General features: G+C 31.9%; 1 protein-coding gene across 2 annotated transcripts; it reads left to right on the forward strand.

Annotated features, from left to right (window-relative positions):
* Positions 1 to 6,351: 6,351 nt before the first annotated feature.
* Positions 6,352 to 60,685, forward strand: LOC142332012 (nose resistant to fluoxetine protein 6-like). Of its 2 annotated transcripts, none has more exons than XM_075378074.1 (14): positions 6,352 to 6,613; positions 7,421 to 7,636; positions 20,992 to 21,161; positions 23,004 to 23,218; positions 25,917 to 25,996; positions 29,444 to 29,634; positions 32,051 to 32,211; positions 32,354 to 32,525; positions 37,463 to 37,653; positions 39,828 to 39,960; positions 42,799 to 42,991; positions 48,224 to 48,366; positions 57,391 to 57,496; positions 60,466 to 60,685. In XM_075378074.1, the coding sequence occupies exons 1-14, from the start codon at positions 6,538 to 6,540 to the stop codon at positions 60,495 to 60,497; spliced, it is 2,079 nt and encodes a 692-aa protein (XP_075234189.1). In that variant the 5' UTR covers positions 6,352 to 6,537; the 3' UTR covers positions 60,498 to 60,685. The 2 variants fall into 2 exon arrangements, with proteins under 2 accessions (XP_075234189.1, XP_075234190.1); XM_075378075.1 differs by having other exon boundaries at positions 7,424 to 7,636.
* Positions 60,686 to 60,948: the final 263 nt, after the last annotated feature.

Genomic DNA, 60,948 nt, shown 5'->3' on the forward strand with positions numbered 1-60,948 from the left:
AAAGTATGAAGCGGGTTATCCACCTGTCCGCAATAGATACAATCCGGGGTTGTCGGATACTGAAGCGATGCAAGTAAGATTCAAATGCGCCGTGTCCCAAAAGGAAGTGGATGAGTGACTTCACCGTGCTTCCTCAGGATCAACTGGGCCAGGTGCGGAATAAGCCTTATTGTCCATGCACTTTTCGGAGGTACTCCACGCTCCCTGTCGCTCTTGTTCCATCAGTTTCCGTGCGACATTCTTCATTGTCACGCTCTGCAAGGGGGTCAGCTCTATGGCTCTGATCTTAACCGGGGAATGCCTACGATTAACCCAACCGCGTCTCCCGACACAGTGCGGTATGCAGCCGCAATCAGAATCGCCGCATGACGCTGCAGGGAGGCCAACCGTTCTACATTCCTTTGTCGGTCAAGCGCTGTAATCCATACCGGCACGGCGTACATTACTGAAGACATCGCCAACGTCATTAATAACTTCCTCTTGCTGGCTTGAGTTCCTTTTGTGTCATCATAAGTGGTCCAAGTGCCAGAAGGTTTTTTTCACTTTTCGCTGCCGCCTCACGAAGATGGGTGGTGAAGAGCCAAGGCCGGTCTAACCAAACACAGAGGTATTTCGCACTGCACTGCTCCAACACCATTATTCCATCAATATCCACTGCAATTGTTCGCAATTGGCACCTCCCAACTAACGCCACTGCCGCCGTTTTTCTGGGGGGGGGGGATGGGGACTAGCCTCATGCCCTTCCCACGTAACCATGCACTCAACCCTCGAAACCGCAACATTGGCAACGTCTTCCATTTCTTGCTCAGTGCGGCCGCCATCCAAGAGGGCCAGGTCAACGGCATATGCGACCACCTCTGTCCCTTCCGGTTGTTCCATCTTCAGTAAGTCATAAGTCATCATATACCAAATCCCATAACAACGGTGTCAGTACCGACCCCTACGGTACTTTACACGTCATCTAAAAATGTACTACTTCCTCTTCTTTATTCAGATATACCTTCCGATCGTGGAAAGAGCTGTTGACAATAGCTATGATGTAGTTGCTTAGGCTCCTATTGGTGTGCCGAGGAACACCACTAGGGGAATCTGGCGTTGGCGCTAGATTCCAGCCGCACGTTCTTTGGTCCAATTTACCACATACTGCACCGCGTTGATGGTGGAACGCCCCTTGATGGGGCCAAACTGGGTCGAGGAAAGTCCTCCTGTAACGTCAATTTTGGCCCAGAGACGGTCCACGAGCAACCTTTCGTAGAGTTTTCCTAGCTCATTCAACAGACACATAATCGAAATTTTGTTTCCTCATGTTTGCCAGTTCCAACCCTATGGATGAGGACAATCCTGGACTTCCTCCAGCATCGAGGAAAACCTATCTAGTCAGGGCAGCATTAATACAATCCAAGACCGCCCACAAATGGTGGTCGGGGTAGTACCCCAACCACAGTATTAGTGCCCCAAATGGGGATTTTGGCTCCGGGGACCCCATATATATATATAGGGTTCTATAACAGCTGTTAGAACCTTGAAATTTTCTAAGACCAAACGCTTGAATTTGAATTTCGTTCGCGCTTGGCAGTACGAAGATTCAAATGGACCAAGTTACACCTACCTTCAAAGAGGTAGTTTAGTCTCTTATTAAAAAATATTCACCACACCAGAGTTGGTACATTTGCAGTAATGGCGGGTTCCGGACCACGACCACGTGCTAAACTAATATTATTAAAAAGCTAATATTAATCTAAAACTGAAGTTTTTCACTGTTTTTACCACTGAAATCACTTAATCTACACACTAACATACTTTTAGTAAATAATTACATTGTATATCGGCACTAAATAACTTAATATTAGGTTATAAGTACTCACGGTATAATTGCGACCAAGTGGTTTTAACATTATCACTAAACTCTTAATAATTAAAAAATTATTTTTTTAACCGATCGAATTACGCACTCACACGATTATTCTACACTCATACTTAAACAGGTTTACACAATCATCCTTAAATTAAACCACAATGTCCAAAGATATAACACACTGTAGCACCAGCTAAGTTTAGCCCTTCTTAGTAGTACGGAAATACATGTACTCCTAAAAGTAGAGTACTTGTTTTTTAATAACAGAAGGATTATTGGTTCTAGTTCCAATTAAATCAAATTTTGTGTTATGAATTTCTACTTAGCAACAACCAATTTAGGTGTTAGGGCTAGATAACCTTATGGCGATTTACTAGTATACGTATTCATGGGATAAAGCTTTAAAATCTTCATAAAATAATTCTATCTTATCAAAAGTTTATAAATAAAAAATAAATATTTATTTTAATTTTAATAGTTTCATAATATTATATAAAATAAATTGCATCATTAAAAGATACATTATAAAAAAATTATAAGAGAAAAATAGATTTGATTAAAGTTCAAATAAATATATATATATTAGAATAAATTATTTGTATAATAAAAATGTATTAATGATTTTTCCGGTCACTATGAAGCTGACACCTTTCTTCAATAATCAGAGTAATTAACTTTGAGAATTACTTTTATGAGACTAATAAAATTAACCGAAAACATCCATTTTTTAATGTCTATCCTTATAAATTTAAACTATTTTTATACTCATTGTCAAGATATTGGATTTATATTTGTAATTAACGAAATCTCTATTTGATTATTATAACTATAAAACTGAAAGTACGAATTAAAATGGGGTTTTAAAAAGATAAAAATTATTCCACGTCTCAAGAGATATCTTGAACATTATTGTAGAAAGTGATATACTCGTATTATTCGAAAACGTAATATGTCACCAGCTGATAAAAAAGAACACAAAATATTTAAAATAAATGATTAAAAATAGTGTTCTATGAAAAACTATGTAAACACTAAAAATATTTGAAATTGTTTAATATTTTACGAGAGAAAATAAGGGCCTAAAACACATTTCAGTGAATTATAAATCGATGATGATTTTTTTTCCTAAAGACGTTAATGATATCATCCATAATTATAGTAGAATAATACTTTATTTTTAAAAATTTATTAATATTTTACCTAATACGCTTACTAAGGTCAGTTATAAAAATAATGTGGCAAAGTATTTCAGAAATTTCATGTCCGGTCAACACAGTAACTTGAACAGCTTTTATCGTATTATATTATCATACATAATTATGTATGGAGGAAATGAATTACAAAATGGTGTTATAGAGGTAAAAGAGAAAGTTGAGGAGGATGAAATGGGACAAACAATACTGAGATCTGAATTTAAGAGAGCATTAAAAGATTTAAATGGCAGAAAGGCTCCTGGAATAGACGGAATACCTGTAGAATTACTACGCAGTGCAGGTGAGGAAGCGATTGATAGATTATACAAACTGGTGTGTAATATTTATGAAAAAGGGGAATCTCCGTTAGACTTCAAAAAAAATGTTATAGTCATGATACCAAAGAAAGCAGGGGCAGATAAATGTGAAGAATACCGAACAATTAGTTTAACTAGTCATGCATCAAAATTCTTAACTAGAATTCTATACAGAAGAATTGAGAGGAGAGTGGAAGAAGAGTTAGGAGAAGACCAGTTTGGTTTCAGGAAAAGTATAGGGACAAGGGAAGCAATTTCAGGCCTCAGATTAATAGTAGAAGGAAGATTAAATAAAAACAAACCAATATACTTGGCGTTTGTAGACCTAGAAAAGGCATTCGATAACGTAGACTGGAATAAAATGTTCAGCATTTTAAAAAAGTTAGGGTTCAAATACAGAGATAGAAGAACAAGGATGTTCCCTTCTCCGTTACTTTTTAATCTTTACATGGATCTAGCAGTTAATGATGTTAAAGAACAATTTAGATTCGGAGTAACAGTACAAGGTGAAAAGATAAAGATGCTACGATTTGCTGATGATATAGTAATTCTAGCCGAGAATAAAAAGGATTTAGAAGAAACAATGAACGGCATAGATGAAGTCCTACGCAAGAACTATCGCATGAAAATAAACAAGAACAAAACAAAAGTAATGAAATGTAGTAGAAATAACAAAGATGGACCACTGAATGTGAAAATAGGAGGAGAAAAGATTATGGAGGTGGAAGAAATTTGTTATTTGGGAAGTAGAATTGCTAAAGATGGACGAAGCAGGAGGATATAAAATGCCGAATAGCACATGCGAAACGAGCCTTAAGTAAGAAATATAATTTGTTTACATCAAAAATTAATTTAAATGTCAGGAAAAGATTTTTGAAAGTATATGTTTGGAGTGTCGCTTTATATGGAAGTGAAACTTGGACGATCGGAGTATCTGAGAAGAAAAGATTAGAAGCTTTTGAAATGCGGTGCTATAGGAGAATGTTAAAAATCAGATGGGTGGATAAAGTTACAAATGAAGAGGTATTGCGACAAATAGATGAAGAAAGAAGCATTTGGAAAAATATAGTTAAAAGAAGAGACAGACTTATAGGCCACATACTAAGGCATCCTGGAATAGTCGCTTTAATATTGGAAGGACAGGTAGAAGGAAAAAATTGTGTAGGCAGGCCACGTTTGAAATATGTAAAACAAATTGTTAGGGATGTAGGATGTAGAGGGTATACTGAAATGAAACGACTAGCACTAGATAGGGAATCTTGGAGAGCTGCATCAAACCAGTCAAATGACTGAAGACAAAAAAAAATCATAATTATTTCTAAATTTAAAACAGCAATTTCTGCCACAGAGGAAGGATTTAACATAACTGACGCTTGGCGTCAAGAATGAACCACAAAGCAGAATAACCAAATCCTATGTATTACTCAAAAGCCCGTTTGCCAAGTAAGGCATGGTCAACGCTAAATAGAATACGAACTCAGCATGGTACGTGCGCCTATTTCCTGTATAAACTGGGTAAAACACCAACGCCTCTTTTCGAGCGTGGTGAAAATCAAACTGTTAAACACATCACAGAAGTTTGCCCTAGGTCAGCTTATGAAGGGAATCCTGAAGATTTCCTGATGGCGACTCCTGAATCAGTAGCTTATATTAATTTGTTTGTAATTTTTGACTGTAATTGGTGTTGTGTCTTGATGCCATACGCTAAACAAATAAATAAATCTATATGTTATATGTAAAAATTATCAATATCTTATGATTGTACAGTTGTAATAAAATAATATTGATAACGATTGTTATAAAAAATGTTAACCGAAAGATATTCATAAATCAGTTAAGGTTAATAAATTTCCTTAAATAAAGTTTTTTTCTAAATCTAACACCCCTTCAATAAAGATGAAAATAAGAAAAAAGAATCCGAATTCAAAATTTGTTAAACATTTTAAGTACAAAAATTTTAGATATTTCTTAATCGCTCTATATGTATGAAGTACAAACTTTGAAAAGCTTTTTGAAAAATATTTAAACTAATGGGAAAAAGACAGAGAACAAAAGAACAAAATGTATATATTTAAAAGTTGGTGGATAATTTTTAAAATTATTTGTAACATGCAGTGATGTATATAAATAAATATGTTTTAATAAATTTCGTTTAAATAAGTTGTACACATCACCAAAAAACAATTTATTTTCTGGTTTCATTAAATAAGTACTTTTCTGACAAATGTATTAATGTTCTGTTTCTAAATAAATTAAAAATTTTTCGGAATTTTCTTTCTTTTATGTAATTTATCTTACATAATTTTGTTCAAAATTAAATTTTCTACAAGTTTAGGTTAAATGCTTTATCTGTATATACCCCATTTAACAAACTTATTGTACGTCAAACGTAAAAAAACAGGGTTTTTTACCCTATTATTGGTTTTCACGTCAAATTACTCAGAAACTTTTGCAGATACGGTTCTGAGACATATTTAATTCAGTTTTTTTCGGTCAAAACCAATAATAAATCACTAATTTTGTATTTTAAATAACATCCAAAAAATTCCGTTACGACCTCATTTCACCGAGATAGCTGAAATCCGAGCGAAATATTTCAACAGCCGTAACTCGCAAACGAATTATTTTAAGTTATCATATGTTTGTATTGGGTTTTTCCATTATTTTTACTAGGTCAAAGGTGATGAAAGTCCAAGGAGAACTTCCTGATATATTCTGTAGGTTGATTGTAAATTAGAAATATATATTGTAAATTTTTCAAAGGCCGACGATGAATTGCATGACATAATTAGTGAGGAAATTTATTGCATTTTTATGAAGTTATGATTCCTTTTGTATTACATTGGGTTGAATTTGAATGTAGCCTTGATAAATCCTTATAAACTTGTTTTACTTGAATACAACCAGTTATAATTATGTTGAATGAACATTTTTTTAATAGAAACCTGTAAATAATGATTCATAAAAGACCTTTAAGCACTGAATTTTAAAAAATTGCACAGTGCAGTTTCACTTGCAGTTTCAGTGCAGTTTCATACACTTCACATTTCTCATTACTCTTCATTAACGTTATTACTTAGAAAGTGAATACATGTCTATGAAGATGCAACGTTTTACTTCATAAAAATTATTTTTAATTCATAAAACGTTTTATTAATATAAAAACATTAAGATGTTTGTGAATACAAATATGTACAGTGTAACTTTTCTTAAAATTTTACTTTTACAAATTATTTTAAGTTACGGCGGTAAGTGAATTTTACTTAATTTACAATATTTGTTTATGTTAAAACAATATAAAAATTTAATTTCATTAATTTGTATAAAACGGTAAGACAAATCTGATAAATATCTGACGGTAAATCTATTGAACAACAACAATAATATCAGGCGAATAAAACGTTTCCACGGCAGGAACAGGGAGAAGAAATTAGAGTGACCTGCAGAGAACCTACGAGTAGGATCACGCTGTGTAGTGAACGTCACTTTCATATTTTATGAATTAAAGCTATTTCTGTTTATCGACGAATAATTATTTTATCTATACTGTTGTTTTCATGTATTAGTAGTATTCATGATGTTGGTATATATTTTTTTCTTCCTGTGATTTTTACTAGTGCTATTTTACGTATTGAATTTTACTTCGACCACATGTACATGTGCTTTCCCTAGATAAGCATTGAACTTTGTATGCTTTAATCAGGGGTTTCATATTATGAGAGGACCTCTCTTTAGGCGATTATTATGAATAAGATTTATTTATGGTCTCTTAAGAAGGACCAATTGTAAATGATAATAGATAGATAAAAAATAAACTATTTATATGTTTTTACTTTTCATTGAAGTATCTTTCAATTAAAATATAAATGTAATTTTACGGTTAAATTAGTTCAAATAGCCGATAAAAGTTTTGCTGATATTATTCCATTTAGTTATAAATGTTTAATTTTTAATAAATATGAGAAGAGCTTGGAAAAACCAAATGATTTAATTCTATAATAATAAATACATTACATTAATTTTTATGCATATATGTATATATATTTTTTTTCCAGAAGAGATTACACTAACTAATCATATATATGAAGATACTGCACTTTTAATACCAAAAACTCTTAAGAGCATAACTCAACAAATATTTGAAAACGGACAAATACCGGATAAACTTTTAAATTTTTACATGCCGATATTCGCTAATAGTACACTATGTAAAACTGATAGTGAGATGTACAAAAATTCTTTTAAATCATTCGACTCATGGGCTATTAAAAGTAAGTATTAATAGTATACAGATCTATTTTTTTTAAAATTGCCTATTATTTACTTATTAATAAACATTTCACCTATTATTTATATATATTGAAATATCGTTTTAAGCTCCCTTCTTTCCTACATTATTAATTTTTAGTTTTTGTGTTTTTTTACACAAGAAAAAGTAAAATTTCAAAGCTTATATATACGCGAAGATCAATCAGTAATTAGAGACACAAATAGCTGTGTTGGTAAAAGAGTCGGTAAGAGGTATATGATACGGGAGGGCTCCGTGGCGCGAAGAGTAGCAACTCGGCCTTTCATCCGTAGGTCCCGGTTATAAATCCCGGTTAGTCATAGCATTTCCACACGATTAAAAATTGCTATTTCATTTCATTCTTTGAAGTAATACCTAACGGTGATCCCGGAGACAAAAAAAAGAGGGTTATGATATTTTCATAACAATAAGTTGGTAATCTCGTTTGATGAACTGAACAGGTGTTAAATAAAATTTTCTTTTTTTATTGATTACAGTTATTTATATTTTTGAGTTTCGTTTTGAAAAAACTTTAAAAAAGTGGAAAAATGAAATAACTATTTTTACCTTATAATCCTTTATGACATTGTAGTATTGTTTTAAAGACAATCAAATTTAAGATTTGATTACCCGTCACGAGTGACTATGATGATAACTAAAGCTCATCTAAGCAGTCTACGGGTCAGGCACGATGGTCAATCAAAATCTTAAATTTTATTATATTAAAAACAATATCGCAGAGAATTATAAGATAAAAAAAAAAATTATTTGAAGTTTTGTCGTCGTGAGTTTTTAAAATTTTTAATTTTATTCTTTTTTTATTACTTTTTAAAGATTTAAAGTAGTCCTGTGCCCAACAGTGGGACGTTTATAGGTTGTTCATGATGATTACGGAAGTTTAGTATTCTTGACCAAAGTAAGTTATTTAATAACCCACACAATAATGTAACCGTGCTGGAGTTAGAAAGACTTAGAAATATTAAAAAACCGTTTTGAAGAAATATATCTACTGCAGCGTCTCCTGGAGGTTTATAACCGTAAAACTAATCTAGGCAGAACCTACTCTGAAGTAACACCTACATAATACAAAAACAGCATCGAAATCGGTCCAGTAATTTTTGAGGAAAATGGTAACATACATACACACAAACAGACACGCAACCACTTATCCCAAACGGATATACCGTCTCCATTCTCTCGTGGGTAAAAAACATCCACTTGATCTTTTCATTTCCAAACGCTTTTTTACTACTTTTTCTAATTTAAAAATTCCTTTAATTTTTAGAATATTCCACCGTTTTCCTTCTATACAATTGTGAATCAGTTTCATCGAGTCTTTCATTTTCAATTTAGTATGTCCTTCTTTTATTAAATTTGTTGCATGTTTATGTTAATAATTTGTTTATACTTATGTTAATACCATATGTTTTTTAATCTTAATTTTAACTTTCTTCCCGTTTTCCCGGTATACATTGCGTCGCATTTACATTTTATTTTATATATACCATTACTGTTATAAATATTCATATCTTCTATGTTGATATTAAACAATTTCTTAAAAGTATGTTATTCGTATTTACAGCCATTTTTATATTATACATACTGAGAAATTGTTTGATCGGGTAAAACTAATTTTTTTGTAAATATTAATTTAGCTCATTTGTAGGTTTCCTTTTTACTTCCTGGTATGAAGAAAAGGAAGTATTGCGTTCGAAAAAAATTTCGGTTTTCAGATTTCAACGGAAATATCCATTTTGAACATCCATTAAAAAGATCATCCTTAATCCATTTTGACTAGTTTCGGCGTGACGTCTGTATGTATCTCGCGTAGCTAACGATTAGCCGTAAGTTGTTGAAATTTTGGATTTAGGACCGTTGTAACATCTGGTTTCGCGCTCATTTTGATTGCAGTCGACTGAACCAAAGTGTCCAAAAAAAGCCCAAAATCCAAAAAAAAAAATGGATTTTGGAATTTTTCTTAACTTCAGCAATAAGCGCTCATTGAGAGCTTTTTAACGATATATGATAAATCGTAATTATTTTATTGATTCCAGAGTTACAGCGAAATAAAATTTTAATAGATGAAATATTTGGATCTTACAAGGAAAGTGCTTTTCCTTGTAAGATCCAAATATTTCAAGTCTTCAAGACTTCATCTCCTTTTCTTTATTTTTTAACTTTTTTTTTAAATTTAAATGTACTGATTTATTAATAATTATTAGCTCGGGATTAAAAATAATTTTACGATAAATAATTATTCAATAATAACAATAAACAAATACGAAAAAATCAGAAGTTATTAGTGAATTCAAATTTTATGTACTTTTAAAATTGTGTATATATAATTTAATAAGCGTTATTACATATGTGATATGTAATAGATTTGCTGAAACATCTGATTATTTAATATTAATTGAAAAATATAATTTAGAATCATTGTTTTAAATTTTTTAGTTTAATTTCTGTTTAGTTTTATTTACATTAAAGTTAACTTTTGAGTGACTGAAAAATAGATCCTCATAAGAAAAAAATATACACTGAGGCATACGTGCCCGATCTTTAATAAATTGCAAAAGGTTCTTATGTTTTAGCTCGTTACTCTTCTGATATTGTCGGACTATATTCTCCCTAAATCGAAGTTAATCATCATTACCTTTATTTGTTTTTTGTTACCAATCATTTAATCGCTCTTAGTTTGATATAATTCTTCTGATCTTAATTTGTGCACACGTTCACTAGTTTAAAATTTTCTCTCTCTTTATATCCATCATCCTTTGTTGATCTTTTTATTCTTTCTTTGGTGTTAACATTTTCTCTCTCTTTATATTTATAATCTTCTATTTTTTTTATTCTTTCCCTGTTCTTAACATTTACTTTCTCTTCATATTTATCTTCTTGTGGTTTTTTTGAGATATATTTCTTCATGTTATCTTTATTTTTTCCTGTATGATTGTTTCTTTTTCATTTGCGATTATTTACCAAATAATTGAATATTTTACACCATAAAGTCGAAATTAACAATTGTAACCAGAATACGGAGTTCGCTAAAATAATTAGCTTAATTATTATTAACTTTTATTTATACTACACACCAGAAATCTGAAAAGTTTGTTAATCAGCAACTCACGAAGAAACGAATAATAGATCTAATAATACAAGTAATAAAGGGATTTTTACCCTTGCCTAATATTTCATGTAAGATTGTTGAATTAATAATTGCATAAATATTTGATTTAATAAAATCTAATATTTCAACAATTGTGTAGCTGTCCACTTTATTAAAGAATCGGAGGAACTTATCTCACTTTCAAATGAAATAAGTTTAAATGAAGCTCAGAAAAAAATGTGTTTATGTAATTTAATAGGCGTTTAAGGAAGACATATGGTGGCCACATAAGATTTTTTGATTGTAAAATTGGATGGTTATCCAGTTATAACTTGAGGATATATTCTTTTTTTTAAGGTTAAATCAAATAACTTCTGATCTATATCAACTTAATATTTACATTGTTTCTTCTTAAAATACTATGATAGTTTATGGTAAATAAACTATCATAGTATTATTTATTTATTTTTTTATTTTATTTTTTTTTTTATTATGGGCATCGACTGCTAAGGTCATTGCCCTCGTCACAATCTTTAAAAGAAAATACTATCACCATCTGGATCGTCATATGTAAGGGTGTAAAGGGCAATTACATTTTATTTGAAAGCACAAACTACACAAAACATTTAAGACATAAATACAAGGACAATCACAACCCAATATTAAAATTTGAGATAGGTTCTCAAAAGACCATTAAATTAAAATTAAAATTAAACTTATCGATACCATTTCTTTCTTTCTTTCTTCTACGAGTCTCATTTATAGTTTGTTTAAGCACCCTCGGGGCGACCAGAACCGTCGTTGACCAGTATATCAGTCGCGCCAGGGTGCCGTGGCAGTTGAATCCTTCTTATAAACAGGCTATAGGCATGCACAGCGTACACCCACAACCTCGCGCCCTCAATCCACCATTAAGGGTCCCCCATGCCATCATCGGACACACCCCGACTCACTGCTCTTGAATGCAAGTGAGCCAAAATGGCATAGGCAAGAGGGCTACCTCCCGTCACTATACGTGCCACGTTTCGAGACTCCCTTATATATATATATGCATGCATTTGAAATTAAAATTAAACTTATCAATACCATTTTTTCTTTATATATATATATATATATATATAAACTACCGCTTAGAGTTTCTTTTGTCACAGCTTTAAACTTTCATTTTATAGACTTTTAAGAAGTCCACTGGCGTGTAAAAATGCAACTATATTTTCTTCATTTCCATTATCCAGATCAGCACTAATATTATTTCTAAGACGGAACCTCTTTCTGAGGTCCTCATATATGGTACACTCTTCTATTAGCTGATTGATTGTCAGTGTTTTATTACAAACACCGCACATTGGTCTCACTTCGCCGGTTAACAAATATAAATTTGTTTATCGCGTTTGACCGATTCTAAGTCCGGTCACCGCTACTTGTTCACGGCGAGTCAACTTAAAGTCGCTTTTCCATTTATAAGGAGAAGTTTTAACTGAGTTTAATTTTGTATTTACACTCCTCCATTCAGCGTTCCACTTGCTTGTTACTATGTTTGTTAGACGGTTTTTAACATCTGCCACTCTTACAGGAAATGCATCCAAATCATCGCAGACTGTTGTCTTTCTGGCAGCTTCGTCTGCGATTTCATTACCTGTAATACCAGCATGCCCCGGAGTCCATACAAATACGCATCGCTGTCCTCGTTGTTTTAGTATGTATAAAATGGACAGGATGTTTGCAATTAGGACATCCTTAATGTTTTTGTTCCGAATTGCAACAAGTGCACTTAATGAATCGGAACATATTAGCACTCTCTCTTCGCAATAGTGTTCAGTGTAGCGAAGAGCTTGCTGAATTGCAGTGAGTTCTGCCGTGTAGACACTGGTCACACCTGGCAGTCTCCAAAAGTGGGCTTCTTCATTTACATATATGGAGCATCCAACACCATGTTCGGTTTTAGAACCGTCAGTATAAATTGTAATATATTCTTCGTAACTACTGACGGTTGCCAAAAATTCCTGCTGGATGATCACTGCTGGTTTCTTTTTTATTTCTCCTTGAGAGAGATCCAAACTTGTATTAACCACTGGCAAAAGCCATGGCGGTATTTCTCTAGTAGAAATCGCTAGTGTCTCTGGTAAAGCAATTTCATATTTTCTTCTTAATTCGTGATACCTAATTCCGGCTGGTCTGGAATAGGTAGCACGATGTTCATATACTGCAGCCATAGAATGATTCGTAAACAATTTATTATTTATATGAGCAGGGAAAGCCCATACATTTGCTGCATATCTTAACCAAAGGATCTCGCTTCTATAATGTAGTGGCATTATTCCGGCTTCGAAAATCAGACTAGCCGCCGGACTTGTGCGGAAAGCGCCTGTTGCGTATCTTATTCCGCTGTTATGAACTACGTCTAACTTTCTTAAGTGCGACTTTCTAGCGGATGAATATACGATACATCCGTAATCTAGTTTAGATTGAACCAATGCTTTATACAATCTCAATAATGTCTCTTTTTCTGAGCCCCAATTTAAGTTCGATAAACATTTTATAATGTTTAGGGCTCTTTTGCATCTATCACTCAAGTTCTGTATACGTAATCCCCATGTAAAGGGATTTATCCAATACTAGTCCTAAATACCTTACGCTGTCTTTATATTGTATTGGATTATCATCAATTGTCAACGCAGGACTTTGATGAGGAATTCTCTTCCTACAAAAGTGTACACAGCACGTTTTTTCTGGTGAGAATTGGAATCCATTATTCCTTGCAACTTCATTTAGAGCATTGATCGCTCGTTACAATTTGTACCTCACCATAGCAGTCTTGTTGCTGGCATACATGATTGCCAGATCATATCAACATAGACGCTTTTTCTGATTTCTACTGGAATGGCTAATATCAATTTATTAATGGCAATGGTAAACAAGGTACCGCTCAACGGCGAACCCTGTGGTATGCCATTTTCCAAAATTCTTTCACATGAATATTCATTGTTGACGCGTACTTGGAAGGTACGGTCATTCATATAGTTGCGGAGCAGTATGGGCAGATTGCCACGAATGCCCCATTCATGTATCTGGAGCATTATACCATAACGCCAGGTCATATCGAAAGCCTTCTGAAGATCAAAGAAGACTCCGACACAATGTTTCCTTTTAATAAAGCTGTTATATATAATGTGCTCTAAGCTGATCATTTGATCAGTGGTAGAATGGTATTGCCGAAAACCTGCTTGATACGGTGATATCAGGTTTTCTTTTTCCAAAACCCAGACGAGTCGATTATTAATCATTTTTTCCAGTATTTTTCCCATAGCACACGTCAAAGAAATAGGACGATAGCTATTGGGGTCTGTTAAATTTTTATTTTTCTTTGGTACTGGAACAACATGAGCTTTTTTCCACTGCTGCGGGTACGTTCCATCCCGCCAAATTTTATTATAAAGTTCTAATAATCTGCGTTTTGCAGTGGTATTCAGCTGCCTGACCATATTATAATGGATTTCATCCGGACCAGCAGCTGTGTTACCTGCTTTTTCCAACGCTTTCGCGAGTTCTTCCATTTTAAATGGTACATTATATGAGTAATTATACTCAGTTCTAAAATTTAGTAGACCTTCGAGTTCTTCTTTTTTGGTTCGAAAACCTTCCTTGTAGTTGGCCGTTTTGCTGGCCTTTTCGAAGTGATTGGATAACAGCTCTGCAATTTCATATGGAGTGTCTTTTATTTCATCTTCATCTTGAAGGCTAGTTATGGGAGCAAAATCATTAAGCTCACAAATCGCCTTCACTTTCCTCCAAACATCTGATGCAGTAGTAGTTTTGTCAATGGATGACACGTATTGCTGCCAGGATCGTTTTTTCGAGTCTATCATAAGACGTTTTGCATACGCCCTGTATTTCTTAAAGGCAACAAGATTTTCTATACTAGGACGCTTCTTAAAGGCGTTATACGCCCTTTTCTTTCTTTTTATAGCGTCACTTATTTCATGTTTCCACCATGGAACGGGTTTCTTCGTAAATTTTCCAGATGTTTTGGGAATATATCTCGATGCCGACTCAATTATTGCATTGTTATGGCGTCGACATCGTCTCCGATAACTTCAGTTGTTTCTGGGAGTATCGTTCTAGCTGTGAAGTTCGTCCAGTCTGCCTTTTCAAATAACCATCTTTTAGGGATGGGATATATTGTTCTTGTAACATCAGTTACAATTTGCACCGGGAAATGATCGCTTCCATGCAGATCGTCTATGACATGGAAGCTGTACCTCGGTGCTATCGATCCGCTTATAAGTGCAAGATCTATACAGGACGTCGATCCATCTCTGGCATTGAAAAAGGTTCCTGATCCGTCGTTTAAAATAATAAGTTCTGAATTCATCAGGAACCCTTCCAATTCTCTTCCACGGGGATCTACTCGATCCGATCCCCAAAGAGAATTATGAGCGTTAAAGTTACCCACCAGTAAAACAGGTGGGGGAAGCTCGGAAATTAGTCTTACTATGTCATCCTTATTCCAATCAAAATACGGCAAGTATATGCTGCAAACAGTAACCTGAAGCGGACGCTTCATTCTAACGGCGACCGCTTGTAGGTTAGTGTTTAGAACAACCGCTTCGGTGGTAGCTCTAGTCGATGTTAATATAGCTACTCCGCCTCTAACTCTTACATTTGGCGGTTGATCTCGCCGAAATATATCGAATCCTTTTAATTTAAAATTTTTATTTCGGCGGAAATGCGTTTCTTGCAGACATATACAAATCGGGTCTACATCATGTACCAAGCGTTGGAGCTCATGGATGTTTGAAAAACATCCATTGATGTTCCATTGTACAATCGACTCGCTAATTTTTAATTAAATTATTGTCTGGGTTTTCCTTTCGGCCATCCTTTTTTTCGCTTCTTCTCCATATTGCGAACGGCAGCATGTTCACGGAGAACGTCGTCGCCGGTGTAGCTTCCGGTCTCCGAATCGGAGACCACCGAAGCCGCCGACGACGAAGGACATGGATCGGCACCGGTTTCAGGCGCCGATTGAGAGGCGGCAACCTGGCCGGTCCCCGACACGGGGGTAGCACCGATCACCGCCTGTGGGAGGGGGGACACTCGTCCCTCATGTGAAATTTATTGTGGCCTCTGAGGCTTAGAGGCCACTTCAGTTACAGGAGGCTTGGGAGCCTCCATAACAGTCTCTGTAGGTGTCACCTTTTTCTTTTCATCAAGAATCTCACTGAGACGGACTTGGCATTCTGCTTTGGCGTCCGTTTTCTTCAGAGCAAGAGCAGGTTTCGGTGTTTTATCTTCGGGAGGAGGCTGTACTAATACTATATTTTTGGCTTTATAGGCTCTTTACTATTGAAAGGTTTCATTTTATTGTCTATAATTCTTTCAATCATATTAGTCAAGGTCGGAGCAAGATTATTGATGAGTTGACCCTCATCGACAGCAACTGGAGCAGGGATAGGAGCGGCAGCCGCAGCCTGAGCGTAAGTTGTTGTTGCTCTAGGCTTACGGGCGTTAACTATCTTCTTTGCATCGAAGTAGCTGACCTTTTGCAGGGTTTTTACTTCCTGCACAGCTACTTCATCTTTGTAGACGGGTCAATTCCTTGATCTACAAGAATGCGCTCCTTTGCGATTGATATATGTAGGAGGCTCTTTACACGGCTCTCCCTCATGCACCTCTTCATCCCACACGCATATTTTTGCATCTAAGAGCGGTGTGGCCAAAGCGTTGGCACTTGAAGCACCTCATTGGCTGTGGGACAAATGCCCGCACATCCAAACGGTGAATCCCTGCTCTTATCTTTTCCGGCAAAGTAGGTCGGTTGAAAGTGAAGACATGAGAAGCTGAGGGTAAAACCTCACCGTTCCTTCTCCTGCTCAATCGACGGCACTCTATTACTCCTTGTGCTGCCAGTTCCTCTACTATCTCTTGCTCCGAACAATTTAAAAGATCCCGACAGACCACAACACCCCTTGAGGTGTTGAGCGTGCCGTGGGGATCAACACGTACAGCTAGTTCTCCAATTTTCTTCAGTCCTAGAATCTTCTGAGACTTTATATCATTAACAATCTCTACATGAAGTCCCGTGAAAGTTTTTCTTATTTCTTTAACAAGGCCTCCAGCACATTTGTTTATTTCTCGAGCGATGAGGAAAGGACTCACCTTCGAGAAATTACCTTCTTCCTTCGTGATAACCAAATACTTAGGTTTTGGAATGCTGCTCTTGAAAAAAGCTTTCTGCAAGCTTTTCCTAGCCTCAATCTCAATCCTTCTGGTTTCTGCACTCTTTCGGCGTTTCGCCTCAGGCGAAACGGCCGGTTCTAAACGAGGGTGTTTGCGTGAACCCTCTGCCACGTTTAATTGTTCATTTTCCATGAACAAATAATCCCTTCTGTAGTAAGGCTAGCCGCCGGGGTACACCCCCCACTCCAGGGCTACCAACCCTGGAGGTCCCTTCCGGTACTCCGGTGGAACCGGCATATGTCCTGGCAGAGAGCGGATGCGCAGTCTCTGCACTGACTCCAGGCCCTTACACACCGAAGCTTTCAGGGCTCCCATGCTCCGAACATGGGCACCTTAACTACATGCTTGCCATCGCGGGGGGCATGTGGACGACGATAGGTCTCCGTTACACCTGCAAATATCTTTGACCGTGGCCGCCACATCGCCAGCTCTAAAGGCGGTATTAATCCATTTCCGTAATCGTTGAGAATTTCGTATCTGCAGGTGGCCGCAAAGTCCGGTCCTGTAATTCGGCCTATAGATGAAAATCAGCCGAAAAAAGCATATCAGAGAAACAACACTCGGAACCCCGTTAGCCAGCTATATGTAATGTACTTGAGTACAGCTGTTCCCGCCCTGGACGTGGAACGTAGATGTTGTGTTCCGGACGTGGGGAATATCTACCTCAGGGCATAGTATTATTAGTAGTATTATTAATAGTATTAATACTATTACTATTACTATTATTATTAATAGTATTATAGTATTATTATAGTAGTAATTTATCGTTTGTGATAAATTTATTTTTATGAAAGATGTGAAGACTACATCGATTCCGCATCATAAAGTGGTGTTTTTTGACAGATATTAAATGTAATTAGGGTGCATTAACATAAATTACTGTAGTGAAAGTTATTTTGAAATAGTAGATTGAAAAAAGTTTTTTACAACTGATTACCCATAAAAGAAAGTCTCCGTTAAGAAATATTTAATCATACATAACGTGAAGAAGGGTATAGGTTAACATTAAACTTTAGCTCTTTAAAACACCAAAAAATCAAATTTATATTGATATCCTAATAAAAAGTATTCAAGATTTACAGTTTTGTATAAAAAAAAAAAAAAAAAAAATACGGGACGTTAAGATATAATTTTCCGTTAGATTTTATATAATTTGATAAATATTACTTTCCTGTCTAGGTAGTGCTATAGCAGAGCAATAACTCTAGAAGGGAAAGTATTGTAATCGGTCCGGTTTGGTCATATCCGGTTTTCACTGGATCTTGACCGTTTGATACATAAAATACCCAAAAAACCAGATGGAAATTTTCCAGATGTTAATGTAGGTATATACGTGTATTTGGTATTAGCCTCTAAACCTTACATTTCCAGAACTACTGGTTCGATTTTGATCAAACTTGGTCAGATGACTTCTATATATGAGGCATTGGTGCCATTAAATTTTAAACTTAAAAAGTCAAGAGGGTGAGGCTGTAGAGAAAGGCGTTGAGAAATCGAGATTTCGCCTAATTAAGGTCATATTTTTATTAGGCAGGTTTGTTAACAATTAAAAAAATAACAATATTTTCAAAAAACATTTTTTGCAAATAGCGGACCTCAACCCCAAAAATGCTGCTGTAGTTGTCTGCTATGATGTAACGTCACCGGGCGGTAGAAATAAATAAATGAATAATATTTAATATGCTAAAACATAAGTCGGTCTGGCTGGGACTCGAACTCGATCGCCTGGTCGACTCGGTAGCTGGTGCGTTAAGCATCGCGACTACAACAGTCTGCCGACCGTACGAACGAAATCTGTTTTATGTAAGTTGCGAAATTATATTAGTTTGGTTAATTCCGACCGTCAACGCTAGTACCGTCACACCTGCACAAATTATATACGGTATGCATGCTCGCTTTATTTAGAATCACTGAATTAAATAAACGAAAAATATTATATTAAATATTTTGATAAATATTTTAAATTAAGTTGTGTGGATATTTGTGTTTAAGCCGTGCATCAGAAACAACCCGCAGTTGTAGGACGTTTCCGGAACGCGGCTTTAGCAGCGTGACGGGAAAGTCTGTATCATACACAGTTGCGTAACTTCCTCCTCGTTTGGCTAAACCCGCGTTCCGGGAAAGTCCTACAACTGTCTTGTCAGCTTTTTGACGAAATAAAAATTGAAATTACGTATTGAATATTATATTTCTGAGGGTAGTCGCTCGAAATTGTAAAAGAGCTGATGATTCCAAAGTCCCCAGCAAGTTGGTTCTATGCCCCTTGTATGGAGTGTTCCAAGTTTCTCGTTCTCGGCTTAGTAGACCTCGGTACTCTTGATGTATCGAAATACCGTCCTGCATGGAATAAATGTCCCAGCATCTAAGCTCCTCCCAATTCCCGGCGAAATCTCTGGTGACAGCAGCGTAAGGGCCTTTCCTCCATTGAGCCTTAGAAACGAAAAACACCCTGGAGTCTCCGCCATTGACAGCCGGGAAGTCCCGCGAGACAACTTCCTTCTTAAACACATCCTTCGGCCAACAAGCCCCGAAAATTTCCTCCAGACCTCCTATATCGCCGAAACACATTAACCTGTCGATCCCATCCTGGTGTACCGTCGTCGTCTGCATTCCTTTTTCTTCTGTATCGTTGACCGCAGACTGCACTCTACGAGTTACACTAATCGCCTCCCCGGTCATGTCTCTTAGTGTCTTGGCCAGACCCCTTACCTTATTCTTCGTCATGTCGTCACTTTCAATGAGCAACAGTAGGTGATGCTAACGGTGCTCTTTTCGACTTCCAGCAGTCTATCACAATAATCCATCCGCAAGCCACCTCCAGCTTCAGAACACACATAACCCCTCCTCTTCATTACTGTGGGGCTGACCGTCACTGAAGGCGCATCCTCCACCACTGCCAGGCCATCTCCATCAGGTACCTCTTAATCCCTTCGCAGACACGGACACAATTGCCCTCGTTGACAGAGCCTCGGTCAACTTCATCCTTTCCCCACCGGCTACGGCAAAATCTCCAGCCAGTTCATCTTCAACATGGCCCTACCAAGAAATCTCGCGGGACTCCATAGAGCCCGCCCCCTAATTTCTGCAGCCTACGCTCCGACGCGGACATACTTCGAGCCGCCCCGCCGGTACCCAACTCTAGGTTTGACGATCGTCTTCCTCTTGGGCTCCGAGATAAGACACCCGATTTTCCCGGTTCTTTGTCCTTCTGCCTGAGCATTGCAAAAAATAAATTAAATTTGAAGCAGATGTAAACAAACTTTGTTTATCTTATCAAACAAGCCTTACCAACACCTAGCAACGCTAGGTTACTTCAAAGAAAACACTTAAGTAATTTACCAACAAAAACTGTAAAAAGACAGTGCATTCTCGCGAAAAACGTGCCGAAAAGTCTAAAAATAGGGCTAGGCACCAGAACACCGCCAAAAAATTCTCAAAGTCAAAAACAGTTTCCTAGAGCCTCATAGGGACCGTAAAACTAAAACTAAAATAACGAAATAAACGTGAAAAACAAAAAAAAAAACACAAAACAACAACAAAAGTACTAACCTAACGAACACGAACAAAAGTAACAAAACAAGAAACTCGAGGAACCTTAAAAAAATAACATTAAGTCGGAGCAAAAAAAAAATTGCAGCAAGCACCCACAAAGACAAACGATAAAATTTGATACTATGATACAAATAGTAACTTAAGCTTTATTTTCATTATAGATTATAACAAATAATTTCTGACTAATGTCGCATGTATTATCGATTGATGGCAAACAATAATTGTTATTTTCACACAGCGGAACATCGACTTAACGAGACTAGGTTTCCCAGTACTTTTTGTAAGTTTTTAGTTTTCCCCTTTGGAAAGAGATATTGTTTATTATTTTATCAATTCTGTTTATTACTGGAGACTATTAACATATAATAAAATTATTATTCCATGTTGTTTACATATAATATGTGTATATATATTTATATATATATCTTTTTTTTTAATAGTGTGGGATTCATCTGGGAAAATCCCATCCGGATTGATGCATATGCATTTCCACGACCTTGGAAATTATTATGAATGTTTAGAAGTACCAGAAATAGGTCCGTATCATGTACAATATTGTATGGCTGAAATAAAGAGTATTGGAAAAGTTTGGAATACTGGTTTTGATTGGGTAAGTTAAACAATTTATTAGGCGTATTTATTATACGCACTCGTCTACGTTTGTGTTGTGTGTATGTGTGTCTGTTTGTGCACGCGCACGTGCGTGTGTTCTGTGTATAAGCTATGTATTAAATCATTCCGATCAGTATGCTGTAACGAAAATATCAGCTCTGGTCATTGATTTAACTGGATTTACATGGAAAAAAATGTTTCTTTATCAATGTATATTCAAAATTATACTGCTGAATTAATCTCTTTCTAAAGCTTCTTTGATAATTAAAACCAAAAAATAGTCCGTATGTGTAACTAAACTGGTAATAAGTAAAAAAGTTTACCTTTTTTAAGTATCTTTAGGATCGCCGTTAAATATTTTACAATCTCTTATCTTTGTACTTCGAGTAGTTATTTATTATATAAGGTAATATACTTTTATTAACCTGTAGAAAAAAGTTAAGTTTGGTGGCAAATTTATTAAGGCATCCAATTGGCTCTAGATATTGTGAAGAAATTAAAGCAGCGGAGAAGAAAAAGAAAACATGAAAAATGTACCACAAGAAATTTGGGATGTATGAAATAATATTACATATGAAGTTAAGAATTTTCAAATAATAGTGAGGAATGAAAAAATAATATTAACGGTTCAACAATAATTCTTCTCCTAAAAAATGATAAAAATTGACGAAGTTTCTCAAATTCTTTTATGCCCAACTGTATAACAAAAGTTACATAAGTTTTACAAAATATTTTGCAGCCCATTTTTATTAGAAATTTGCAGTATATATTGCTCCATACGGTCTTGAAATTGATGTTCTAAATGTATTGAATTACAAGTATTTAGATTGAACATTTAAAATAGTTTAAAAAATCTTTTAGTCTTCTTTTTTCAGGCCAAGAACTTCCCGAATTATCCTCCCAGATATAGAATTAATGAAATATAATAACAAAAGATAGTTTATAATAACTAGAAGCACGGTTCTAAATAAATATGTCTTCAGACGATCCTAAAGTGTTCTCTGAGGGAACTTTATTTGTTTTTTCTCTTAGAAAATTTTAGATACGTTGGTTTCTCTTTGATAAAATTTGATTGTCACATCCAGCCACTTAAAATTTGAGAAAAGTTATTAAATGATTTTTAAGGAATCAAATTTCAAACCATCATAAAATTCTTTGTTTAATGATTTCTCTCTAGACGAGACATCAGCAGTGTAAAACAAAATTTTCCCTTTACAAAGCCGCAAATGTAAATTACATTGATAGACAAAGAAAAATTTTTTTTTAAATTTCACTAAATGTGATACCATTTCTTCTTTTCTGCGTACATTACAGATCTGTAAATATAATTTTTCTATCATCCTTAGTTTTAAATAAATTACGCTTCAAAAAAAATTAAGGGAAAATATACTTAAAATCTATAATTTTTTTTTAATTTTGCAAGGCCATACCTGTGTTGTATGCTTTTCTTTTATAAATAGCCTCAGGCACATCCCAAATTAATGTCCAAGAGTAAATGTCCAAATTAATAAACTTGATTAAGCTATTAACTTCTTATTCTTATGAAATTGTTCCTTAACTCGTGAATTAATTTCTGCTAATAACTATTTAAGTAAAATATTTTAGAGAATTTACTTTTACTAACTTTTGATAAAATAAATGAATAGTTCATTGGAATTTGATAAAACGTATTTAAGGTTTATATAAATATGAGAAATTTAAGCAACATAGTTGCTATTTATTTCAATTATCAAAAGTATAACAAAAAAACTAAAATAAAAAAAAAATAAAATAATTTTTTTTTTTATTATAAAAGCATAATAATAAAAAATTAAATACATATATGTTTATTTATTTACAGGAAAATCAACGTTCATTTATGGCAGCATGGCTACCTTTAATTAAACCTTATCTGTATCTTGGACGTTGTCTACCAGCATCGTGCGATGAAAATGATTTAATAGCACATTTTTCAAAAGTTTTTGAGAGGTCAAAATTATCAATTTACATTGACAAATTTAGTTGCACAAAGACAAATGAATATGAACCGTATACTACATTAGATTGGATAAGTATGTAAGTGTAGATGTTTTAGATAATTTTCTTTACGCTCTTCTGATATCAGTAGGTTCCTTAGACAAAGAACTCAATTTCCGTATATATTTCTAAATATTTTCGAAATAGAACTTAGTACTATCGAGTTTAAAATTTCAATGATAAGATATTATCAATGATATAATTCTATTCCAGAATACATGGCTCTTTCACAATAAGACACCAAAATATCTAAGCGTGACACTTGATAAACGCTTTCATTTAAGAAGCACTTAATGAAAACTGCAGAGAAATTGAAAGCGAGAAACAACATTATATTTAAGCTCTGTGGAACAACGTGGGTAGCATCGGTTCTAACTTTGCGCACATAGCTCTGAATCTCGTCTTCTCGGCTGAAGAATATTGTGCGTCAGCGTGGCTTAACAGCTCTTATGTTCATAGAATTTATGCTAAACTTAATAACACTATGAGAATGATTGCCGGGGCTATCATGTCTACTGCTGTGGAATGGCTCCCAGTTTGAGCCTCATCTACCCACAAACCAGCGCCGTATGAACGCTCTTATAAAAGAGTACAAGATGATTATGGACAATCGAAACCTACCGACACATGAGGACATTGAGGATTCCAATCATGGTCGCCTTCGATCTAGAAAGCCATCTATCAAATTAGAAATTGCTGCCACAGTGGAAGGATTCAACCCAACGGACGCCTTGCGTCAAGAATGGATCACAAAGCAGAATAGCCGAAAGCTGCCGGGTTTTGACTTCTCACGTAAGACATGGTCAACGCTAAATAGAATACGAACTCAGGATGTTAGGTGCGCCTATCTCCTGTATAAATGGGGTAAAACACTTACCCCTTTGCGAGTGTTGTGAAAATCAAACTGTTAAACACATCACAGAAGTTTTCCCTAGGACAGCTTATGAAGGGACTCCTGAAGATTTCCTGATGGCGACTCCAGAATCAATAGCTTGTATTAATTTGTTAGATGTCTGTTTGTAATTTTTGACTGTAATTGGTGTTGGGTCTTGGTGCCATAAGTTAAATAAATAACTGATATAATAGCTTAAAAGATTATAAATTAATAATTTCTTTTCTTAGTTATTTGACTGTTTTGTAGTAAACTCTAAGCCTTTGGGTTCTGTACTAATCTTTTCGATACAACATAATCACAAGTGCTAGGTTCTGGTTTAAAAATTCTCCTTTATAATTTATTACGCCTTACAAATCTCCATATGAAAAATTCTTAAATTTTTTTTTTTTTTTTTTTTGGCGGAAAACGCTTTCACGTTATTATCGTCTGGAGCAAACATACATTAACAAAAAAATAAAAAAAATAATAAAACTAGAGTTTAAAAATAAAAAAACCTAACTAGTATCACAGCACTCTAAAAACTTACTTGAGAACAATATCGCATTCGGTAAATAAATTATACTTTATTTAAAAAAAACTTTAACATAAAAAAATAAAATTTAAATAAACAGAAATAAAATTTAACGAAGTCCGAGAGAATGTAAACGAAAACAAAAAGATTAATGAACGAAGATTAAAATCATAAATATAATAAGATTAAAATTAAATTTATAAAAGTGGTTAGTAATAGAAATACACACATGTAACAAAACTTGAATAAAAATTTATTTTTGGTACGACATACTACTGTGTTAGCATGGTATCAGATTGTTTTAAAAATTCTAACGTCTAAATCCTAGTCTAATACGTTTTAGAAAATTCTAAAATCTTTTTATCGTTGCCTAGGTTACGGCGAATGTTTCTCGGGAATTGAAATTTACGAGCCAAGACTCCATAATATAATCAATCCGCAAGAATATGATCCACAATCAAGTACAGTCAAATCGTACACATAGAGGTGCGTTTTCTGATGACATCCGATATCTGTGTAGCTCGGCATGTTCTAACTGCAATTGGCAGAGGACCACTTCTTCTCGGCAAATTTTTCATCGTGAGGAATCTCATGGTAGCACAATATCCTTGATGTGAACTGTAGGGGTTCAGTCACCTTGCTACATTGTTCTAAGAGTGTGTTTTTCAGAATTAATAAAATCGGCAGAAGTAACACGCACGAGTGGTGAATGACCTATACATACGTCTTTAGCTCGGAATACAAATATTCTAAAGCTTCAAGTGTACTAGACGAGTCGTTAGAAATAAGGATGTGACGATATTTTGGATTCCAAGACTTATTCATGGCGTACAGTTTCTCCAGTGAAACCGCTTGTAATTCTAGGTAGATGGGACCTGTAGGGGATGTTATTTGCGACTAATGCGCATCCAACGGTTATAATTTTTCGACCAATCTATATACACTACTGAGTGTAGTGAAGGAGATGTCGCAGACGACAAATTGGAAGTCACAGAAAAATGGGAGGTTACAGACGGATAATAATGATAATAAAATATTTTTTTAGTCAAGTATAACAAGTACTGTCTTTTTATTTATATTGTTACTTTTAATTCACTGGTATCGACTGTTGATGGATTACTAACGCTTGATATATGCACGTAGTGATTATTTTTCATTTATTATTATTATTTGTAAACAATTGTTTTTTTTTTTAATTTTAAGAGTATTAAATTTACTGGTTTTATTCAAGGTTTTAACAATTATAAAGAACCAAACTATTCGTTAATTTAAAATAAATAATAAAATAGCATTACTCGAAAATTATTTTTTTGCATTTTTTCTTGTTACAGATTGTTGACAGTTTTGACATTATTTTTAATAGTATTTTCAACAGTTAATCATCAATATTTAACATCTCAAAAAGAGAAAGGTAGGTAATAATAATACAGACGAACCTTGCAAAGTATTGCATGAGTTTACCATCTATTAATAACAAAAAATAAAATAATTTCAACCAAAGCAAAAAAATATATGTTTTAGTGGTAAGAATAAATTTTCAGAATTTTTTTTCCTAGAGATACTCATATTTAGGATACGCTTAACAAAATGTTCTAAGTAAAGTTTTCTCTAATCTAACAACCCTTCCAATAAAGGATATACAATAAGAATTTAAAAATTAGAATAAGAAATCCTATGTTTAACGTCCGAGTTTTATAATTTTGGAAAATTGTGGATATATTGGATATATGACGTACAAACTTTCAAAAAAATTCAGAAAAATTTTTAAAATAAAGGAAGGTAGAGTAAAAAAACAGATAAGAGTAGCGCAAATAGGGGTACGGCGCCACGAACGATTACAATTGCAGGATTTTTGTAACGTGACGTCCTCCATTTTAGACGGGAAAATTTGAAAAATCAGCTGCCATTTGGAAGTTCCCATTTCTTTCAGGGTGCCCACCTTATTATATTTTTACACTTTAATATAATTATTTTTTTTATTTTTAGTTATTTTAATGTTTCAAAGGTTAGTACCACATCATCTGTTGTGATGACACAGGTGAGCAAGATAATTTAATAAATAATTTTATCTCTCTCACATTGTGTCTGTGTGTGTGTGTGTGTGTGTGTGTGTGTGTGTCACTGTGAGGCGATGCCAACGTTTAAAATGACCTCGTTGTGTCGTGCACCAGAAGGCGATTACTGCGTGCGTGTACGCGTTTGTGCGTCAGCGGAGCATCGAGAATATTGACGGTACGATTTTTGGCACGTGATTGAAGAACAGCTTAAGAATGTGGCTTAACCTTGCATCATTACCGCCAGTTTTACACGCGTAAGTGCTACAACGAATTTAATTAGGTAAATTATAGAAAGCCTAGAAACACCGAAGGTGTACAGTAGTTGTTTATCTTATGTGAGGGTGTAAATTTTAAAAACTATAGAAAGCCTGATGGTAGACAATGTCTATTTATAAAAACATAGAAAACCTGCAGTTACTGATGGCTACACATTAAACAATAGCTGTTTAATGTGTGAATAAAATATAGACGTACCTCTTGGACGTTTGAACGTAGGTTGCCCCTGTACGTGGGTGCGTACATTAGCCGAAGCGGCAGCAAAATTCACACCATTCCCTCAATGAAATCTGATGGTGGCCGTTGAAACTAACACGTGCGCACTAGTAGTAACATCTAACGCCAGGTGTTGGATCTAGCCTGACTGTTACGCGCTGCAAATGCCACAGCCAATAGGATTAAACCAAAAGTCTTCACACAGTTGCTTTCCGTTACATTATTCATATAACCGAAAGCATTCTGAGATATTAATTTTGCCTTTTATTTCCTAGTACGTTGTCAACTCCTTTCCGTATTATTCTTTAATCTTTATATAAAACTTTAAATTCTAAATTTTAGCAGACGAATCTTCATTTTTTTTTTTTTTTTTTGTCTTCAGTCATTTGACTGGTTTGATGCAGCTCTCCAAGATTCCCTATCTAGTGCTAGTCGTTTCATTTCAGTATACCCTCTACATCCTACATCCCCAACAATTTGTTTTACATACTCGAAACGTGGCCTGCCTACACAATTTTTCCCTTCTACCTGTCCTTCCAATATTAAAGCGACTATTCCAGGATGCCTTAGTATGTGGCCTATAAGTCTGTCTCTTCTTTTAACTATATTTTTCCAAATGCTTCTTTCTTCATCTATTTGCCGCAATACCTCTTCATTTGTCACTTTATCCACCCATCTGATTTTTAACATTCTCCTATAGCACCACATTTCAAAAGCTTCTAATCTTTTCTTCTCAGATACTCCGATTGTCCAAGCTTCACTTCCATATAAAGCGACACTCCAAACATACACTTTCAAAAATCTTTTCCTGAGATTTAAATTAATTTTTGATGTAAACAAATTATATTTCTTACTGAAGGCTCGTTTAGCTTGTGCTATTCGGCATTTTATATCGCTCCTGCTTCGTCCATCTTTAGTAATTTTACTTCCCAAATAACAAAATTCTTCTACCTCCATAATCTTTTCTCCTCCTATTTTCACATTGAGCGGTCCATCTTTGTTATTTCTACTACATTTCATTACTTTTGTTTTGTTTTTGTTTATTTTCATGCGATAGTTCTTGCGTAGGACTTCATCTATGCCGTTCATTGTTTCTTCTAAATCCTTTTTACTCTCGGCTTGAATTACTATATCATCAGCAAATCGTAGCATCTTTATCTTTTCACCTTGTACTGTTACTCCGAATTTAAATTGTTCTTTAACATCATTAACTGCTAGTTCCATGTAAAGATTAAAAAGTAACGGAGATAGGGAACATCCTTGTCGGACTCCCTTTCTTATTAGGGCTTCTTTCTTATGTTCTTCAATTGTTATTGTTGCTGTTTGGTTCCTGTACATGTTAGCAATTGTTCTTCTATCTCTGTATTTGAACCCTAATTTTTTTAAAATGCTGAACATTTTATTCCAGTCTACGTTATCGAAAGCCTTTTCTAGGTCTATAAACGCCAAGTATGTTGGTTTGTTTTTCTTTAATCTTCCTTCTACTATTAATCTGAGGCCTAAAATTGCTTCCCTTGTCCCTATAGTTTTCCTGAAACCAAATTGGTCTTCTCCTAACACTTCTTCCACTCTCCTCTCAATTCTTCTGTTAAATTTGAACCTTCATTGAATTTTGTTATTCTGTTAGTTTTAAACTCTGCAAATGGTTTGGTTGCTAGATATACAATTTCTAAGCCAGAAGCTGCAGTTACAATACAGCCATCCTGTTTAAGTAGATACTCCTGAGGATACCACTTTTGAGACATGTGGTTTATTAAAACCCAGCCACCAAAGAACACCGGAATCCACGTGGTATTCAAACAAAATACCGAATAAAAACAAACTACCTGTGTTAGGATTTAAACCAGAGAAATTTTGACTTCGAAATCAGCTACGTTTTTTTCTGTTTAGCCTCCGGTAATTTCCTTTTAGATACTATTTGAGAGGATGAATGAGGATGACATGTACGAGTGTATATGAAGTGTAGTCTTGTACCGTCTCAGTTCGACCATTCTTGAGATGTGTGGTTAGTTGAAACCCAACCACCAAAGAACACCGGTATATACGGTCTAGAATTCAAATCTGCGTAAAAATAACTGACTTTGCTAGGACTTGAACACTGGAACTAACGATTTCCAAATCAGCTGATTTGAAAAGACGTGTTTACCACTAGACCAACCCCGTGGTTTGACTTCGAAATCAGCTGATTAATGACAACCAGTTTACCACTAAACCAACCCACTAGGTTAATTTATTTTAATTTGTTAAAGAAATTCAGAATATTTTACTGTTAATGAAAATAGAAATAATAGCAAGAACATTTTTTCCAGGTTTTGCAATGGAATTAATAGAATGTTATTCTTTAAAAAGGAATTTAAAAGAATTTTTTACAATATCTGAATCAAATAATCTCTTGTGTTTGAACGGTTTAAAAGTAATTTCATCATTATATTTAATTTTTTTACATAATGCAGTTACTTATTTTAGTCTACCAACAATTAACTACAACAAATTAATGAAGGTATGTACCTATAATAAAATTATTGTAACCAAAATTAGATAAAACTAAGATAAATATAAATAAATAAATATTCATATTTTCTTCTTCTGTAAAAAAAAAAATATTTCTCTTGCATAGATGTTTATCAGACAAAATTACAATATTTTCATCCTCAATAATATATCATCTTGTTTTGTAAATCATTAGCACTTATTAACCTGACCATTAACTGAGTTTGATTATAATCATTCTGAGTTAGCCTATCAAGCTTACAATTTACTAAACTACTCGTAAAAATTCTACGTTGGAAAACAATTTTTATAATCTGTCCACGGGATCTTCATAAGTATTGCGCCCCACCACTGCCACATAACATAAGAGATTCTTATTTAATCAGCTGCTTAGATCTCTAGACCACTCTCGACCTAAGAAGGGAAATTGGCGTTGCCTATAGACTATTTGTCCTTACGCTCTTGTGGGCTGGTACTTCCCTTGTATCGTAACACTTTCTGCATCTCTTTTCCAGGAAACTTTTCACTTTTCAAGATCTCCTTATAAACTTATTCGACATTACATCCTCTATAATTAGCTGGTTGTTATGATTGGTAAAGTGCACGAACAGAAGGCGTATTTCGATCGTTTCTAGGATACTCCGCAGTCCTGTATCCCTCTGCACATTTCACAAACCGGAAGGTTCGTATGCAGCTATTGTTCGTATGTCCGTATTGTTAACATCTCATGCATTTGATAAAAACTGGGGCTCTTCTGGTTGTCACAAATGTGATACTACTGTCTTATTTCCCTCATTAGACTCAAGGTATATGAAGAATTATACATAATAGGTTTTCTGTTACACGACGACCGGCATTTATAATATTTCCTATTTTATGGCCTTGTTCTTTAATTTCACTCTTGATGATGTCAGTCGGAATTGAATAATGTAGGTTCTTCAGAACCACCGGAAATGTACGCTTGTCCTTTCTCGTGAATGTTTGTACTATTTAGCTTTTGTTCACTGATCAAATCTATTATCTTTTTGTAGATATTACGCTTTTCGACATTACATGTAATTGTCTATCGTTGACAATTTAAACATGGTAGTGGCTTTTGGACATGACCGAATCTATTATGTTTCCGCAAACACGAATTCGAGACTTTTATCTTCACAGAATCGTTAGATGTTACCCTCCTCTGTGAAATTCACTTAACTGATCGAAACTATCTTCATCTTAACGGTTGCTCAATATGCCCGACCAACCATCTTGACGGTAGGGGCGCATAGGGTCACTGCGCTGCTTATAAAGAATACGAAAAAACATCACCAATTACTGAATTTCAGCAATGATTACATCTGTGCGACCTAGATTGAAATTTTAAATTTAGATTTAAATTTTAGCTTGAGCTTCTCGTGCTATCACTAGTCTACTGTCCTGCTCAACATTTGATCTCGAGGAAATTAATCTTCGAGTATTTTGCAACAATGAGGCCGCGCTTCATCGCGAATAGAGACCGAAATGTAAGAGCTTACGATTAATAACAACTAGGAATCAAGCTTTAAAGGATTGCATCATTAACATGTATCTCGATGTGATCTTTGGATTACAGCAGATATATTGGTCGTCGGGTTTGAGAAGGTTCCGGACTTTTTATAACCTCTGTGTCCACCGATAGGCATTACTTCAGATGATGAGATGAATGATTTGTAGCGTGTGTGAAGTGAAAATTCTACCCCTGACCGGGATTCGAACCCGGGACCTCCATCTCGGCCTTTCATCCGGAGGTCCGGGGTTTGAATCCCGGTCAGGCATGGCATTTTCACTTCACACACGCTACAAATCGTTCATCTCATCCTCTGAAGCAATGCTAAATGCATAACGGCACACCCGGAGGTTAAAAAATAAATTAATTAATAAAATAAATTAAAAAAAAGGTTCAGAAGCTTAGTCAGACCCGACGACCAGTATGTCTTCTGTAATCAGAAGATCATATCGAGATACATGATACTGATGAAAGGTTCCGGACCTACGGGATTTTTATATAACATCGGGTATAGAGTCTGTGTACATTTCTATAAAAATTAGTTACGCTTCAACGTATGATCATTCGCCTGTCCTACTTACTATAAACACGTAGGTAATTAGAAAAACAAATTCCCTATCCTATACAGACAATGCCAGGAAAGTGTAACAACTTCGTTGTCAAATTTTTATCACACTATTTTCTCACAATCTACTTGTAATGATTCTTTAACAATAGAAATAAGTATCCAGTTTAGATTATCTATTTATTATTTATTTTTTTTAACGTTAATATAGAGTTTTGTTATTTTTCAAATCTTTTTCATTAACAATAATTATAATGGTTAATTTTTAGAATAGCCATTTAATGTGATTATTGTTTTTTATTTATTTTTTATTTATTTTTTTTTTTTTTTTAGTTACTGACGTCAGATATTTATATATTTGTGGTTAATTCGGTAATGGTGATCGATGTATTCTTCATTGTAGGTGGTTTACTAATATCAAATTCAGAGATTCGCAATTTAAAGTTAGGAAAAAAATTTGATATTTCAGCATATTATATACGTAGATTCTTTAGGTAAGTTAAAGTAATATTTAAATTAAAATACTATTTTTTTACAAAGAAAAAATTAAACACAAAATGAGTATGGATGCAAAAAATAAATATGTTTTTTAAAAATATATATATTTTAAATTAATGATTGATTAAAAATTTACAGGATATTTCCAACACTAGTACTTCAGATGCTTTTTTTTGTGACGTTATACTATCGATATTACGGTAATGGACCTTTATGGAAACATGATATCGGACCTATAAGAGATAACTGTATAAAGAATTGGTGGACAAATTTACTTTTCATAAACAACTACGTTCGTCAGGAAGATATTGTAAATATTGTATTTAGAAACACTTTATTTTTATTTCTAACATATTACTAACTGTTAATTATTAATTAATTTAAACTTCACTGAAGCGCTGCGCAGTTTATTTGTTTTATACATAAAAAAGTATAATTATATATTTTGTATAATTATATACTTCACAGAATAGAACTAATTACGTAACTTTCCTTGCTACGCCGGATTTTCTTTTAAGTTTTTTCAATTCAATTATTTTAAGTTATTAGGACCTAATGCATCAGGGACCATTTTAGTAATTAATATTGTCTCTAAAACTGATACAAAAAGATTACAATGAAATTATAAACCGTACGGTAATAGTCTTGCAGATACATATCACATTTACAGAAATAATACAGTTCTTATGATTATTCGATGTTTTATAAAAGAAATCGGGCCGGTAAGAGTTTTGTAACAAATTTTTCTATTTTTTGCTTATTATATGGAACGTTTAAACATTGTTTATTTTCTATTGTCTATTACATATATTTAACGTCTATTTTTTTTAAACAAAATTCTAAATTAATAACAGATTCCGATAATATAAATGTGTTGTCTTACCTTTTTTGATATCAGTACCGTTTTGTTAAAAACAGATTTATTTACATTACATTACATTTAGTTTTTTTGAGCGAAACAAATGATATGTACGAGACTCTTACCGTAGGTTTACAATTTAAAGCTAATATACTACATATTTAGATAACGTATTAAATTTAGATTTATATCATTATCACATTATTGCATTGTGATTGAAAAAAAAAAAAAAAAACATTTCTAGCTAAAATAATAAAAATCTTTTATTTTTTTCTGCAATGAACTTTTTAAACATTTTTGTTAAATATGCACTTTTTTTTCTTAGTTGGTCCGAATAGTCAGAACCGACATGAAAACACATCTAATATGTGAGCAATTGTAATGATCATATGGTACTGCTTTTATCATTCACTACGCGTAAAAGACAACATGCAACTTATGTAAAATAATTTTCACTCCGTATATCATGAAGTTGTGTATCCGAACGGATTAAGGCGACAGACAATCCCGTACTCAACCAGTTAGAAATTGTTTGTTTTTTTTTTTATTCTTTTATATATCCAAAATGTAGATTGAAATAAGAGGCTTTTTTTATAATAAAATTCAATTAATTATTTGTTACGTTACCTTGCATTAAAATGTTTTCCAACATTTTGGCATAATTTTCTACTTTAAAAAAAACCTTTAAAATTATCAATACAAAAAATTGGTATTGATAATTTACTGATAATCGGCAAAAATACCATATGAATAGTTATATTTTATTTCTTTGTAAAATACGTCAATTAATATTCTACTGCGTGTGCGGAGAAAAACTGCAATATATATTAAGTAGAGATCAAAGATCAATGCTATTTTAATAACTATCTAAACCAATATATATAAAAAACCAACTAATTATTATTTCATTTAATGAATGATTAACAGATAATTTTCAATGATATAAATGTATATATATATAGATGAGAGTATATTTCAGATTTGTGGGATTCCCCATGACGTTATCAGCAATATATTATATTTAATGTATACCCCAAAACATGTTTACATTCAAACGCAAAAATCATTGTTTGTTATTTAATGTACTTCAGCAGTGTTTTTCGCATTCACCTCAAACCCCCTTTTTATAATGTATTTTTCAATAAATATACTCCTTCACCTTGTAAATTTAACTGAAAATGCACCGTATTGCAGTGAACACATACGGGAGGTTCAGACATCATTTTGATTGTTTGTTATTTAATGTATTTTTTTTGGGAGGGGGCACCTCAAACGCATATTTTACTATGTATTTTTCAGTAAATCCAATTTTTTACCGTGGAAATTTAACTGAAAACCCACCCTATTCGAGTGAAAACATACCTCAGGTTCAACAGCGAAATGGAAATCATTACTTTCAGTCAAAATGGCTGTTGAACCTGAGGTTTACAAACCACTTTCGGTTTTTTAAATTTATTACAATTCTCTTTCCATTCCCGTACTACGCTTATATGTGTAAGATTTATCAGCTGAGTAACACGTTGTATTTTCTTTTCTGTATTGTGATTCAAATAAATACTTTTTAACAAAACCAAATGTTGCATCCTTTCGTGTCCCCCCCCCCCACAACCGAAAAAAGTTTTACCCATGTTTCTTGGCATAACTGAGAAAGCTTTTAGGCATATTTCATCTCGAAAAAACAATATTTATATTCGCTATTACAAGATAGCGGATACATATATAAAATAAGATATATATATATATATATATATATATATCCGCTCGTACATATATATATATGTAATAGCGGAGATTATACGATTGAAGTACAAACTTTAATGAATTGAACTAATGGATTAGGAACTGTGAGTCTCTATCACTGTGGAGCTGGGTATGTAATGAACGATTCGAATCAATCGAATGAATAATAATATTATCAAAATAATAAAATAAAATTCACGTGAAATAAAATAATATTAAATAGATTTAAAAAATCTCTTTTTAATAAAAACGGGCTTCCCGTGGAGACTGCCTTTGAGGCTAGTGATAAGATATACGAGCACCCAGTGGAAGGCTAGAACAATCATCACCATTAATCGGTAACAAATTGGGTGTTCCTGTGGCACTGTTTTGGGAGTTGGTGTTATAGTATCTCTGCAAATAATCGTCCGATTTTCAAAATTCAAATGTGGTATTTGTTAGTAGGTTGAAGACTAAATTTTGCATGCATTTAGTACACTCTCGATTTAACAGACGGTTATTCGGAAATGTTATTTAAAAATAAAATATTATTTATTAAATCATGTAAATAATAATAAAAAATTAATCGTTTAAAAAATATAAATACAGCCACACTTTTAAATAAAGAAAATTATAAATTCTATTTATAATTATAAATTATAAATCATAATTTTTTGCTTGTTTTTATTTCCTCCACTAAATATAATAAATATTATTAACAATAAATAATAATAATACTAAATTAATGAAAATTATTACCTTGCATTACGGTGCGCAAGCGTACTGCCTGGTTAATTGTATGCATTAACTCGATTATTGTTTCAACGGATTTTTACAAATGAAGTTTCACTTTTTTCATAATAAAATGCTTAACAGATTTTGTGAAAGCGAAAATTTTATCAAACAAATAATTACAAAGATATTGAAGATTAAAAAATTAAGATGGCTGCCATTTTGAAATTTTGAAGGTGAGGTTTTCAAAATTTTTTATTTTGTAAAACAAGATTAATCTTAGATTTGCCAGATTGAATTGAAATAGGTTCCCCGTTTCTCATAAATAACTTTTTCGTTGAAAATCACAATTCCAGAAGTTAAAGGAAAAGCAAAATCAGGCTTATGTCGATATGAACTTTTTTATCATTTTGGTGTTCAGTTCCTGAACTTCGGCTAGTTCGTCCCGGAACACTCTGTATACACATTTTTTTTTGGGGTGGCGAAGATTATTTTCTGAGTATGTAAATACATTTAACAATATATTTTCAAGTTTGAATTCCGATTACGCTTGGCGTCTTTTAACATTTTACAAAGTAAAATATTACTGTTTTACAGCAACAGTAATAATTGAAGGACATAACAAAGAAGCCGTAATAAGAAAGGGAGTCCGACAAGGATGTTCTCTATCTCCGTTACTTTTTAATCTTTACATGGATCTAGCAGTTAATGATGTTAAAGAACAATTTAGATTCGGAGTAACAGTACAAGGTGAAAAGATAAAGATGCTACGATTTGTTGATGATATAGTTATTCTAGCCGAGAGTAAAAAGGATTTAGAAGAAACAATGAACGGCACAGATGAAGTCCTACGCAAGAACTAACGCATGAAAATAAACAAGAACAAAACAAAAGTAATGAAATGTAGTAGAAAAAACAAAGATGGACTACTGAATGTGAAAATAGGAGGAGAAAAGATTATGGAGGTAGAAGAATTTTGTTATTTGGGAGGTAGAATTACTAAAGATGGACGAAGCAGGAGCGATATAAAATGTCGAATAGCACATGCGAAACGAGCCTTCAGTAAGAAATATAATTTGTTTACATCAAAAATTAATTTAAATGTCAGGAAAAGATTTTTGAAAGTGTATGTTTGGAGTGTCGCTTTATATGGAAGTGAAACTTGGACGATCGGAGTATCTGAGAAGAAAAGATTAGAAGCTTTTGAAATGCGGTGCTATAGGAGAATGTTAAAAATCAGATGGGTGGATAAAGTGACAAATGAAGAGGTATTGCGGCAAATAGATGAAGAAAGAAGCATTTGGAATAATATAGTTAAAAGAAGAGGCAGACTTATAGGCCACATACTAAGGCATCCTGGAACAGTCGCTTTAATATTTGAAAGACAGGTAGAAGGGAAAAATTGTGTAGGCAGGCCACGTTTGGAATATGTAAAACAAATTGTTAGGGATGTAGGATGTAGAGGGTATACTGAAGTGAAACGACTAGCACTAGATAGGGAATCTTGGAGAGCTGCATCGAACCAGTCAAATGACTGAAGACAAAACAAAAACAAAAAAAAAACAAAGTTCATTCGTCATTATGAAACAATCAATATTGGGCTGCACCCGAAAATTAGTTAAAAATTACATTACTTTTAGAAAAATTAAATAAATAAATTCGAGGTGGTTTTACGTTAAATTAATTCTATGAAGAAATTGCCATAAATTTATATTATATTATACAAAATAACGATAATTCTTAGTATTTCAAACAAAAGTGGAACAAACATTGAGAGAACACGTTCCATATGTTTTCTTTTTTTATAATAAGTAATATTCTTATTAAGATTAAGGTACAGAAAAAATTAGTCATATAAATTAAAATACAAAGTATTTATTTTTTAAATTAAAACATTTTCTTTGTAAACTGACAATTTTTATTGTTTTTTTTTTCAGTGTATCGGATCAAACTGGTATTTGGCAGTTGACACACAATTACATACAATCGCTCCAATAATTCTATTTTCAATAATAAAATGGAAATTTTTTCGTAAAATATGTTTACCATTAATATTATTTCTATCAGGAGTACTCACATCTTATTTATCTTATGTAAATAAATACAGAGCTGGAAATATCTTAGAACGGTTAGTATTGTTGATTTTTTTATGTTTTTTTTTTTTCGACTTACAATGTCAGTTCTTTTTTTTTTGTCTTCAGTCATTTGACTGGTTTGATGCAGCTCTCCAAGATTCCCTATCTAGTGCTAGTCGTTTCATTTCAGTATACCCTCTACATCCTACATCCCTAACAATTTGTTTTACATATTCCAAACGTGGTCTGCCTACACAATTTTTTCCTTCTACCTGTCCTTCCAATATTAAAGCGACTGTTCCAGGATGCCTTAGTATGTGGCCTATAAGTCTGCCTCTTCTTTTAACTATATTTTTCCAAATGCTTCTTTCTTCATCTATTTGTCGCAATACCTCTTCATTTGTCACTTTATCCAGCCATCTAATTTTTAACATTCTCCTATAGCACCGCATTTCAAAAGCTTCTGTTTTTTTCTTCTCAGATACTCCGATCGTCCAAGTTTCACTTCCATATAAAGCGACACTCCAAACATACACTTTCAAAAATCTTTTCCTGACATTTAAATTAATTTTTGATGTAAACAAATTATATTTCTTATTGAAGGCTCGTTTAGCTTGTGCTATTCGGCATTTTATATCGCTCCTGCTTCGTCCATCTTTAGTAATTCTACTTCCCAAATAACAAAATTCTTCTACCTCCATAATCTTTTCTCCTCCTATTTTCACATTCAGTGTCCATCTTTGTTATTTCTACTACATTTCATTACTTTTGTTTTGTTCTTGTTTATTTTCATGCGTTAGTTCTTGCGTAGGACTTCATCTATGCCGTTCATTGTTTCTTCTAAATCCTCTTTACTCTCGGCTAGAATTACTATATCATCGGCAAATCGTAGCATCTTCATCTTTTCACCTTGTACTGTTACTCCGAATCTAAATTGTTCTTTAACATCATTAACTGCTAGTTCCATATAAAGATTAAAAAGTAACGGAGATAGGGAACATCCTTGTCGGACTCCCTTTCTTATTACGGATTCTTTCTTATGTTCTTCAATTGTTACTGTTGCCGTTTGGTTCCTGTACATGTTAGCAATTGTGCTTCTATCTCTTATTTGAACCCTAATTTTTTTTTTAAATGCTGAACATTTTATTCCAGTCTACGTTATCAAATGCCTTTCTAGGTCTATAAACGCCAAGTATGTTGGTTTGTTTTTCTTTAATCTTCCTTCTACTATTAATCTGAGGCCTAAAATTGCTTCCCTTGTCCCTATACTTTTCCTGAAACCAAATTGGTCTTCTCCTAACATTTCTTCCACTCTCCTCTCAATTCTTCTGTATAGAATTCTAGTTAAGATTTTTGATGCATGACTAGTTAAACTAATTGTTCTGTATTCTTCACATTTATCTGCCCTCCTTTTTTTGGTATCATGACTATAACACTTTTTTTGAAGTCTGACGGAAATTCCCCTTTTTCATAAATATTACACACCAGTTTGTATAATCTATCAATCGCTTCCTCACCTCACTGCGCAGTAATTCTACAGGTATTCCATCTATTCCAGAAGCCTTTCTGCCATTTAAATCTTTTAATGCTCTCTTAAATTCAGATTTCAGTATTGTTTCTCCCATTTCATCCTCCTCAACTTCCTCTTTTTCCTCTATAACACCATTTTCTAATTCATTTCCTCCATATGACTCTTCAATATATTCCACCCATCTTTCGACTTTACCTTTCGTATTATATATTGGTGTACCATCTTTGTTTAACTCATTATTACATTTTAATTTATGTATCCTAAAATTTTCCTTAACTTTCCTGTATGCTCCGTCTATTTTACCAATCGTCATTTCTCTTTCCACTTCTGAACACTTTTCTTTAATCCACTCTTCTTTCGCCAGATTGCACTTCCTGTTTATAGCATTTCTAACAATTTGTTTAAAGTAAAATATTCTTGTGTTAATTTTTATTTGTAAACAATTATGAAACTATTAGAAAACACTGGATTTAAAAAAAAAATAGATTTTAAAGGAATTATAATGAAGAAACCAGTATTAGTTTTTATATTGAAAATTTTAAGAATTATTTCAAATTGCTAAATATGTATCATATGATTAAAATGTGAACAACTTTAGAGAATTCCAAGGAACTTCCTTTCTTTGCGCTAAAGAAGATCTAAGAAAATATATTGAAATTATGTTAATTTAAAAAATTTATATATTTCTTGTTTCAGTGACCTACGAACTAATGATTCACTTACTTTATATTTATCAACTGAAAGTAGAATTGGAGTCTGGCTAATGGGACTGTACTTAGGGTACATTTTAAACAAAATAAAAGAAAATAAATCCGTACACTTATCAAAGGTTTGTTGCATTTATTGATTTTTTTTTTAAAGTAAAGTTAGTTTTAAAAATTATGCTTCCTTCTTCTTTCAAGATATGAAGTTATTGATTCATTTTTTTTTTTTTTTTTTTAAGAAGTATTCATTTAATTAGTACATCTTTGATGTCTAATTTCGATTTTTTCTTTTTTCCCTTTTCTCTTCTGTAATATTCCACTTTAGATGATATTATCACGTGGTGTATTATTAATTAACAGTCACATTTTATACCATTTAAAATTTTATACATTTTTTATTTCGTAATTCTGTTTACTCTATCACCAATCTGATCTACAGTTAGATTTCAGGAGTTCTCAAATACATTTCATAAATTTACATTGCTTATTTGGATGTGTGTATGTATGTATATACCATTTAAAATTTAATACATTTTTTATTTCGTAATTCTGTTTACTCTATCACCAATCTGATCTACAGCTAGATTTCAGGAGTTCTCAAATACCTTTCATAAATTTACATTGCTTATTTGGATGTGTGTATGTATGTATATATATATATATATATATATATATATATATATGTGTGTGTGTGTGTGTGTGTGTTGACATGGAATAATGTTACTCTGCTTCCTACAACTTACGTAACAGTCAACCATAAAGATATCGCTATTTTCTTACTTTATTTATTACTACTGACGTGACCTTAGGACTGGGCTTGCTATAAATATTTAAATCAACAAAGAACTTATTTTATTGACCACTATAATGTCTTTCTCCGATTGAAGAAAAAAATACTGTCAATGAACTATCCGTTTAATTTATACCAATTTTATCCTCTTGGATTTATCTAATGGTAAACTACAGTCGCAAACTACCTGTTTAACAACTGATTTTCGAAGTCGAAGATTTTCATGTTTAAATCATAATAAAATTTGGTTTCTTTTAAAAGGATTTGAATACTAGACGGTGGATAACAGTGTACTTTGGTGGTTGATGTTTAATTAACCACACAGAATGATCGGCCTGAGTCTTTTACAATCTCAGGCCGAATATTTCCAAATCATATATATGATGTTGATCTCATTTTGCTTATTGTTCGCTTTCTTTCTTTCTTTTTCATGTTTAGCCTCCGGTAATTACCTTTCGGATAATACTTCAGAGGATGATATGTATGAGTGTAAATGAAATGCAGTCTTGTACAGTCTCAGTTCGACCATTCCCGAGATGTGTGGTTAATTGAACCCCAACCACCAAAGAACATCGGTATTCACGATCTAATATTCAAATCCGTGTAAAAATAATTGATTTTACTAAGGCTCGAACGCTGGAACTCTCGACTTCCAAATCAGCTGATTTGGGAAGACGCGTTCACCACTAGACCACGCCGGTGGGTCTGCTTATTGTTCATTAGCTGAACTGACTGCTCCATACGTTGATTAGGAAATAATAATTATACTGTAATATTTTTTACCCTTCTTATTATACTTTTGTTAAAAATCTATTAAAGTGATTATGAAATAAGTATGACACTAAATGTAATCAGGATTCTTTTAGTCTGTTTAATGTTTTTCGCTATTTTTCATTTTTAATAATTATTATGTACTTTTATTTTTATTTGTTTTATTTTGTCATACTTTCGTATAAAGATAAAAAAAGATCCTGATTACATACTAACCAATATATTTCCAAATCATTATTGTAGTAGTGAAAGTATTTAATGCTTAGTAAATAAAACTTTATTTTCTGGATTACTGATTGTTATCTTATGGATTTATTATTAAAATTTATTGCCTTCCTAGAACAAAAAAATATACATTTTTTGAAATTGCCAAATGTTTTTTGTTATATCATTCACTGAAACTAGTATGACGACCTTCATGAATCGAAGATCTGCGATCTAATATTGCACTTACTTTGTAAATATAACCCTCGATTTTTATCTTTAAATTCGGTTTTACCAATCGAATTTATTTCTGTTTTATTTATTCCTTTTTTAATAAAACCGACATAATCTCTTGAGAACTAATATTTTTTTTTTTTAAAGAAGTGATGGGAATTAAAAAAATTGTTTCATCTTCAATACTTTCATTTACACAAGGGCATTTACTATTAAAACAAGCTGTAGTACATTTTTCTTTTAAATTTTATTATTTCAAGTACATTATGAAGTTTTTTTACGCTACCTAGTTCTATCAAGTACTGCTATCTAGCGGTCCGTAAAGTCACATTAAAAAAAATGAATAAAATGACATATTCGAGTCCCGCGGTTCATCAAATGAAAAAAAGGCTTTCTAACAAAATTCGAGGTATTTTTTTAAAATTAATCTTTATTACAAATGTAATTGAATAGAAATACAATGTTTTCACGATTATTTTTTTCCCCATTTTCATTCCACTTTTAGATTAGGTCATCTTCATAACTGTAAACGTAGTTCGTTGACGTCGCCATCTGCAGACTCTTACCGACCAACCAACCGGGTTGGTGTAGTGGTGAACCCGTCTTCCCAAATCAGTTGATTTGGAAGTCGAGAGTTCAAGTCCTAGTAAAGTCAGTTATTTTTACACGGATTTGAATACTAGATCGTGGATACCGGTGTTCTTTGGTGATTGGGTTTCACTTAACCACACACCTCAGGAACGATCGAACTGAGACTCTATAAGACTACACTCATACATATCATCCACATTTACCCTCTGAACTATTATCTTAATGGTAATTACCGGAGGCTAAACATGAAAAAGAAAAAAGACTCTTACCGACGAAGTTCTAACGAACTACGTGATTATCAGTAGTTATGATTAAAAATTATTAAAAAATTAGATAAATTATAATGCTTCTTATATATATTCATTTTTTTTAGGTTACGCTGATCACTGGATGGAGTATAACTATTTTAGTACTGATATATAATTTTTTCTCTACGAGGTATTTTGTACTTCAGCCAGATGATGAATTTGTAAATTTAATACATTCATTACAAAATGGTTTTAATAGAATTATAACTTCATTTAGTATTTGTTGGATTATATTTGTTTGCGAACTCGGATATGGAGGTTTGTATCTATATAATATTACAATATGTACTTTTTTTACTCGTAACTTATAAAGTATGCGTTATTAACAAATTATAAATTAATATTTGATAAATTTTTAACAATAAATAAATAATAATAATAACAATAACATAAAACAATGAATAAAGAAATGAATGCGGCGAAGAAACTGCAATAGCTGTCTTGTCCCCATAGTAATTTCGAAACAAGAATTACACCGAATAGATTTACATCAAATCTTAACATCACATGTAGAAAATTAAACAAGACTTAATATTAAACTACTTATCTACATTCAGCTACAAATGTCCGTATCTTTTAATATCTTTTCTGCATTTTCCAAATCATTTATACTTTAATGGACAATAAAAAGGTAATTTTTATTTTCCTGGGGAATAGATCTAGAATATCTATCTTAAAGGATATAGAATAGTAATCATGTAAAAAAGGGGGTTTCGGACATCTTACAAATATTTATTTTTGGGGTTCAACTCTAAACAAAAAAAAAATTATATATAGGTACTGTATGTATGTGCGTACATATATCGTACTGCTTTTGGCTTTGTATCTAAGGACTGACCTAACCGATTTTTTTCTCATCTGGTTAAAACATTTCTATTTATGAGGAACTGATCTATTATTTTTTTCAAAATTTGTTAAACAGGATATCGTGGAAAAAAATAATTTCGATTTTCTTCAGAGGAAAATTTATTAAAGCAAATTTGTTACAATGCTTACATATGTAATTTAAACAAATAAAATAAAAAATATTTTCAAAAAATCAACCCCCACATCTTAAAATTGAAATTTATTTTTTTGCCCATTTGCTCTACCTCATTTCGGGTAAATATTTATTCAACATTTTGGAAACCTTAAATTTCACTAATACTCGTATTTTTTATTGGAGTGTTACAAAAAAAATCAAAAGAAAGATTTCACAAAAAATAATAATTTTTTTTAAGGCATACCTCCTTTTGTAGATGCCCACTCATCCCACAAAGAACAGAAAATGTTCCATGTGTCTGGATAAAGACATAACTAGCAATATAAGAACAGCCATGTTTTATTCTGCAGTCAAATTCAATAAAAAAAAATCGTAATTAAAAAGTCAAATAAAATTATTTTATTTAAATTTAAGGTTTAAATAAAACCAATGAAACCATCTGTATTTTCTGTTTGTAAATTAGCTGTTAATTATTCAATAAATAAACTCTACAGAAAAATTACATCTAGGCTCAGGAGCGCAAGCATTTATAAGATTACGTGTACACTTTTATAATAGGCAATACGATGTTCAGGTGTAATTAGACAAGAATCACAATGTTTGTGACAAGAAAACGGTTTCTCCGTTACAATTATTTTGGAAAAACTATGACTCGATATACGAGTATATTTTCCGTTTTGCCGAGTTTAACATTGTTAAATCACTTCACACAACCTCGTAAATTTTCTCTTTAAATTAATTTAATTTTTTTTATCTATAAGACAAAACGACGTTTCTACAGTTTCAATAATATTAGTAGTATATACTCACAGTTCCAGACTAATGAAACGTATTTAGAAGACTTCAAACAAATGTCACGTACAGATATCTACAATATCGATATTCCCTAAGTAACGATTGTTTTGTTAACAATAGTATAGACTTTCATATCATCTGCAAACAACTAGCAATCACAGGTATTCCATCTACTATAACTTATGTGCAATCGTTTCCAAAAAAATTTGGAAAAAGAAGAGACCATAGTTTTAAACCCTATGAAAATATCAGGACTTCGTGAAAATCCCTTAAAAACGGTAACAGAAAAATTAATTCTGTATTATATTTCCTGGAAGCAAAACTATATCCTACAACAATAAAAATGTTAAGTCGCCACTTACAACTTCGTGATCTATTTCATTACAATAGCCAATAAAAACAATGATGGTGGGGCACTGTATTGAAATCCTTCTGGAAATCTAATTAAATCACATTGATCTGACCTTACCTTCTCATCAGCAGGATCAGTAAATGAAAGAAAACGTATGGAAGTGGAATTAGTATAACGGCTTATCATAAAGCCATGGAAGTCGAAACAAATTTGAAACAGTTTTCTTGAAAAAATCTTGATATTGTATCAAGTACAGATAAAGGTCAAACATTAAAATTTCTGTTACTATTGTAACATTCCTTGTTCGGAATAGAAGTAATAACTTTTTTTTTCCAGGCTACAGGAAAAAAGACAAACAGTAATTTCAAATAAAAATATAGTAGTAATACAGTACAGCTCCGCTATAACGCGGCTCGATTAACAGCGGATACGGATATAACCTTTCTCCCAAAAAGTATTTAAAAAATAATTTATATTCAAAGAAAAAATATCGATTCTTCCGTACTTAAATTATTTCTATGTAAGAACAATTAATTGCTAACATGTACAGGAACCAAACAGCAACAGTAATAATTGAAGAACATAAGAAAGAAGCCGTAATAAGAAAGGGAGTCCGACAAGGATGTTCCCTATTTCCGTTACTTTTTAATCTTTACGTGGATATAGCAGTTAATGATTTAAAGAACAATTTAGATTCGGAGTAACAGTACAAGGTGAAAAGATAAAGATGCTACGATTTGCTGATGATATAGTAATTCTAGCCGAGAATAAAAAGGATTTAGAAGAAACAATGAACGGCATAGATGAAGTCCTACGCAAGAACTAACGCATGAAAATAAACAAGAACAAAACAAAAGTAATGAAATGTAGTAGAAATAACAAAGATGGACCACTGAATGTGAAAATAGGAGGAAAAAAGATAATGGAGGTAGAAGAATTTTGTTATTTGGGAAGTAGAATTACTAAAGATGGACGAAGCAGGAGCGATATAAAATGCCGAATAGCACAAGCGAAATGAGCCTTTAGTAAGAAATATAATTTGTTTACATCAAAAATTAATTTAAATGTCAGGAAAAGATTTTTGAAAGTGTATGTTTGGAGTGTCGCTTTATATGGAAGTGAAGCTTGGACGATCGGAGTATCTGAGAAGAAAAGATTAGAAGCTTTTGAAATGTGGTGCTATAGGAGAATGTTAAAAATCAGATGGGTGGATAAAGTGACAAATGAAGAGGTATTGCAGCAAATAGATGAAGAAAGAAGCATTTGGAAAAATATAGTTAAAAGAAGAGGCAGACTTATAGGCCACATACTAAGGCATCCTGGAATAGTCGCTTTAATATTGGAAGGACAGGTAGAAGGAAAAAATTGTGTAGGCAGACCACGTTTGGAATATGTAAAACAAATTGTTAGGGATGTAGGATGTAGAGGGTATACTGAAATGAAACGACTAGCACTAGATAGGGAATCTTGGAGAGCTGCATCAAACCAGTCAAATGACTGAAGACAAAAAGAAAAAAAAATGTAAGAACACAACATAATGTGATGGCTTGTTCTATTAATTGATTGATTGATTTTTTGCCTATTTTTTTTAATTGATCCTCTTTGTGATTTAAAATTACTTCTCGAAATAACGCGGGTGTCACGTAAGTCTCCCGATAATCACGTTATAGCGGGTTTAAACTGTATTAATTACATAGCGTTTTCCGACGACCTAGCTATTTTAAATGAATCGAAAGAAGAAACTGTAGCTCAAATAGAAAATTGTACGTAAATATCCCAAAAAACAGGCCTACAAATATCTGTTACTACGAAATAAATCATCGCAAACACTAGTCATTCAAATTAAAGACAATACGGAAAAACAGATGTCACCAATCACTTTAAGTAGCTAAAATAGATTATACGTAGAATAGGAATACGTAACATGTCAGTTGAAAATAAAATATTAAAACTGGAAGATCTTAGACTTATCACTAGATATCTACAATAAGAAGAATTTTTCCAAAATTCTGAAATTAAGACAGTAAGACCAGGAATCTTATATGGTACGTTACAACAACCAATTTCAAAAAATTGCTGTAAAATGAAAGAAGCTTACTAAAGAAAATCCATGGTCCAAAAGTAACAAAAAGAAAACAAATAAATACAGATTGAAATCTAACAAAGGAGATCTACGAAAATCAAGAAGACTTAGAAACAGGGACAACGAAAAGAATTAAAAATTTCTTGGAGTATATGATCGGGATGGACACGAACAAATTAATATCTTTGACAAGCTGTGAAACGTGAAAAGCAGAACTAAATCACGTGAAACTGATGGAAGAGAATGTCCAATTTATAGGCTTGAAAGAAGAGGACTATAGCAACAGAGATAATTTCTGAAGAATAATTTACAATATAAATGTTCTTACACCAGTAAAAAGGGCAAGAGAAAATAGACAGATGAGCGAACATAAAGCCATTCGCCATTCAAAATGAGAAAGGCAGGACAAAAGAGAAAGTAAGCTAGAGGAAACGTTAGTTATGTGTATTAAGTTGACTTTTCCGCATAAATAAAGATGAAATATCTATCTGAAGAAAGCACTTAGAAAATGAATCTGTGATAAATTAAACTTAAATTAAGTATAAAATTAAGCGGTTAAAAGTAATTTAATATATTTTAAAATAAATAACTCGTACTAAGTTGGATTATCTAATAAAAGAGAATAATTGAAATGTTGTTAACGAATATCCAATTTGAGCTTGTCTTAGCCGTAATGTTAGAGTAAATTAATCTTGCAAATTTTTATCATTAAAGTTTTATTTTAAATTGACGGTCCCAAGACAACGGGAAGATAGAAGACTGGGCACATTATTTTGTTAGTATGTATTCATAATAAAATGTAGAAGTTTTTCAAAAATTTTCCCAATATAAAATTAGATTAAATATATATATATATATATATATATATATATATATAGATAGTTTGTGTGAGTGTATGTGCGTGTGCGCGCGCGTGTGTGTGTTAAGTTCTGTAAGTAAATTTAATGGTAACTAATGAAATGATTGGTTATTTACGCTACCAACTAAAATAATAATAATAGTACTAAAAATAAAAGTATAATGAGATCCAATAAGCGGAAACAACAATGGCTATTATTAAAACGTTCATTATGCCTACTTCATAGAACGTTCAGAAATAAGATCGTTTAAGTCAAATAAGTACGTGTAAGACAGAATTTACGAAAGTTTATTAATTATAATATACGAGTAAATGACAATTTTTCAATTAAAATTTAAGATAGTAATAAATTATTTTTTGTGTTAGATAATGTAATAAGGAATTCAATTTTAAAATTCAAACAAATAATTTATTTACAGGTTTTATAAATAAAATTTTGTCATGGAATCGGTTTCAAACATTTGGAAAATTAGTTTTTATGACGTACATTACCAACTTTCTACTTATGTACGGATTTCAAAGTTCAATTATAACTTCTACAGAATTTACCATCAGAAAGTCGGTAAGTAAATTCATTTAAGTAAATCATTTATTTATAAATCAAGCAGATTAAGAATTATAAGACTCCAACATGTACTTAATACATACTATACGCAATCTTTATTGCAAATTTAACAATTTAGACGCAATTTAAGCAATAACAATATTTTTATTTATTTATTTTTTTTTTTTTTTATGAAATCCGATGAAGTAAATATGGAAAACACTAAAACTTCTTCCTTAACGAAAATTACAGTGTCAGAAAAAAATTTTATAAATTACAACACACATACAAAATTCATTTACACTGTAAAAAAAATTAAAAACCACAAAAAGAATGAATTGTAAATACAGTGAAAGGAAGAAATGTATGTACACTGGCTCGTTAACGTTAAATTATTTAATAAAACTAATATCTTCCGCGCTCAAAAGTGTAACGTATTTAATATGTTACATCAATTTATTTATATCTCATCTATTAACAAAAATGTCTCTGCTTGTTTTTTTTCGAACGTAATTTTATATTGTTTGTTTTTTAATAATTTATTTTTATCTAAGCAGGATATATTTTTCGAATATTGCTTGTGTTACAGGTTTCTTATTTTAATATTTAACTTAAAATTATCTTCGTTTACGTCACATTTCATTAACTTGTTTTTTATTTCTAACTTAATTATTTTTGAATTGAAATTATCCTTCGGCAATGAATTCATATCACGAAATTCCGTATTTTCTCTTTACGTAGTTTTATTCGTTTAAATACTAAATACATGTGTTTTCTTTGCGAATGGGACAACTGAGCTAGGGATAAACATTACGTTACCAAAGAGTGGAAGAAACGAGGCAACTTAACTTCAAATTGGAAAAATATTGCTCATGAGCCTTTAGCTGACGCCAAAAACATATTTCTACCTCTCTTCATATCAAGCTAGGATTAATGAAAAATTTTGTAAAACCAATGAAGAAGGATAGTCCTGGATTTTTGTATATCAGGTAGAAATTTCCGAATGTAAATGAAGGAAAAATTAAAGAAGTAATATTTTTCTTTCTCAAAGAAGAGAGTTGGCCAAAGATGATGTATTTAAATCGAAGTTAAATAATGCAGAAAGTGCAACTTGGACTTCATATAAAGGAGTTTACAAACATTTTCTCGGCAAACAAAAATCCGACAATTACCACGATATTGTAAATCATCGTCTTACTTCATACAGAGATATGGGATGTAATATGTCTTTGAAAATGCATTTCCTCCACTCACATCTGCATTTTTTCCGGGAAAACTCGGAGACGTAAGTGACAAAGACGATGAACGTTTCCACCAAGATATTTCAGTGATGGAAAACCGCTGTAAAGGGAAATGGAATACTAAAAGGATAGCCGATTACTGTTGGATACTAATTTGGTATGTACCTGAGGCTATTTATAAAAGAAAAGCATCAGCGAAATAATTCTAACACAGGTATGTCCGTGGAAAATTATAAATTTACACATTTTAATTATATTTTTCCTTCACCTTTTTGAAGCTTAATTTATGTAAAAAGTAAGGGTGATAAAAAATTTGTATTTACATATCTGCAATGTTCGCAAAAAAGCAGTTCAAGAAGTAGTATCATACTTAGAGAAACATTAAAAAAATATGTTGTCTATCAGTGTTAAACATTAATTGTTTTGTTCGTTACTGTCTATTTTCATGCTATATATTAGGACTTCTCCCTTTAGATAAAATAATTCACTTAAGAAATGTGATTATTAATTTTAATATATTCACGGCACGAATTCCTAATATTTTACAGGCAATTAATACACACTTTCACACACTCACACACACACTCACACACACACACACACACACACACACACACACACACACACACACACACACACACACACACACACACACACACACACACACACACACACACACACACACACACAAGCACACACACACATAAGCACACACACACAAACACACACACACACACACACACACACACACAAGCACACACACACACACACATAAGCACACACACACAAACACACACACACACACACACACAGAGAGAGTAAGAGAGAAAGACACTGAAAGAGTGAGATAAAGTGAGTGGGAGGGATAGAGAATAACACTTAAGGTTTAGATAACTTATCTTTGAAACAACTACGTAAAATTTGCCAAATAAAATATTCAGTTTTTGAGGGAATATTATGAGTAATATAAGTAATAAAAAAACTGTATTTTGCTCTCAGAATAGTGAAAAATATTATACACCATACAATTGCGCATGAACTCTTCTATTTCGTTGTTATTTCGGAATCGATGTCCTCTCAGTGCCTCTTTCAATAACCCGTACAAACAGTAATCTCAGGAGGATCTGCATCGTACGGGCGATACTTTAAGTTTCCTCAGTAAATTTTATCCAGCTTATCCCGATTGTTAACGGTTATATGAAGCCTGGCGTTTTCGTGAAGAAGAATCACGTCCCTGATCTATCGGCTGACGGTGTCTTTTGTTTCTGTAGGTGGCTTACAATTTGTCCGAGTGTACACTTTGCCGGAACTACCTTTTGTAGTGCAACGGTTTTGGAAAAAACGACGTACAATAGGCCTTTGTGGTCCAAAAAGACGATAATGAGGAATGTAAGTTAACGAACGCGTGTTCGCCTTTACGATGCAAGGCTCTCCATTCCTATGAAACTATACGAGCTGATTTCGACTCGGGAGTGTAATAAAGGATCCAGTTCTCACCATTTCAAATCTTCAAACGTATCTCTCACAGACTTTGTGGAACTCTAGGTGTTTTGTGAACGGGTACTTTAATTTCCTAAGTAACTTCATCAATCATAGAATTCCGATCATCTTCAGCAAGGTCACAGTCGGATCGATAATGTCATCTATCACACTTGACCTTGAACGCCTATTACGACTCATTTTCTAGAGCTTCTTGCCCTTCTTTAAATCAGTTGTAGAATTGGGTATATGACGTGATAGCCCTAAATTGTGCACGAAATTTAGTCAAAATTTCAGATATTTGAGCCCTCATTCTTGAGATAATTGTCGGTAATAACATTTTTGCGCTGACAAGACGCTGTTGATTAGAAAGACGGAAGCTGACGCTGCTGGAATCTTCAGTCTCTTCTTAAATCTTTCTTTGCGCCAGCTCTTATACGAGCCTGGAAGACAAGATTCGTGTTGAACTTGAGGAGGATATATTCGGTTTATATTCGACTCTCTTAAATACTGTTTAAAATGATTTATGTTATTTATGCAAAGCATATAGTGCAATATTACATGCGTAGTTATCTTTCACGATAGTTCTTAAGGTATTCAGATGCGTCAAATTTGATCAGTTTTGTAATTTTTTAAAAACTCCTATAACTATAGTTATTTGTAGAGTGCGCCAGACGAAAATAATATAAGCTTGGCTTCGAGAGGAAGGTGCTTGTAATACACATTGTACTAAAATATTCGTAAAATAGTCTCTGCTATTAAATATTATTTATTATAAATGTAATCTAGCCGATGAGTTAATACGTGGTAAAATTGGATTGTATCTAATCTGCTTAAATGATATTTTAATTTTGTTAATTGAAAAAAAATTGTGGTAAAAAAAAATCTGGCAATGAATTGCGAAACTTGACTGCTGTAGCCAGGTAAGTTATGCAATTTAATGTAATCATGCTACAAGCATATTTTAAAAAAATTAAATTAAAAATATTCGTTAAAATCGATGTTATAAATAAAAATTAAAATTTTTAAATATATTCTCGATTTTATTATTCTCGATCATGCTAAGAGCATTTGCAGAAGTAGAGGTGTATATTAAGTTACTTGGGTCTTTATTATTAAACAAAATACTTTTTTTTTTTGCCTCACAATTTTTTTATTTAAAGTGGGTTCCGAATAAGAAACCACAAGTAATTCGTATTACAAAAGCACATGATGAGGCATTACCAAGGAACATCCTCAATAAAACGTACATATCCGTATAAATATAAGGTATAAGTACACAAAATTCATATAAATATACTCACATTGAATAAGACCACATAGGTACAAGAGTTTTCAACGGTCTAACGAAAAAAAATTAGTATCATTAAACAATTGACAAAGAAAAACAAATAGTATATGTCAAGGTCGTCATAATATACGGAAAGAAACTATGCTCCTCGTGAAAGCATTGAAAGAAAGATGTTCATCATATACATGTTACAAAACCGGTTGATGAGACACTCAGATTCCCCCAAGTACAGTACACGTAGGCGTTACAGTCGCCAGACGTCCTTGTTATTATGTAGTAGATTAACTACTACAAAGTCCATGTAATTACGTAACAGCTGTGTATAACTTGAAAAAAACCGTTTGACCTCTCACGAACAAGGAAATTCTTGGTAGTCGTGAATTTCTTCGTTCTGTGCGAACCATATTGTCTCTGCGATTGATCTCGTCAAGTTATTCTGGAAAAGTTATATAATTTCAATGATATTCTTGCTCTTCGTACCTCATAGCTAAATGTCATATATTTATATCGGTTTTAGAATCGCTTTGTATATTAAAAGTTTGCTGGACAGCGACAAGTGTGAATTCTTTCCTCACAACCAATAAAACTTCGTATACCTCTTGTTTTACTGTTTCCTTTTTTGTCTCACGTAGTATTTCCACCTCAAATGACGATTAAAGTGAAGCCCAAGGTATAGCGTACGCGGTCAGAGTGTGGGATGAAAATGCCGTCTAGGTAGACCCCCGTGTCCGTCACGTCTTCTATACGCAAACGTAATATGATTTTTCGTAATGTAAATTTCATTAACCATACGCCTATCAAGTATTGAAGCTTCACTGAAGACAATTGTAGATCATCGACAACAAACTGACTGTGATATTGTCAGGAGCGGGAAGGTCCACAGTGAAAACTGAATACAGTACTGGTCCTATGACGGAGCCTTGTTGAACCCCTGATCTAATATCAAAGAATTCAGATAACTCATCGTTTCATCTGATCTGGGAAAAACATCCGTCGATGGAGTTCCACAAAACCAGGTAGAAGTGGTGAGACAAGCTGCATTTCAGCTTGTGAGTTGGGGAATAAATTTTTCATTCGCAGATTAATGACAAATTATTAAGATTTATTATTTCTTTTGTCAAAAAACATATTTTTTTTAAAATGTCTCCTTAAGGCACAAAACTTAAAATAAGACGATTTTTTCTCATCTATATACCTTTCCGTTATTACTACAGAAGTATGTAAATAAATAAATCTTTACAGTCTAGAAAGTAAAACACTTAGAATAAAAAATTGATGTGAACACCACGTGACTTCCTTTTACGCCTACTAAATCACATATACACATTTTTTTCCGCTCATCATTTAAACTTATTTCATTTGAATGTGAAATAAGATCTTAAATAAAATGTATATTTACACAATTGCATTGTGGTGGACACCACATTGCATTACATTTTTTTGTGGTGTCCATATCAGCATTTTATATTACTTTACATATTATTTTTGTTTCATGTTGTTTAAGTAATTATGTGGTGTAAGAAAAAACGTGTCAGATCCGTAACCATGAACACATCGGTTCAAATCCTAATTCATATACAATTTTTTTTTTTTTTTAATTTAAATATATTGATTTATTAATATTTATTAATCTCTGCAAAAATGTTTGAATTAAAACTAAAAATACATAAAATTTTATTTCGCTAAGAAATTCTCATTTTTATTATATTTTTTATTTATTTTTATTATTGAATTATTATTTACCGTAATTTTTTTTACAATTATATTACTTTATAACATACTAGCAGACCCGGCAATGCTTCGCTATTCCTAGATTTGAGCATATGTATATATATATATATATATATATATATTAAATGAACACAATTGTAAGTTTGATATAATTTTAGCAAAATGAACATTCGGAACTTCACAAAATTTAATCTTTCCCTTTTTCCCTTAGTACCCCTTCTCCCTTTTCCACATTTCCCTTTCCCACTTTCCTTTTTCCCATTTTCTTTTTCCACTTTCCTGTTTTTTTCCAATTTCATTCACTTTATTCCCGCCCCTTTTCCCATTACCTCTTTTCCTCACCATTTCCCTTTCCTTCTCCAATTACCTTTCCTTTGTTTTCTTTCACCCTTTCGTATTTCCCCCTTTTCTTTTTCCACCTTTCCCCTTTCCATTTCCTTTTCCCAGTTTTCACTTTTTTTCTTTTTTCCATTTTCCCCTTTCTTTTTTACCTTATTCCTTTTTATCTTTTTCGATTTTTCCCTATTTCCTTTTTCTGATTTGACCCTTTATATCTTTTTTCCCGCGCGTAAATCGGTCCAGTAGTTTTTTAGTCTATAGCCGACACACACATCGGAAACACTGGAATGGAATCGTAAAGTATTTAGTACACCGTGTGTTACTTTTACGTCCAACACATAGTGCTGTTTTACAAAAAAAACATGTTTTTACCTGTCGCAGGTGTGACATCATAGGAATAAAAAAGTAGGTACATAAAACCACTCGCGTATTCGAATGCAACGTTATGTCAAAATTTCAAAGCAATCGGTGAAGAACTTTCGGAGATTTAAGATTTTGAACAAACGTACATTTACATTTTTATTTATACAGACTATATTCTTCTGAATCGTGTGTGTTAAATCACATTAACTGTAATTTAGTTAAATTAATACAACTATTTTTTTTTTATTAGATTCACTGGTAGTAATTTGAACTCTGTATCTTTAACATCATATTAAATTGCTTAAATATAAATTTAAGTATTTAAAGCAAATCAATAACAAATAGGAAAGTAATAGAATATGAACTGATTAAATTTGTTAATACGTAATAAAAACATACTTCATATTATTGAATAATTTTTTTAAAAATATGTCAAACTCCGGCCAGTCAAAAACAAATCCGTTCCATAGATATTTGTAAATCAAATCTATTCCTATAATATTATCTAAAACCTGTTACCTAATAACTCCCAAATATAATGATAATTTCAATTTCCTTAAGAAGTATTTAACTATGTATGGAAGAACGCCACATATATTTCTCTTAAATTATTTCCAGTAATTTAATTAATTTCATCCGTAAAACTCTCTTATAAATATAATCTTTTTGATATAATACAATCAAATTTATTTATACTACCAATTTTAATTGTTCTACGATTTCTTTCGACAAATTATTTGAAATAATTATAACTTAGATTTTTTATGAAATGTAATATAAACAGTGATACACTAAGAAAGTAACAAACATTCAAAACGAGTCATAGTAGTGAAAATAAAGAAGGAAAGTTCGTATAAATAAAGATTGGTAAACCTACCTATGTTAGCGAGTGTCGGTTGGCAAATGATTAGCCTTGATTTCTGCGTCTTTGTTAAAATTAGGCCGAAATGTAAATCTTGAGACGCAAATGAAGAGATAAATTCAGTTATTTTATATAACATCTATCCTGAAAAAAATAAGAAATAAATTCGTAAGATTGTCGCATATGACATTACGATCTTATTGGTGAACAATTTAATTTTATTTCTTGACGACCGGCTATTATGAACGTAATAATTTTAATTTAAATACAATTATACATCTGAATTTTAATTAACATCTTTTGGGAAATCACTGATGATGGAGTAACGGCTCCGTTATTAACGGTTTTCGATATTATTTTTCTTGTAAAATGTTGCATTAAAATCAAATATCCCATATCCGCCTTACAGTTTATAAGAAAAAGGTTTGACTGAATGTGACGGATTCAAGATGCTGTACACAAATTTCAATCACACATTAAATTATTAGTTTTATAGTTATGTATATCCTCATTTGTATATAGGATACAAGTTATTTCAGAACTTAGCTATACCTTCTAGTATAGCTAAGTTCTGAAATATGAAGTCGTTTCCATATATCAATATCATCTTGTTTATTTACATGACTGATTCGTTTATCTATAATAAATAAACTAATTTTAGATATATTATAAAAATAATTAAAATATCTTACCTCAGAAAAAATTAATTTGTAACACTTTTTTTAATTAAATTACTAATTACGAGTGATAGGTGTAAATTATATTACTACTTCTCTATATTTAGGCCATTTAGTTCTTCTGAAACAGAAAGAGAGAATGTTAATGAAAAAGGAATAAAAAATAAAATTAAAAATTAAACCGTATATATAAATGCTGATATGAACTGATATATTTAAAATTATAATTATACAGATGAAAAGAAAAAAGTAAATTAATACTGAACTATTAGAATAATTTAAATATATCTACGAAACAATATTTAAAACGATTCATTTTACAATAATAATGAAAATGTTCAACTGTACGGAGCTTAATTCATAATTTATTTCAAAAGCTTTATCATAAATAAAGCTGAAATATTTACTTAAATTTCAAGTCTTATTAATAAACAACTATAAATATATTTTCGTTAAATCTAATAAATATCAATGTATAAAAATTTAAGCAAATATTTAGAAAACAAAAAGTTGATCTAAAGAGCTCGCTCACAGTTTTATTTTTAACATCGATAAAGCAATATGAATTTTATGACAGGTTTAGTTGAATTTCATGAAAATTCATTTGAATTACATATTTTCGAACTGAAATTCGTAAATACGTAATTTAGAAATTTCTGTATTTACAAGTTAAATTTTTTTTTTCCATAAACACAAAAACAGAGTTAAATGCTTTAAATTTTTGTATACAGAGTTATTTTTATTGTAATAAATAATTAATTAGTACTCAACTTGGTTTTAATTCACTTTATTTTGAATAGAAATGACTTTCTGAAACGCTGATAATTAATATTAATATTAGAAAACAGATTTCTCTAACTGAACAAAAGGAAAATATATATTTATAATACGAAAAGTAATTATATCTAAAAAAAAAAAAATAGGAAGAAATTATTTAAGAAAGAACTTTTGTTAGATTTATAACAATCATTTAAAGTTTTTTTTTTTAAGTAGACATCTATATATTCTTTTAATCAGTAACTATATAAATGTATTTGTATTTTATCTCTTTTCTTACAGGTAATAGAATTCATTAGTTATTCGATCATCTGCTATTTCATAGCATTCTTTCTTTACTTTCTTATTGAAGCCCCATTTTTAAATATTGGAAAACTAATTATTAAAAGTAAGTATTTATGAAACCTATGAATAGGTAAGTTTATTTGTTAACAAAAAAATAAAATTATTGTAATTAAATACTTATAAGTAATAATTAAACTTATCAGATATTTAAAGAAAAACAAATACTACTACAGTAATAAACGGAAATGAAATTGCATTACGTTTAAATTACGTCTTTTTTCACGTAATCATTATATTTTTGTTAAATAATAAATAATATGCTTTCCTTTTTCATATTACTTGTTTTAATAGGTGATTATATTTTCGTTGAAAAATATGTATTTTTATCTCTAACAAATGTCATATCGTTAACAATACGTTTAGGTAAATGTCCCTTATATTTTCAAATGTAAAAACTAATGTTTGGAATCTAACTCTTTTCATGATATAATACGATCTTGCTCTAACACGTTTTAAAATAACGCGGATATGTTTATAACGCAGATAGATGGATTCTCCCGCCAAAAATTTATAAATATAAAAGTCTGATGTGGACATCACATGATTTCCTTGTACGTCTATTAAATTACATTTACACGTTGCTCATTTACATTTACTCCATTTGATTTAAAACTATTTCAATTGAAAGTGAGATACGATCCCCCAATTCTTTAATAAAGTGGACAGTTATACAATTGCTAAAATATTAGATTTTATTAACATCAAATATTTATATAATTATTAACTCGACCATCTTACAATCTCCCTTGAAAGTATCTTTCTTACTCTTTAAATAAAGTTAAGTCTTATATGCATCTAATACTATGTTTTTTTAAAATTATTATAATGTTGTTTAAAATATTATTATGATGTTCTGACAAATAATTTAGTAAAATGATTTTTTTTTTAATAAATATAACTTTTAGAAGATTTTTCTAAGAAAATCCAAAAATAATACGATACTAAATTATAATTTTCAATTAATATTAAATAATCAGGTATAGTATACATGGTTATTATCAACATAACATTTAGTTATTATAAATATCGATTGCAATCAAAAAGGTGCACAACTAGATGTTACAACGATCCTAGATAAAAATTTCAATATTCTACAGTTTTTGAGAATGTGTAAAAGGTAAAACAGGATAGTTTTGGAAATAAAATTATTCTAAAATACTAAGATCATGCTTAATGCTTAAAAAAAAAAATTGTAAGTATTTTACAATACTTAGATTTTTATTAGTGTTGTACAGTACTTTCATCTACATTTTATATATTATAATGTTTTTGTTGGTAGCGATTTACAATTAAAAAAAAAAAAAAAAACACTTTCACCTTAACATTAGATCTGTTCGACATTATAATAATATTTTCAGTTGAAAATTTATGCAAAATTTCAGAAAATTCAATGGTTGCTAGGGCATTCGCTGAAAGAGGTAATGCTTTCTTTGATGCTCACTTGATTTACGCAGTTACGAAATTTTCACCTCGATATTGAAGATTATTGAGTTACACAATTAATTCTGATAAAAATTGTGCCGTTACCGTATTTGTTAACTTAAAAAATTTGCAATGATTATATTTTTAAAACCCAATTTATTGTGCGAAATATAAAATTTGTATGCATTAATTTAGCCTAGAAATAAACATAATGTTTTATGAATATTTCTTAGAATTAAGAAAAAAAAATCAATGAATCAAAAGGAGAAAATGAATCTTGAATTTAAAAAACAATTCTTATAAAATAAGGAAATTATAGAAAATTTATGAAGTAAACTCGTGTTTTTACTTCAAAGACGAATTCAAAGAATTTCCCTGATTCATATTAATCATACTAAGGGAAAAATATGTAAATAACGGGCTGAGATGTTTAAATATCTGATTTCAAATCGAGCAATTTTTTTTTAACTATTTCAGTGTTTCTAAATTTTAAATTCGGTAAAGCACATTAAAAAAAAAAAATCTGATGTGAACACCACATGACGTTTTTGTACGCCTATTAAATTACAACAGTGACATTTTATAAGTATTGTACATTATATTCATCTACATTTTATATATTATAATGTTTTTGTTGGCAGCAATTTATAATAATAACAAAACACTATTTCGGCAACTGTAAATCTGTTCGACAGTATAATATTACTTTCAGCTGTAAACTTTTGCAAAATTCCAGAAAAAAAATTGCAATTTTTTAAAAATAATGTAATTACAAAAACATGTAAAAAATGTAATTACACTGCATTTTTTAAAAACAAAAAGTCCATAAAATTTTATTTCAATAAAAACTTCTGATATTTTATCTTTTTATTATTATTTTTGAATTATTATTTACCGTAATTTTTTTTACAATGAAAAGATATTGATTTATTATTAATAAATCAATATATATAAATTAAAAAAAATATATAAAAAAAGGCCTGTTTCGTACCGATATACCTTCCCCTTGTAAAATCCAAATATTTCATTAATTAAAATTTTATTTGGCTATAACTATGGAAACAATAAAAGTAAGTACCACTTGCGATATAGCGTTGAAAAGCTCTCGATGAGGGCTTATTAGTGCAGTTAAGAAAAGTTCAAAATCCAAATTTTTTGGACTTTGGGCATTTTTGGTCAAGTAGATTGCAATCAAAAGAGAGGTGCACAATTAGATGTTACATCAGTTCTAAATCCAAAATTTCAACATTTGAGTTATGCGAGGGTACATACGTACGTACGTTCAGGCGTCACGCCGAAACTAGTCAAAATGAGAATGCTTCAGTTGAAATTTAAAAAACCGAAATTTTTAGCGATCACAGTACTTCCTTTACTTCATACAAGGAAGTAAAAATATTATCATATCAAAAATATTCTTCTATTTATTAATTTCTAAACGTTATAGTTTAAAAAGATTGTTATTTAAAAAAAACGCATTCTTACTAATATGCGCACCGACGCACACTTCACGCAAACCCACATGCAAATATGTACATACCTACACGTGCTCTCCCAAACACAAAAGAAATTAACATTTTCTTTTTTTTTCAGAGAAAAATAACAAGAAGCTCCACCAAAGTTAATTGAAGAAAAAATCTAGCAATGAATGCCAGAGAATTCACAAAATGGACAATCTATTATTATCGGAAGTGAAAAATTTTTTAATGCCCTTACATATTGTCAATTTTAGAAAATAGTAACTTAAAATATAATTAATCTTATGTAAATAAATAATCTATTTAAAAATTAAATTAAATTTTTTTTTGTACTATTCAAGATTTACTTATTTTTTTTATTCTACCAAAAATAATATTTCTATTGATCACAATTTTCAGGTATTTAGTGAATGTTTTTACCTTTTCATAATCTATTTCTTCTTAGCAAATGGTAATTTATAATTTTTCAACCTTCGAACAATACTCGTATGTAGTAACAGAGAAAGAAATGTTTGTTCATACGTTTTGGTATAAGTACTTCATTTATGAAATCAGTTATTTCAAAAGTTGTCATTACTATTAGATGATTCCGAGAATT

This window comes from Lycorma delicatula, chromosome 11 (assembly GCF_047948215.1).
Source record: "Lycorma delicatula isolate Av1 chromosome 11, ASM4794821v1, whole genome shotgun sequence".
NCBI lineage: Eukaryota > Metazoa > Arthropoda > Insecta > Hemiptera > Fulgoridae > Lycorma > Lycorma delicatula.

What these genes read in the sequence shown, in the direction of transcription:
- LOC142332012 (XM_075378074.1), top strand. Translation starts at nt 6,538, where the DNA reads ATGTTTGTGAATACAAATATGTACAGTGTAACTTTTCTTAAAATTTTA. An exon ending in TATATACGTAGATTCTTTAG is followed by an intron (nt 32,212 to 32,353) that starts GTAAGTTAAAGT and finishes AAAAATTTACAG; the next exon opens with GATATTTCCAACACTAGTAC. An exon ending in AATCCGTACACTTATCAAAG is followed by an intron (nt 39,961 to 42,798) that starts GTTTGTTGCATT and finishes CATTTTTTTTAG; the next exon opens with GTTACGCTGATCACTGGATG.